This window comes from Castanea sativa, chromosome 3 (genome assembly GCF_040712315.1).
Source record: "Castanea sativa cultivar Marrone di Chiusa Pesio chromosome 3, ASM4071231v1".
Lineage (NCBI taxonomy): Eukaryota > Viridiplantae > Streptophyta > Magnoliopsida > Fagales > Fagaceae > Castanea > Castanea sativa.
The window spans coordinates 54197764-54269852 of record NC_134015.1 but is presented as its reverse complement, the minus strand read 5'-3'; the positions used below and the strand labels follow the sequence as shown (position 1 = coordinate 54269852).

The 72089-nt window shown below is 33.6% G+C and overlaps 1 protein-coding gene and 3 pseudogenes across 1 annotated transcript; 2 read left to right on the top strand and 2 right to left on the bottom strand.

The window, feature by feature from the left end:
• The first annotated feature begins 14184 nt into the window (after positions 1-14184).
• Positions 14185-15751, top strand: LOC142629517 (ribonuclease 3-like; annotated as a pseudogene).
• A 9534-nt stretch (positions 15752-25285) lies between these two features.
• Positions 25286-37754, top strand: LOC142627053 (putative disease resistance protein RPP1). The gene is made up of 11 exons (XM_075800844.1): positions 25286-25843; positions 26047-26558; positions 27770-28910; positions 29124-29396; positions 29489-30349; positions 30470-31236; positions 32211-32332; positions 32412-32499; positions 33216-33614; positions 36724-36967; positions 37220-37754. The coding sequence occupies exons 1-6, from the start codon at positions 25286-25288 to the stop codon at positions 31058-31060; spliced, it is 3936 nt and encodes a 1311-aa protein (XP_075656959.1). The 3' UTR covers positions 31061-31236; positions 32211-32332; positions 32412-32499; positions 33216-33614; positions 36724-36967; positions 37220-37754.
• A 3391-nt stretch (positions 37755-41145) lies between these two features.
• Positions 41146-43124, bottom strand: LOC142629570 (pentatricopeptide repeat-containing protein At2g02980, chloroplastic-like; annotated as a pseudogene).
• Positions 43125-55265: 12141 nt separating this feature from the next.
• LOC142629178 (non-functional pseudokinase ZRK2-like) lies at positions 55266-56093 on the bottom strand (annotated as a pseudogene).
• Positions 56094-72089: the final 15996 nt, after the last annotated feature.

Below are 72089 nucleotides of genomic sequence, written 5' to 3'. Positions count from 1 at the left end.
TTTAATCTCAAAGTAGAAATGGTCTCCCAAACATTATTTTTTACAATATTTTGAAAATTGTTCGTAAATGTAGGAGCCAAACATATATAATATAAAAATTATTATCTGAAAACTAGTTTCACGTTCAATTTTTTTGAAAATTATTTTCATATTTTTTTTAAAACAAAAACAAAAACAAAAATCGTCCTACCAAACAAACCATTATTTATTATATGAAACTCATTCATATAGATTTTCTTGATATGTTTAAATTAACCTTTTTTTTTAAAAAATATCGAATGTTTAGGGCTTTAGGAATTATCTTTTTCTTTTATGGGAACTTTAGGCATTATATTAGAATTTTCTTTAAATTTTCTTTAAATTATCTTTTTCTTTAAATTTCTTTTATGGGAACTTTAGGCATTATATTCATCGCACAATTTAAGTTTAAGCGTTGGGCTGTTAAAAAACTAGATATGCTACACCGTTTACTGTTTACACAGGAGAGGGATTGAGTATCGATAAGTCTGATGCTGGAAATACCCCCATTATGTCCATTTGATTGTTCTTGTTGTTTTTGAGGATAGATGCAAAAATCTGTTGGGTGTAGTTGCTTCCTTTGATCCAGCGAATCAGATTTTCATGTAGTCTTGTGACTTTTCATTTGCTGTTTTGTTGTTATAATTTGAGGGTATTGGAGCACACCTTTCTTTTGCCTTGTACACTAGAACTAGATTACATTATCATTTTTATCTAATTCAATCTATTTTGTGCTTATGATTAAGCATGTTTCTCAAAGTATGACTTCTTTGAATCCAAGATATGAATCTTTGTAAGTTTTGAGGAAGAATTCGACGCAGTTAGAGCCATGTAGTCTATCTGTTAGTCAAACTAATTCTCTTACACATTTAAAGTAGAACATTATATAATTATTACATTTTTGCAGTCCTGAATTCATGGTGATAATACAGATATAAATATGGATCTTTCATATAACTCCATTGGCTCTTATAGTTTCATTTACTTGAGTGAATTGTGTGATGCACTCACTTTATTGCTTAGCATTTGGAAGCCTTTTTTATGTTCTTGTGAAGTTGATCTTGGGGATGTCTCACGACAACTATTATATGCACTGTTGTATATTTGGCTGATACAGGGTTCAATATCATAAACTTTTTCTATTTACATCTTGGCCTGATAAAAGGGTTCCAATTAGCAGAATGGATTCTTTTTATTTAAATTTTTAATGTCTTATTGCCTGTATAACGATGGTTCTAGTCTCTTTTGTGAACAATTGCATAAGTAGAGTTATTTTGGAGGATGTTGTGCAATTTTTGTAGTTGAAACTAGGGATGTTATCATGACAAAAGTTACTGTTGACTGAAACAGAATGTTATATTTTAGCATTAACTCAAAAATTGGAGCTGATTTTTACTTCATTACTATGTACATCAGATATTTTGATCTCCTTTGTCCAAAAAAAGAAAAAACAAAGGTCTTTAGTCACCATTTATGAATTACCTAGCTTGAGTTTCTGAATCAACCCTAGGCTTGTGGTATTTGAATTCCTTTTGTTGAATCTGGTCATTTTCTTTTGTTGTATCAGTATTTGTAAATCACAACCATTGCTGCACTCTCCCCACTGCCATAATTTGAACTCCTTCAATATCATACTCATTTGGGAAATGAGAAAAACTATGTGGATACATGTACATTTTCTACTAGCTTTCTTGTTTAAGTACAGCTTTTTCATTTACCTTAATTTTGTTTTTCTTACTTTTTCAAAGCACAAATATACCTCAATCCACTTTCCAGCAAAAAGCCAAATAAGCTTATACATGTTGACAAACGAATTACACTCTGCCTTCATCAAAACCATGTGGGGTCTATTCATTTTGAATATAATGTTTCCCGTGAATATAGTTGGAGCTCCCTTGTCAAGGAAATGCTCTATAATCTGTGTCATAACCAACTCCAGTAAGGTCCGGTATTATCAGGCAGTCTTGCTATGAGTTCCCCTGAACCAAGGGTGCGAAATCTTCCAACCATGGGCATGTTTGCATCTACCCAGTTCAAAGGGAAATGTTTGAATATCTTCCTACTGTTTCATTCAAGGCTGGAGTGTCAAAATATGCTCTTTTTATTATTGGTTTATTTTGTGAGTTGGATAGGCTTAATGGTAAAAACTAAAAAGACACTCAAAAATTTAGTTGCCATTCTTTATTATTGCTTCCACTGACTTGTAGGTTTCTCAATAGCTGTTCTTTGCTGCACTTTGCAACTTATATTGATCCTGATTGCTTGCTTAAACATCTCTTTCGTCAGGAACATTCAAGATAATTCTTTCAGTGGCATTATACCAAAGCATTGGCCAATCTACTAGATTATAAGCCTCGTTATCATATTCACCGTATAAACATGACCGTCCTGCCAAAAGTGTTAGTATAAGCACACCAAAACTATATACATCAGCATTCTCAATTAAATAGCCCATATGCGAATATTCAAGGATTGCGTACCCATGTTTTCCATGAATATGAAAAACTTGTACATGCAATTGACCTACGGGAATTGACATGGAGAGTGAGAAATCAATCAATTTGGCAACATTGTTCTCATCCAGAATAATGTTACCTGGCTGAATAAATAAATAAATTTATTTATTTATAATCCTATTTCTAAATGAGGTTGTTCCTCATTAACGAGGGGATTTTTGAATCACATAAAAGTCCAATCAAGAGAAGGGAATCTTCTTTTATATATATATATATATATATATATATATATATAAGCAACGAGATTATCTATTCTCATAGAAGCTAAATGTTTGGGGGGAAATGGAAACTCAATTCCTATTAACTATGACTTTTGGCATAATGTACAAAATGAGGTGTCTACACCTATTGTTATTGATAATTTGGACCTACGAAAGCCCATAGACATGGAGGTCTATATAATAATTGAAAATTAAGTGAGGATGACAAAGAGAATGTACCTTGTATGCATTGTAAACCCAGATAATTAAGAGAAATAGAAGTAGCTATAACATATGAAGCTCCAAAATTTGGTATTTTGTGGATGTGAAAGTGTTATCTTATAAGCTCTATTATGTAATACCTATCAAAACTTTTATGTTCAACGTATAAAAGCAAGGTGCTTTCTTTTCAAATTAGTATTTTGTGAATGTGAAAGTATTCGTCAACATATGGTGACTTATAAGCACTGTATTGGACTTTTGGTAAATTTCACATTCGTCAACATATGGTGACTTGAAGGTTCTTGTACTTTCTTTCAATTTGTGGACAAACGTCTTCATCAATTTTTTCTTTTTAGTTAGATAGCTCCAACAAATGGAAATCTAATATCAAAATATTAACTTGACATGACTTACTTTTTAAAAAATTACATGCAATTTATTGCAATTTTTCCTTGGTGAGTTTTTGCTTTTCGAAAACACAAAAATATGTTTTCTTGCTTTCCGCCATGTCCATGGAGCACCCCCACGCTAAACCCACATCCCAAATACCCATTGTGTGTTTGAGTCAACACCATGAAATCCTTAAGCCCAACCAACCGGCCCACATCATTATCCAAAAACAGCCACCTAAGCTGCCATGAGACTTGAAAAAAAAAAAGTTTAACATAGTTCTTAACATCTTTTTTTTTTTTTTTCTTTCCATACATATATAAAAGAATAAAAATTAAAAAAAAAAAAATCAACTCAATACAATTGTGTAATACAAAAATCCATAAATTTATAATCTAATACTAATAGTCTAATAATTCCATAAATGAAAAAAATATATGTATACATTTTATACACGGAATTCACCAACTAAAACCTAGCATCTTAGGATTAGCTTGTAATCTTCATTTACAGATGTATGTGCAAATGTGCAATATCATGCAACATATACTTACTCATTGTTCTCAAAAGTAGATAACATTGAAGTGAATTACACAAAGATTTGCCACTTATGAAGAAAAAATTCTGTAAGAGACCAATTATATTTAGTATGCCAATTCATCATTGTGGATCATTCCATTTTTGCGAAGAAAAAGAAGGTTGCAATAATTGTTCAACTATTTAAAATTTTTATGTACTTAGTTTTACACATAACTTAATTTTTCTTATTGGGGTAAAATGAATTTTGTAAATATTTTCATTGCTTTTAAAAGAAAATCTATTAGTTTTTTGCAATATGGTATTATTAGTGAGTTTCATTGAATTTTGTATTTGAATTGATGATAATAAACTTTGGAATTGAAAAAGACTTTGGATTAGTTTCAAATGGATATGAAGTAGATTTAAATGTGAAATTAGTTGTTCTGTGAGTTTAAAATAGTTTCAAATTTGAGGTATCTGACACAAAATTAGGGTGAATTTGAAATCTACTTTGAAGCCCTTGGCACATAATTTGAATGGATTAGATCTTTTACATTAACAAGTTCAATTAATGTTGTGGAGGGGGTGGACAAGATAAAAGCAGTTTGCCCATTGGCTCAGAGACAAAAGGAAGGAAAAAGGAAAAGAAGAGCAAGATAGGCCTGGCAAATGTGAATTCCCACCATCACCTCCAATTTTCCCACTTATCCCGCATAATTAAGACCGTTCTTGCCCTCTGATCAGCATCTAGAGCAACCCAATCCTGATATGGACATCCCCACAAGTTGCAAACCATCTAGCTATCCATAACAGCAAGTTTCATTTCTAGTAAATACCACATTACTCTTCCAATCCCGTAATAGATTTCTCACCACGAGACGCTTCTAAGGGTCAATCAAATTGAATCAAAGGAAGCCCAACCAGTTTACTATAGCCACAAATTCTATTTTCACCCACCTTGAAATCTAAATGATCATCATCCGAGGACTACAATCCAAAAAAAAAAAACTGTCACCCCGACCTGAACCCAACTTTGAAAAATCAACTTCACTCTCCACCAAACCACTCCCCCCAACAAATATTAAATTCAGACCGCAATATTATAAAATTCCCTTTACAACTTGCATTCTAGCTTGTCCAATTTACTGCTACATGTCATGTTGCCAAGCCATTTCAGTTTACTTATCCCACAATAATGGTTATTGGTGCCATTGCAATTTACTTTTAACAATAACATTGTCCTCTCGAACATTGGTTTTAGGAGTATTTTGGACATTCAAAGTGTATTTTAGTGATTTTGGCAGTTCCAAAGATATTTTGATTTTTTTTAGTGATTTTGAGGTATTTTATGAGTTTCTTGGTATTTTAGTCATTCTCATCTGTAAAATAAAATTTATTAGTATGGGCAATTTTGTTAATTGTATAAATTATTATATCTTTACCAAAAGTAATGTAAGATTAACCCTAAGAGGTTGGCTAAGTGGTTATTTAGATCTCATGATATCCATAAGATCCTAAGTTTGAAATATCTTGGGGATAACCTCATCTATCAAAAAAAAAAAAAAGTAATGTAAGATTACCACCATTTAATTAGGTGATAAGATTAGAGTAATTTGAAATATTTTGTAACCTTAGACAATATTCTCATTATGATGATATGACCTTAATGTGATGCATATCATAGCAAACTAAACACTCCCTTATATTTGATGTTGCTATTCAATGTGATGTTTCGATAATTTGATATTTCATGTTGATTATTTATTAGATGTATTTTGCCCACAAAGAAAAATGTACAAGTATTTTAGACTTTCTAATGTGACTTAAAAAAGAATAATGCTATAAACATAACAATTTTCAAAACATGTTGACAAATTATAATTGGAGTTTATTTGCGCTAATCAATCACATTACTTTTTTAACTTATCATTAAAAACTTGACATTTTGATAGTTACAAATTTTTATTTGTACCTCTAGAGTTGTTTTAAAAACCTCTTAAAGCTAATAAAAAAGAGTTCATTTTTTGTTCCCTTAGCTTATTTTGTGCTTAAATCTATTTATCTCACCCTTTAATAATTAAAAAAAAAAAAAAAACTAGTATTTCGTTTTTAAGTAAGAGAATTTTTAGCAATTTTTCCAAATTTTTGTATTTTTTTTAGAGTAAATAGATACTTTTGCTATTTTCTTATTTACTTTTTCAAATACACTTTTTAACATTTTCTTTATTATTTTTATAATCTCTTTTAAATACTATTTCTTTGTTCATTATTTAATATTATTTTATTATTTTTTAATATTATTTTATTATTTTAAATATTTTTTATCATTCTTTTATATTCATTTCCAAAAACTTTTTTCAAATTTTCAATAGTTATATTTTTTTAAAATCTTCTAATAGTAATATTTTCCAAAATTTCGATCATTTTTGTTAAAAGTATAATTTTAATTTCCATGTTTATATTATTTATTTGTTCATCTATATCAAATCAATGCTAATTTGGTGCAAGTCCTTTAAAGATTTTATGTAATTTAAAATTTACCAAATCTATGTAAATTGGAATAAATTTATTCATTAATTTTTTCCTAAGATTTATCAAAAAAAATATATATATATATATATACACACACACACACACAGACAAAGAGAGGGAAAAGAGAAGAGATATCACCGATGAAGAATCTCCACCCTGCTCCACCGCACCGCCACCACACCTTCGAGGAAGACCTGCCTCTCTCATGCTAAGGACCAGCGGAGATCAGCCAAGATTGGGTCAGATCGGCATCTCTGTCTATTCGATTCCATCAATGACTTTCCTGAACAGTGAAGAAGCCTCCTTCTCTTCTTCTTCTTCTTCTTCTTCTTCTTCTTCTTCCACTCGCCGATGGAACTCTGATGTCTTCTTGAGCTTTAGAGGTGAAGATACCCGCGAAGGTTTTACCAGCCATCACTACAACAAAATGTATTTTCAGTGACGAATTTTAGTGAGGAAAATTTTTTTCTCACAAAAAAGTACTATATAGCGACGAAATATAAATTTCGTCGCTATTTATAAAAAAAATTAGTAATATTTAGCGACGAAAATTAGATTTCGTCGCTATATGTTGTGCTGAACCAAGGCGCCATGCGAAAAATGTTGGCGCCAAACAAAATTCATCTACAGCGACAAAATAATTCGTCGCTAAAAGTTTAAGTTTTTTGCGACGAAAAATTTCGTCGCTAAAGGTGTTAGTAAGAACACCATTAGTGACGAAAACCATTTCGTCGCTGAATGTGACAAATAGTGACGAAAATAAGTCGTCGCTAAAAATAAAATCATAAATATATGTTGTGATGAACCAAGCGCCAAGTGAAAAAATGTTGGCGCCGGACTTAATTCATCTACAGCGACGAAATAATTTGTCGCTAAAAGTTTAAGTTTTTTGTGACGAATATTTTCGTCGCTAAAGGTGTTAGTAGAACACCATTAGTGACGAAAACCATTTCGTCGCTGAATGTGACAAATAGTGACGAAAATAAGTCGTCGCTAAAAATAAAATCATAAATATTAGTACATTATCAGTGACGAATCCGAGTTCGTCGCTAAAGGTAGCCAATAGCGACGAATTCGAGTTCGTCGCTAAAAGTTTGATATTAATATGGGCTTCAGCCCCCTTTTTTTTTGTTTCACTTTTCTCTTTTTCTGGTTTTTCCTCTCTTTCCCTCACTCTCCCTCGCAGCCGCCGACCCTTGGTCTCCTTTCGCACACCGGCCGACCTTTCACCTTCCTCACACCAGCGACCCTTCGCCTTTCCGATCTGAGCACGCTGCCGCCTCTTCCCTTATCTCGCCGCCGATCTGAGCACACCACAGCCCTTCCCTCATCTCCCAAACCCAAACCCAGCCGACTCTTCGACTCTCCATCTCTCACTCACAGGTTAGATCTCTCTCTCTCACTCTGCTTTCTTTCTCTTTTTTTTTTTTTGGTTGATCGTGATTTTGCTTTTGTTTTTTTTTTTTTTTTTGGTTTAGATTGTCTGAGATTACAGATCGGAGAGTTTGAGGTCGCTGGGATTTACTTTTACTGATGAATGAGGTATTTAAAAAAAAAAATTTTGGTACCTGTTTGGCTGCAGAGAAAACAAAGGAAAATAATGGGAAAAATATTAACTTCCATGGTTTTTTTTTTTAATTTTAATTTTTATTAAAATAAACACCTTTGACTAAGCTAAGGAAAACAGTTCAGGTACAGCTCCCGTTGTTGTCTTTTTCATTAATTTTTTTTAAAAAATGTGTGTATGGCCCTAAATGATTTGCTTGTCTGTGTGGTCCTATCAATCTAACTGTGGCAGCAACTAATCACATCATGAACATTATAATATTAGATGATTTGCTTTTTCATTATAATATTATAATATTAGATTTCTTTAGATTCCCCAAATTCTCAATCTAATCCCTGTTGGTAGTGGTACAAGCCGTAAAGGAGAGCAACTGACTTTTTAGAGAACTTAGAGGTGAGACTCTAATTCTTTTTGTTTCGGACTCAGGTGATAGAATATGAAATATATATATTTTTTAATTATTTAAAATTAAACAATTACTGGGATGTGGGCTTGGGTTTTGTTTTTGTTTATGTTGTTTTTTATTTTGGTAAGTCGTAGCTATCTGTGACTCTCTATGTGTCTCTCTCTAAGATTGGATCCCTTTGACACCGGCGACTATGGTCTTGCCCACACCGACACTGGAGACGGCATCATCACCGACTCACATTGTAAGTCACTTCTCTCTATCTGTCTTGACTCTCAATTATTTTTTAAATTTTTGTTTGGTTTTTTGATAAAGGAATAAAAGGGTTTATTTATTTAAAATAGTCAGTGTTTTTTGGGTTTGCAATTGTTTGGTTTGATTTAAATATATAAAAATATTTTTTAGGGGTTTGTTTGGAATTGGGATGATGATAAAAATGTTTAATCCTGAATTAATTTGAGATGTCATGAGCCCAACAAGGCATAAGACATCCTAAGCTATGAGATGCAGAGCATTTGTCCTCACTGATGGTTGGCGTGTTAAGTTAAACTTCACTTTTTACCTTTAGGATTATAGGAATTAGGATTTTGCGTTTTAGTTTCTGCTTACTGTTTTAAGTTCCTTTGTAATTTCAAGCTATTTAATTTATGTGCCTTTAATCATAATAATATTTTTCCTCAGGTTGTTAGTTCATAACTTCGACCTCTCTCTACTATGTTTTTTTGTTTTTGTTTTTGTTTTTTTTTTTTTAATGCAATCCTCTTTTTTCTGTGGGTTTGTTCTGAAACTGCCACATGTTTATTTTGGGATTTTTTTTGGAATATTTATTGTTGGGTTTTGATAGATCTGATAGTTATAAACGTATGGGGCTTTTGATTACCTTTATTTTGGGGTTTAATTCTCTATAAATAATCGTACGCGTTTACATGTGATAAATTGCAAATTTTAATGACCCCCAAGCATTAATATTTGGGAATCAAGCCAAGATGAAGCTTTAAAAAAAAAAAAAAAAAAAAAATCTTGTTTTGTAATTATCTTCACATTTCCTTTGATTTGCATAACAAGTTTTGTTGGAACAACGAGTGTCTAATGACACATTAGATTTGTGTTATTTTGGCTACTTGAGGCAACCATTGGTGATAGGACTTGTGCCTTGCTTTTCCTTTTGTCTAATGGAAGACTCAAGCTTTCTCTTGTTTGGGCTCAAAAAATTGAGAAATCCAATAAATAGTTGTCTCCCACTTGGCACCCAAAACAACAAGGAATAAGAATCATCTAAGCATATCCCTCAATCAATAGTTTTCAAGAAGATAAAGTTACTATGTTTTCCTCAAACATGACACCGCCTAACATGGATGATTTCAAGACAAGCTGACACTAAAGATTATAGTATAACACAGTTGAAATTTTCGATTGCTTTAATTTAATGCAATTGTTGAAATCACACAAGAAACTAATATTGGCATGATTTCATCCTAGATCCTAGTTGATTGCAGGAGAGTCAATGATAAGTTATGTTCACACAACTCTTATTAAGTTCCAAGTAAATTTGATGATGGGTATATAGATGGATCCACAATAGATACATCTTAATACATTGCTGATGTGATGCAAATAAGAATATCATGTGTGTTAGTGCATATGTTATTGGATTTGACACTTCTAAATCAGCTGTAAATCTTGATTTAGCATTTACTCATTTAAATTTGTGGATCGAAATCAATCCTTCAATTGATCCAATATTCTAATTCAGTAGATCCACCTAATGTAATACAACAATAAGCATAACAGAGTATTTCAAAGGCATAAAATGTTTGAGAATGCTTTTATAGTCAAGTTGTGTTAAATCGTCACTTCTTTTCCAATATAATAAATTTGAAAAAAAAAAAAAAAGCTGGCCCAACATTCTTTCACATTGGAATGGGAAGTTTTCATTATTGCATAGAAAGTTTTAATATTTGAAGGGGGCAGTTGCCCCCTCCCCCAACCAATAATGATTTGTAATTGGATCTTGCATGGTCTTGCTTTCAAATGCAATCTTGCCTATAGCTTTCTTAATTGGCAATTAGTTGTGAACTTTTGAGTATCATAGTATCACTGACTTTCCTTTTGTTGTTCAGTGGCTGAACTAAAACATTGTCCTCTTTTTTTCTTTTTTTTTCCTGGCTGAACTAGCATGTATAATTACCTAGCAACATTTTTTTGTTGTATTATTTGAAACTAATTGTATTATATTACACTTGAAAATCTATATTTGCTTTCTACAATTTATGCATTAGGAGTTGTGATTTTAATTCATTGGTGTAGCTACTCTTGATGCATTGTTAGAACTGTTTCTTATAACATAGTTAATATTTTTACTTTACGATTTTAATGTAGTATTGTTTTTATATTTGTGCAGATTTCTTATTGGTGGCTTTTAGGAGATTTACTTTTGGCATTATTTGAAGATATATGAGGACATCTTTCATTGGTTCTAATTATACTATGCTACATTTTTTGTATTGTTATAAAGCATCTTGAGTTATTGTATCTATTGCAAACAATTATTATATGGAAGGAGTTTGAATTGGATACTTGTTTTATTTTTTACTTGTGGAATGTATGGATCGATTATTTATAAATGTGCTGTTGAAATAAATGTGTTATTCAAATGTGAGGTTTTCATAATGTAATGACATGTTACATATTAATATCAAAGCCATGAAAAAAAATAAAAACAGAAAATAAGTTTTAGCAACGAATTTTTTCTTCACAAATATAGCAACAAAAAATTGTTTTAGTGACGAAATATTTCGTCGCTAAATGTAGCAAAATTTTGTAAGCAATGGTTTTAGTGACGAAAATTTTCGTCACTATATGTGCCTGGATTTTCTTAAAAATAGTTTTAGTGACGAATTTTTTCGTCACTATATGTACTCGAAAATAGTTTTAGTGACAAAATTTTTCGTCACTAAATATGATTTAATAAACTGAAGTGTTTTTAGTGACGAAATATTTTCGTCACTGAATAGTGTTTTTAGCAAGGAAAACATTTAGTGACGAAACATTTTCGTCGCTAAAAGTTTTTTCTTTTTAAAACAAATCGAACTTTTAGTGACGAAATTTTTCGTCGCTAGGACTTTTAGCGACGGGGTTTCAGCGACGAAATGAGTTTCGTCGCTAAAAGTCCGATTTCGTCACTAAAGGTTTTTAGTGACGAAAAACTGGACTTTTAGTGACGAATTTTTTCCTCACTGAAAATACATTTTGTTGTAGTGCATTTGTATAAGGCTTTGTGTGTCAAAGGCATCAACACCTTCATCGATGATAAACTTCATAGGGGAGAAGGAATTTCGGAAGAACTTATCCAACTCATCCAAAATTCATCGATTTTGGCTATTTTCTTCTCTGAAAACTTCATAGTGCTTGGATGAACTTGCTGAGATTGTTGAGTGTAAAGAAAAGGACCAAGAGGTTCAAATTCTTCTAGTTTTTTACCATGTTGATCCATCGGAAATTCGAAATGAAAAGGGGAACTTTGGAAAAGCACTCGCTAAACATGAAAAGAAGTTGAAGGATAACAAGAACGAGGTGCAGAGGTGGAGGGATGCTCTAAGAAAAGCAGCTAATACATCTGGGTGGCATTACAAGAAAGGGTATGTATCTGATTGTTGATATTATGATTCATGCATTGAGTTTGTACTGCTAATATGATGTTTATATCAATGACAATTATCAAAAATATATGAATTACATTCCATTTACTTTATCAAAAAACGCGTCAATTGTTTGTTATAACTCACAACCAGTTATCTTGAATTCGTAGTTAATCTGCTTATCTATCTAATTATATGTTTTCTTCAGCTACGTGATTGTCACCGCACTACATATAAATCTGAATCTCACTTCATCCAAAACATTGTTGAAGAGATGGCAAATGCTAAAGTAAATCGGACGCAATTATATGTTGCCAAATACCCAGTTGGAATAAATTCTCGTGTAGAGGCCGTAGAGTCACTTTTAGATATTGGGTTAGATGAATTTTGAATGGTTAGATTCATGGCCTTCCCGGAGTAGGAATGACTACAATTACAAAAGCTATTTATAATATAATTGCTAATTGTTTTGATGGAAGCAGCTTTTTAGAGAATGTTAGAGACAAATGCTGCAAATGATAGATTTAGGGACAGATGCTGGCATAATCAAACTACAAGAGCAACTTCTTAATGACATCTTAGGGAATGGAAATTGGAGAGTGGGCGGCAGATTTAGAGGAATCAGTTTGGTAAAGGAGATACTTTGCCGTAAAAAGCTTTTTTTTAATTCTTGATGATGTCGATGATTCGACAAGAATAGAAAATTTGCTGGGAAAATGTAATTGGTTTGCTCCCGGAAGTAGAGTCATTATAACATTAAGAGATAGGCACTGTTAGTTGCCCTTAAAGAAAATGTTTGTACAACTTACAAGGTCAAGGAATTCAAGGTTGAGCAATTAAACAAACATGAAGCTATTCAATCAAAAAAATTCCCAATAAAGACATTCAATTAAGAAATTACATTGAAACTGTTTCTCCTCTGTCATTTCTGTTCGGTTTTTTTTTTTTTTTGCATTTGATGCCAAGGTATGTTTCCCTTTTTGGTAGCACTGTTTCATTTGCATCTGTTACACAATGGCAATGGATATCAAATCAACTTATAAGTATTTATTGTGAAAAAATAAAAAAAAAAAAAAAAAAAAAAAAAAAAAAAAAAAAAAAAAAAAAAAAAATGGGAACTGAATAAGTTTCTGAACTTAAAATTTGTCATTTATAAAATAATTATTTCATTTCGGTAAATTAGTCTTATTTTTTTTGGTTAATGCAGTTGACTGGGATACTTGCGGTTGAAGTCACTGGTAGGATTTCCTTCTGCCTTGGATGTGAGCTCAGTCTTGTTTTCATTTGTATGATTTTGTGTTTTTCTTATCTGATTTGTCAAATTGAGATGCATAATTTCTGCTTGGCTTACCATGTGGCCTTACCATGGTGAGGAAAGATCTTGCAATTTTTTCCTAGTTTTATTTATTTGTTTGGACTTAATTTGTTTCTTAATTTAAAAAATTATGTACACCAATCACCTAGAATCCTGACTTTTGTAGAAAATGTGCATCACTTTGAATTTTAGAAGCTACATTGAATTTGTTTGGCTGTGTGCAACATTGTTTGAGATAAATTGTAAATGATTTGCATTACAGCATCACACCAAAATGGTCTATAATAATTTACTAGGTTAGCTGGTCATTTAAGACATGCTAACCAAAATTTAAAATGGCTGTGCATTTTAATGTCTTTGGTTGGGTCTCTGGAAGAATATAGTTTTGACTTGTCGAAGAGCTGATTTTCAAAGATATTATCTAAAAGCACGGGTTTTTAATATTTTTTGTTCTTTCTCTATTAATTAGGAATATTTGATATAGTGAGGATCACAAGGCCACGATTTCGTTATTGTTTGCATAACAACTGTAGTGGCTGTTATAACTCTTTTATTCCTTAAGTTTTGCATTTAAAATGATCTTTCTATCCTTTAGGATCCTCTGTCCACATGGTTATGAGCTATAAGCATCTCAATCTTCATGGCATACTGTGAACTGAAGACAAGGGCAGTCTAGCAAATTTGTTGTGGAACCTTTAAAAAAAATCCTAGACCCGACTGAGGTAAACTTGAAGGTCCTTCTCTGAACATTGATGAAGTCACCTAGACCCGACTCAGTTTAACCTACCTTACAAAATTAATATGGGGATTTACAAAACTTCAAACTTTGTTTTATTGTTTTCAAACATCATATGTGAATGCATGCAGTGGCCAGGAGCATACTGTGACTCAAAGCAAAGTTGTTGCTATCCTGAGATAGGAAAGCCTGTGACTTATTTCACCATTCGTAGACTTTGGCCTGAATACAAGGATGGCTGATATCCTTCAAACTGTGATCCTAACAGTGTCTTCGAGAAATCGCAGGTACTTATAATTTTTAGTACTATGATCTTATAAATGATTAGTGGAATATGAATTGAGCTTATCATATGTAATAATATGAATTTTTTATTAGGCACATAGTTTCTAGGGTTATCTCTGTTTTTACAAATGCCGTGCATGCATCTATAAGTGAAAAAAATACAGGTCTATACCTCGATCAATTGCCCAAGAACTTGCTAATAATATTTTCCATTCATTGGAAAAAGAGAAAGTAAATGATTTTTAACATCTCAAATTATTTTCTATATCATGGCCACTTATAAAACAAAAAGTTTGTCTTCTCTTTTTTGCAAATTGAATACAAGATTAGAGATCCCATATGGAAATTAATGACACATTTTATATGGCCACTCTAAATCAAGTCATGTAAAGATGCAGTGAGTAAAATGTGAAACCCCTGCCCTAGGGATATATATGAGCAAGGATATGTTCATGCACTTTAATTTTCTTATCCACTTCAAAGACCAAATGTAAAGCACACTATTATCAAGAGCTTTGTAATTTAGTGATATTGTTTGATTCTCTTTATAAGGAGAACCTAGGTTTGAATCCCACATTGACAGTTAAAACCATTTTCAAGTCTTCTCTCCCTCATTTTTGTAATTATCAAATTATAAGAAAAAGAAGAACTCTAATTGTCACGCACTTCAGTCTCTTTTGAGTTTGGTACTTCACAAGCTAGGACATTTTGCCCAAGTTAATTATAAGTCTGTCTGATCAGTTTATATAATACATATTTTGCCTTAAATTTTCTTTTGTGATTCATGTATATGATGGTTTCTGTAGCTCTCAGACCTCATGACCAATCTGCAGAAGGATTGGCCATCACTTAGCTGCCCAAGTAGCAATGGCTTTAGGTTCTGGTCACATTAATGGGAAAAGCATGGGACATGCTCAGAATCTCAAATTGACCAACATGACTACTTTGAAGCAGCTTTCAATCAAAAGAAGAAAGCAAACCTGCAACAAATACTCAGGATTGCAAGAATTGAACCAGATGATGGATTTTACAGCTTTGACAACATTGTAAGAGCAATAATAAAGGGCATTGGGCACGGACACACTCCTAGGATAGAGTGCAATAAAGATTCACATGGTAACAGCCAACTTTACCAAATCTACTTCTGTGTGGACAGTTCTGGGTCAGAAATCTTGTGTCCAGTGCCTCCAAAAGGAAGATGTGCTTCAAAAGTCCAGTTTCCTAAGTTCTAAAGATTGTGGCTGAGGATTAGCTAGAGGAATATATCTCTTATCATTATTTACTAGTTATAATTTGTTTATGTTTAGTCTTGGAACAAATTACTATAATTTGTCACCGTCTCTATAATAAAGTGATGGCAAGCTTATGCATAATTCTAATTTGAGTAATAAGTCATATCTTCTCTGTATTGGTCTATAAAATTTGAATTATTTTTTTAAAGATATGATGAAATTCTTCCTTTTATTCTAAATTAATCAATAAACTATATTACTACTAATTAGAATAAATAAACATGATATTTTATTTTCTAATTAGTAGTAATATAGTTTATTGATTAATTTAGAATAAAAAGAATAATTTTGTCACCTTTGGCTGCTAATGGATATGGATTTGTGCGTATTAATCCTAAATAAATACTAAATAAGGAGATTGGGTTTCGGTATCCCAAAAAAGGCTCCAATAGTTTCAAACAAACACCTGAACAAGGTGTATGCCATATTCAAAGGATTCCAACTAGGAATCTATATATGCCACTCCTAGAACTAGAAGACATTATCGATTGAATGAAATCCCCTTTGGACTTAATATTGCTTCTCAAGTCTTCAATAAAAAATAAAAAATGTCATTCATCATCTTAACAATGAAAATCTTTCGTCAATTTATGAACTCCATTATCTAGGAAATAAGGATTTAATTTTTTCCTGAAGATTAATTCTTTAAAAATACATACGGTCTATATCTTTACTTTAATCTTCAGTTAAATAAGTTAAAAGATGTTTATAAAAAAAAAAAAATCAGTTAAAAGTCATTGTTTTGGAACTTGTAGATTATTCCAAATTTCCAATCAATTTAATTTAGGACTGATCTCTATATTAAAAGACGCTACTTTGCGACCACCAGCTGAAGCTATCTACATTATTTGCTTCTCTTTGTCTGAATAATTTCTCTCGTTGGACAGAATTATGGAAGATTAAGTTTGTGTGAGAGTCTTCCGATGTAGAAGAGATGAGTCAAACAATTTTAATTGGGATCCTTTTGGACTTTGTAATAGCTAGACATGGGCTTGTTAAAGAATTCATTGTGTTTTCTTTGCATAGTACATAGAGTTCCAAAGGTTCACGTGGATATTAGGGTCTGTTTAGATACCGCTGAAAACTGAAAATATTATAACAAAATAATTTTTAGGGCAAATTACAACTTATCCACCTGTGGTTTGGCTGAAATTTAAGTTGCCTACCTGTGGTTTAAAATTTGACACTTTACCTACTTAAGGTTTGACCAAAATTTAAGTTGCCTACCTGTGGTTTGAAATTCCATGATGAAAGTGTTCTGATGAATAGTTTTTGATCTTATTTAGTCTTGTATTTTTATGTTTATTGTGTTTTTGGAGAAGAGAGACATAAAAGTGTATCAAAATTACATATTTAGCTTTATTTTTAACAAATGTGGGTTATAGAAATCTAACTGAGCTAATCTTAGGTGGGTAAAATGTCAAATTTCAAACCACAGGTAGGCAACTTAAATTTCAACCAAACCGCAGGTGAGTAAATTGTAATTTGTCCTAATTTTTAAATATGTGAATAGTGTCATGGGACTCAATTTTAAAGTTGTTTTTGCTGAAAAAAGTACTTGCGAGTCCCGTGAACAATACACGGGACCCACTAAAAAACACACGGGACAGCACAAACACAAACATTGAGGAAAAAAGGCTGTATCCAAACTAACACTACATGTACTTTTAGGCTTTGTAATAGCTAGGCATGGGCTTGTTAAAGAATCAATTTACACTCCTAGTATATGAGTTCCACACAAGTCTAAAATCTAGTTCTTGAGAAAGAAAATAAATGCATTAATATTATTGCGATGGACTAGTGATGGAGGTGAAACGAAAACGCTATGTAAAGTTTAATAAAAAAAATGTTTCTTAAAAAAAAAAAAAAAAAAAAAAAAAAAAGAGAGGCACTATCCAACATATTTTTTTGGATAGTTTAAGACCAATTTCATAATAATTTTTTTTCTCAATCCAACAAATTTCTTTAATAATTAATCCGAAAAACTTTATCTTGAAATCAATGTATTGATTTGGTCTTCAATGACCTTATCTTTTCTTTTTTTCTTCTTTTTAAGGGGAGGTCTTCTAACAAAAAGACACCCAAATTGCTTATCCCAAACAACCCACCATACTTCACAGGGTACACCAATTTCATTCAAACAAGTGAAATTTTAATTCTTCATTCAAACGAAGGACTCAAAAGAAACATGAGATAGAAACTAGGTGGCCCTTCTAGTATTTGATTCACTTTATTTAATCCAACAAAATCTCTCCAAATAAAATTCCTTTAACAAACATTGACATATGAACTTAGTGTATTACAGTATTATTTTTTTGCTGAGTATGGTGGGGGATTCAAAAAAAAAATCAAATTATAAAATCAAATAATGTTATTGAGTTAGACTATTCGCTTCTTTATTTTTCATTTACCAAAGCTTCAAATATAATAAACCCTAATAATTAGAGTCATTGAAAACCCATTTTTCCAAACTCAGTTCTCTTCTCTCCATCCACAAAGAGATGTACCATGAATTGGACTCTCATTGTGGCATTCACACTAGACTAAACATGAACTCAATGTTAGGTTGTGGGCTATCAGATTTCAAGGGCATTTTTCAAAAGAATAATCTTTGAATAGAAGAATATTTCATTGCATTGAGCTATCCATGGTGTGTACGCAGGACTTATCAATTATCAGTCTAGCTATGTTTTAAATGTGAAGGCATTTTGAGATGTAATTGATGAAAGAAAAATGTGTTTCTAATTTTCTATAACCCAAAAACATAAATAAAAAAAGTTATTGGTTCTCAAACCAATCAAAATCCAATCATTTTTATATAAGGTGTGTGCCCTATGCATGTCCTTAATCCTAATCTTACCAGAGGTCCAGTGCCAATCTTTTTTTTTTTTTTTTTTTTTTTGGAGAAGATGGTCCAATGTCAATCTTAGTTGTCCCAAATATGAAAGCATAAATTGTTGTATTAGGCTTTTTTGGGCTTTGGCCTAATTACAGATTTTGGCATTCATGGGCTTCGGCCTAATTACAGGGATGGTTCTTACCCTTCAAATTGTGATCCTAACAATTCCTTCAATCAAGATAAGGTACTTGAAATCTTTTTTTTTTTTTCTTTTTTTTCATATATCATTGTCTTTTGGCATCAAAATCATAGCAAATTTTGTTCTTAATGTTTTTGTGAATCGTTTTCTATTGGATTAGAAGAAACAAGGTTCTAAGATGACCAGTCACAAGTATAACAAAGTGTAATTTAGCTATGAAATTCCATCAATTTCTACAAGTCTGGCCACGTAGTTAACAATAACGGAAACTATTTTAATTCAACAGTTTTTTTTTTTTTATAGAAATGACAAGACTATTAGCTGTATACTATTACTATGTATAAACCAACTAATAATGCCAACTCTCAAGGAGAAAACTTCCCTTTTACTTTTATAAATTTTCCCATTTTAGATTTTTTTTTTCCCCCCTTTTTTAGGTGAATGCATATCTAAAACATTTTTGTTTCTCTCCTTCCTCAATTCATGGCAAGAGAAATGGCATCCTTTACTTATTATTATAGATTTAGTTATCAAAAATCCAACTATTTTATTATGGAAGTTTTGATACTATTTTTATGTAAACTATAAAAAGTTAACAAATTGAATTTTTTTTTCTATTAAAAGTTTCTAAACATATTTTCTAAACTAATGCGGGAATCTGTTGACTTTTCTCCATTATTATTATGGAGTATTATTTGGAAAAAAAAAAAAAACTATGCAAATTCTATATTTATTACCCAGCTACTTGAACCAAAGCCCATATAAATAATTTCCTTAAATCATGGGCGTGCTTATTGTAACGGCTTAAATGAGTTACCATAACATGTGTTTCTGTTTGAAAACGCAAAATAAAAGGGTAGAAATTGCATTGGGCTAAAAAGCAAAAGGGTATAAACTGCATAGTTTTTTAATCATGACAATTAGTAGTATTTTGCAAGGACAACTCTTGGGTCTGAGTGTTTTCAGTTTTGTGCACTAGACCTGATATGTTCCTGCCACAACCACAAGTCTCTATATGTGTCACGATTCAATTATTTGTATCATATTTGGTCCTATGCAAAAGATGCATTGAACTGAACCTAAACCTTGCTCATCTTAAAAACATTTGGAGTATAGGCTTCAATTACTACTATTATTTTTTTTTATGGGAAGGCTTCAATTAAATTAGTTCAATATTGTTATAATTTTTTCTAGATTGAACTATGATTCTCAATCTTCTTGTTTCATGGCTATAGAGGATAGATATCAGACCTCAAAAGCAATATGCATAAAAATCGGCCATCACTAGCTTGCCCTAGTAGCAACAGTATACAATTTTGGACACACGAGTGGGAGAAACATGGGACATGCTCGTAGTCTGTACTTAACCAACATGGATACTTCGATACAGCTCTCGGTTTGAAAGGGAAGACAAACCTCCTCAAAGCTCTTAAAAGTGCAGGTAAATTCAATTTTCATTACTTTAGTGCTTTGTTTTTTTAAGTAACACTTAGTTTAGTAGATTTTAAGTTTTGATTGCCTATAATGTCCTTAATAATACATGCTTTTATATTATTAGAAAGTTTATATTATTTTATTATGATTTATGTAAAAATAGAAAATGAGATTTTGGGAGAGTTGTAAAATAAGATGACAAAATAGATAAAGTAGGTTTTTTGGGTGTAAAATAGAACTTTTTTGGCATCACATATGTTAATATTCTTATGTAATACCTATCAAAACTTTTATTTTCAACTCATAAAAGTAAGGTACTTTCTTTTCAATTTGGTATTTTGTGGATGTAGAATTGTTCTTAACGTATGATGACTTATAAGCATCGTATAGGACTCTTGGGAAATTTCATGACAATTGACTTGAAGGTTTTTGGACTTTCTTTTCAATTTGTGGACAAACTTCTTCATCAATTTTTTTGTTTTGTTTTGTTTTGTTTTATCTGTTTATAGTTAGATTGCTCCAACAAATAGAAATCTAATATCAAAATATTTACTTGACTTGACTTACTTTTTTAAAAAAATGGCATGTAGTTGATTGCAATATATTTTTTCTTGTTGTGCTTTTGCTTTGAAAAACACAAAAAAAAAAAGTATTTTCTTGCTTTCAGCCATGTCTATGGGGCACCACCACGTCAAACCCACATCCTAAATATCCATGGTGTCTTTGGAGAAATTATTAGACCTACCCGAGAGGATTGCTAATGAGGTCCTCCAGGTCCTTCCAACCAATAAAAAGTTGCTATTTATACAAATGTGACATCACCTAGTGGTTTTTTTTATTTTTAATTCTTGTGATAATTAAGAATCTGACTCACACATTTACATAAATAACATAATTTTATTAGTTGGGGGACAATTTTAACAATCCTCCCGATGGACCAAATAATTTCTTGTGTGTTTGAGTCACCACCACAAATTCCTCAAGTCCAACCAATTGGCCCACATCACAATCCAAAAACAGCCACCTAAGCAGCCATGAGGCTTGAAAAGAGAAACTTTAACACTGTTCTTAACATCTTTTTAGGAGTTCAATAATTAGATAAGAGAAATGATATGTCAAATCCTAAGTGGTAGATTGTTATTGTTAAGATAAAAAAGTAATCTTAGTGTTAGATTCAAATTTGAACCAATAACAACTAACCATTTATGATTTATTGTGAGAATGATGTAAAAATATTGTGACGTAAGACCTCTCATTAGATAATGATAGGATAAATCATATCATTATCTTGTAAAGATAATGATAAAGATTAGATTTCTTTTAAATTTAAAAGTTAGTTTTATCTTGTAAAACTTTCTATTTATATAACTTAATGTTGATTAATAACTAAATAAAGAAAGCTAAAAAATTATTTATTATTGAATGAGTATTTACTTTGAAGGTTTAGACTCCCTTGAAATAGTCCATTTATCAATTAGGAGATCTTAATTCCCTTGAAACAACCAACAAACTAATTGGGTTCATAAGAACTTCAGACATTTTTGTTAATTCCCTTGTTTATGTACTTATGTTTGGTTGGGTGGATTTGAGGGAAGATGAAAAAAGAATGAGTGGAAAATAGGAAAGAAAATAAGTGAGAGGGTTGTTTGGTTGGGAGGGAGAGGAGGAGAGAAAAATTGTAAGGTTCGGGCGTTTTATCTTCAAACCCACCAAAACTCAATCTCCCAAAAATGGGGAGAAAATAGGAGTGAAAATGTGGTCCAAAACTTTGGACTAAAATGCCCCCTTACCAACGTTGTTGTTGTATGTTTTATTTTATTTTAATTTTTTGGATTTATTTGTTTTGGATTTTTTTTTTCATTAGTTTTTATTTTATAAACAATTTTGGATTCTTGAATTTCTTGTGTTTTTTTTAAAATAAAGTGGTCATTCATATTTTTTTTAATAAAATATAAAATAGTATTATTTTGTGTTTTATCTAATAGGGACATGATTGTAAATTTATACAAACTATATTTTCTATCCTCTCATATTTTTTTTTCGAACCAAACAAAAAAAAAATTCATCCCTCCAGCCAAACAAAAATAAGGAAAAATAAATATTTTTTTCTATTTTCCTTCTTTTCCATCCCTTCTTATTTTATATCCTCTCACTTTTCCATTTGTACAAACAAGCAGATGTTAAATTTATCTCACCCTTTAATAATTAAAAAATAAAAAAAATAAACTAATTTTTTTTAATTAAGCCAATAATTTAAACGTGTGATGGAAAATTCATTGCGCGTTGTCAAAAAATTAGAGGAAAGTCAGGAGGAGACAACTGTATTGTACCTTCCTGGAAAATGCGAGTTAAAATTACACATATGGGTTGGTAGAAGGTCGTACTCGCACAGACAACCCACTACTCTTCTTTTTCAATGCGTTCACTCTCACTTTTTCAATGAGTCAACAAGAGAAGGCGTGTATTGTGGAAAGAACGGTAAAGTTTCTGACGTACGTTTGAATGCGTTCACTCTGTGTTCATAATTTTCAGTCAAAAAGAGAAGGCATGTAAAGTTTCAGGCATGTATTGTGGAAAAATCATTGCGCATTGGAGACACGAACTTACGTGGTAGTACTCACACAGACACAAAATTTTTTTGTTTGAGGTGGGCCACAAATCAAATCTGTCACCTCTCACCCCTCTCTCAGCCATGTTGCCACAGCTGCTGCTGCTCTGCTTCTTCTTCACAGCCATCGCTGTCGCTGCTCTGCTTTTTCTTCGCCGCCCAACTGTCGCTACTGGTTCTTCTTCTTCACCTCTACGGCTTCTTCTTCTTCTTCGCCGCTGCTGCTGCTGGTGCTTCTTCTTCTCTTCTACCTCCTCTTCTTCTTCTTCTTCTTCTTCTTCTTCTGTGCAATATGGGTTTGATGATTTTTTATTTATTTTTTTTGTATAATGGGTATAATGATTCATATATGTTTGATGAGTTTGGGATATAAATTTTTGTATATGGGTCTAATGAGTTTAGATCTAAATTTAGGATGATTTTGATGAATTTGTAGAGATGCTGGAATTCAAGAAGAGATAGTTAGAGAATAGAGTTAGAGCATCCACACCAGCACCTTCATTTTACACCTTCACTTTTACACTAAAAACCCACTTTTTCTATTTTACACATCTAATTTTACAAAACCTCCACATCAGTTCATCTATCTTACCACATTTTTAATTAAATAATTAATTTTCTTTAATATTTTATTATTTTCCCCCAACTACCTCTTAAATTACCGCTCTCTCTCTCTCCCAGCTCATTTCTCACTTTTGCTCTCTCTCTCTAAACCCATCTCTCAGACTCTCCCTCTCACTCTCACTCTCCCTCTCCATCAACTCCCTCTCCAATCACCAGCTCAAATCACCATCCGCGAGTCCGATCGGCGAGCTCAGATCACCATCTGTGAGCTCCGATCGCGATCTGCGAGCTCCGATCACGACCTGCGAGCTTCGATCGCCATTTGCGAGCTTCGATCGCCATTTGCGAGCTCCGATCGGGATCCGCGAGCTCCGATCGGCGATCCGCGAGCTCCGATCGGCGATCCGCGAGCTCCGATCGCGATCCGCGAGCTCCGATCGCGATCTACGAGCTTCGATCGCCGATCCGCGAGCTCCGATCCAGCGTCCGCGAGCTCCGATCCACGGCAAGACCCACGAGCTCCGACCAGTCAAGCACCGATCCGTGTTTGTTTGTGTATGTATGTGTTTTTTATTTTTGAGCAAAGTATATCTCTGTATATTCTGTGTTGAGAAAAAGATGAGAGAATGAGTCTGTTGAAAACGGATCAGAAAGAGAAAAAAAAAGGAGCGAAGGAGAAATGATAAAATATTGTATAAACGAGCTACAGTAACCGTGTAAATATACACGGTACTGTAGCTCGGGGATGGTTTTACACTATTTTACCTAGTTTTAGCTCCACTGATGTAGCTCAAAATGTATAAAATTGAAAATTTTTTGTATTATACATGATTATCCACCAACTGATGTGGATGCTCTTAGAGGAAGAGAAATAATATGACGAGGGAGGGGAGAGAAAATATTATAAAAAATTAAAATACAAAACTACAAAAAAGGTAATGGTGTACATTTACATGGTTATTGTAGCTAGCTTGCATATTTACACAGTAATACATAGTCTGATGTGAGTGAGTTTTGAGCAATATTGGGTAAATTTCACCACTTTTTCTATTATGTACTCACTAATGTACACATGTGGGTGTAATTTGCAGGCTAGCATAATTTTGGAATTGTATGTTGTTAGTTAGTATGCGTTAAAAATGATTCAGTATAGTAACATCTCGAGTATTTATAGCTCGAGTTTCATATAAAACTCGAGTCTTAAAGACTCGAGTTCCACTTGCTGATGTGGAGGTGTTTTTGCCTCATGGATCTCGAGTCTTACAAACTCAAGTTTATAAAAAGTAAACTCGAGTCTATAAGACTCGATCGATTTATGTCAGCATAAAACTGAAACAAGTAGCACACTTAGCAGAAAACTGAAACACTCAAACCCAGAACAAACCCAATGCCTCACTACTCACTCATCCATAACGCCTACACGTCTCACACCACATTGTCTTTATCTCACACCACATGGCCTCTCTCTGTCACTGCCCCTCCCTATAAACAAATTTACATTTCAGGTAAGGGTTTTATTGCCATTATAGTTAGGTATTATTTATTGTTGGGGTGTGGGTTTTACTTTGCTTATTTATTTGGTAGATACTTAACATAATTTAGTTAAGATACGATGATATTGTGAATATATACAACTTTGTTTTGTTAGTGTAAATTTTGAGTATTTATTTGCATGGTTTTTGTTAGAAAAATTTATTCAGCATCTTTAGTAATGTTAGGCTCTTATCAAGAGTGTGTTTTTTTTTTTTTTTTTGTATTGGGTATGAAATAGGTAGTCCCAAGTAGGATTTGGGCTTTTTTGTATTGGGTATGAAACGATTATATAGCTAGATTTTTTTATCAGGACTAATTTGAAGACATTTTTTGTCTAACGTAAGAATGTAATGAAAGATACGCCCTTTGAATGAATTGGAATTTATACATTGACTAAATAAAATGTTTTCTACTTTGACTAGATAAAATGTTTTGTAACTAACATATTACAATTGACTCTAATAGGTTCACAATGACTGTAATTGATATAAACCTATACTACAGTGGTCCGCTTAACAATGCCAATGCGAACAAGAGATTGCCATTTGAAGGGCCAGGTATAAAGTGCTATTATACTCAAATTGATCATAAGTTGAAGACCCTTAATGATTTAAAGATGATAGTTATGAAAAAACTGTGTGTGAACCCTGCTTTGCACGACATACAAATTACTTTTTGTTCCCCACATGAAGTCCTCAAGCATCAGATTAATTACAAGTATATGACGCTAGAAGCAGATGAACATGTGAAGATCATGTTTGACAAGATGGAGAGGATAGCCCAAGTAAGTGCTATTGAGTTGTACATAAAGTTGGAGCTGCGTGCAGAAGTTGGCGCCGAGGAAATCCAACAAACAACCACAAGTTTACAAGTCACAATTCCAGATGCTCAATATGACTGTGGTGAAACTAATGCAGAAAATGCTATTAGTGTTCAGAACATTATGAACACAATTCCTGCCTACACACTTCCTGCCTTGTCATTCTCTGCAAATACTAGGGTAAATATGGAACGAAGAACAATTGTACAGGTGTGTTTACACTAGTGTTCTTACTCTACAACTGTTTTTTTTTTTTTTTTAAAGATCTGCATTTTTCGTTTTCCTATACCTACACCCCACTCTAATACTTTCTTCTCTTTAATTGCATTCCAAACACATATCCTGTTGCACTGATCTGATTCCTATTTCTTTCTTTGATTCAATTCACTCTTTTTTTAATCTTCCATTTATAGATCCCATCAATGGCTTCCTTGGACAATGAAGGAGCCAGCTTTTCTTCTCCCACTCGCCGATGGGAGTATGCTGTCTTCTTGAGCTTTAGAGGTGAAGATACCCGCGAAGGTTTTACCAGCCACTTATATAAGGCTTTGTGCAACAAAGGCATTAACACCTTCATCGATGATATTGATCTTCCGAGGGGAGAAGAAATTTCGGAAAAACTTATCCAAGCCATAAAAAATTCATCGATTTTGGTTATTGTCTTCTCTGAAAACTACGCAGAGTCTAAATGGTGCTTGGATGAACTTGCTGAGATTGTTGAGTGTAGAGAAAAGGACCAGGAGGTTCAAATTCGTCCAATATTTTACAATGTTGATCCATTTGAAATACGAAATCAAAATGGAAACTTTGGAATTGCACTGGCTAATCATGAAAAGAAGTTCAAGAATAACAAGGACAAGGTGCAAAGGTGGAGGGATGCTCTTGAAAAAGTAGCTAAGGTATCTGGATGGCATTATAAGAAAGGGTATGTATCTAATTGTTGACATCATGATTCATGAGTTTACTAGTTTTATACTGCTAATCTGGTTTGTCATAACCACTGCATGCAAAAGTATTCTATTTTGATCATATCATCTAGTACAGGGGCGGTGTCAAGTGTTAATTAGGGTCATCACATGACCACCCTAACCTTGAAAATTTACTTTATATACCTTAAAGAAATTTTGAATTTTAAATTACCATGGGTCATTGACCACCTAAAAAAAATCTTGACCACTCTTAAAAAAAAAATTTAACACTCTAAATAAAAATTTGAGCCCCATTAAAAATAGAATTCAACCTCTCCAAAATTTTAGTTCCTTGAATGTTGAACAAAAAAATTGCGTGAAATGCTATGTTCATAATATTTTTGCAACACTTTCATAAAAAATCCTAAGTTGCGGGCTATTATTGGTGGTTCAAATTAGAACCAGTATAAATTTACCACTTATAGGCTTTGTTGTAAAAGTGTTGCGAAAATGTTGTGAACGGAGCACTTTTCAAAAATTGCCCAAACAAAAAAATTAGTCTAAAAGCCCAAATTAATTTAATTGTAATTTTTTAAATTGTGTTGACAAAGGGTATATTTTAAAATCATTATTTTTTTTTTTAAATGCACATTTTTCATTAGCTAGTCCGTTAGTGCTTGCTTTAGTCTTTAGCTGAATTTGTTGAATTTATGTGACATTTTTCCAAAAAGATAATGCATTTTATTTATATTGTTACTTATTTAGGCAATATATGGGTAATTGAATTGGAGATCAATAGTTTAATGATTGTTTGACAGTGTACAATGAAAAAGATGTAGCTGCTAGCATTGATAATAAAGTTATAATACAACAATTTCAAAATATAAAAACTTGTGAAAGGAAAATAAAAAACTTCATGTATTTGAGCCTTTTCTTTTTGTGATGTCAATACGTATATTCAAGTTTTATTTTTATTAACTTTTTTTTTTAATTTAAATTTTTAATGACTAATCTAAAAAAAATTCCTGAAGCCGCCACTGATCTAGTACAAAGTTAAATAGTCTAACAAGGTCCAATTACGAGTTTCTCCCATGTATTTTTATATTTCTAATATGATGTTAATATCAAAGACAGTTGTGTGTTATAACTCACTACTAGATATCTTGAATTTGTAGTTCATCTGCTAATCTATCTAATTATGTGTTTTCTTATGCTATGTGATTGTCAGCAACGCTACATATAAATCTGAATCTCAATTCATCCAAAACATTGTTGAAGAAATATCAAATGCTAAATTAAATTGGACGCCGTTATATGTTGCTGAATACCCAGTTGGAATAAATTCTCGTGCAGAGGCCATAGAGTCACTTTTAGATATTGGGTTAGATGAAGTTTGCGTGGTAGGGATGTATGGCCTTCCCGGAGTAGGAAAGACTACAATCGCAAAAGCTGTTTATAATAAAATTGCTAAACATTTTGATGGAAGCAGCTTTTTAGAGAATGTTGGAAAAAATTTAGGGACAAATGCAGGCATAATCAAACTACAAAAGCAACTTCTTAATGACATCTCAAGGGATGGAAAATGGAAAGTGGGCAACAGTTCTAAAGGAATCACTTTGATAGAGGAGACACTTCGCTGTAAAAAGGTTCTTTTAATTCTTGATGATGTCGATGATTCGGCACCAATAAAAAATTTGCTTGGAAAATGTAATTGGTTTGCTCCTGGAAGTAGAGCCATTATAACATTACGAGATAGACACTTGTTAACTGTCCTTAAAGAAAATGTTTGTACAACTTACAAGGTCAAGGAATTTGAGGTTGAGCAATTAAACAAACACGAAGCTCTTCAACTCTTTAAAGAGCATGCCTTTCCTAGAAACAATCCTCATGATGAAGATTATTCTAAACTTGCAACTAAATTCATAGATTTTGCCAATGGCCTTCCACTTGCTCTGGAAATAATAGCTCGTGATTTATGTGGAAGAGCTAAAGATGAATGGGAAAGTGCATTAGAGAAGTATAAGAAAATTCCCATTAAGCGCATTCAAAATATACTTCAAGTAAGTTATGATGGATTGCAAGACACCGAGAAAGATATTTTTCTCGATATTGCATGTTTCTTCAAAGGATGGTACAAAGATTATGTTGTAAAAATATTAAATGCTTGTGAATTAGATCCAAGTTTTGGCATTCCGAGACTTGTTGATAAGTGTCTCATAACCGTTGATCGATATGGTAGATTGTCAATGCATGACTTGATACAACAAATGGGCAAGGAAGTTGTTCGACAACAAGCACCAGACATCCTCGAAAAACGTAGTAGGTTATGTTGTTATAAGGATTCGCTTGAAGTACTAACTGGAAATAAGGTATAAGTTCTTTTTCTTCAATTATTTTTCTCTTTATTTTTTTTATTTTTCACTAGGTAGAAGTATTGTATTTTTTCTTAAATTTTTTCTCTTTCTAAAATAAAATATTAGTTCATCAGTATTTTTTTTTTTTTTTGCTTAAAATTTCAAAATCATTATACATTTGGAAAATTATATTACTTTCTATAGTTGACTTGATGCTTCTCCAATTAGGGATCAAAAAAAATTCGAGGCATAATGTTGCATTCACCTCAATCAATAAAGGTGCAACTACACACTGAAGCTTTCAGAAGGATGGAAAATCTCAAATTTCTAATAGTTGAGAATGTACATATTTGTAAACCACTTGAATTTCTTCCCAACAAGTTAATACTTCTTAAGTGGCCCAATTATCCTTTTCACTGGCCATCCGAATATTTTCCTGAACAACTTGTTGCTCTTGAGATGCCACATAGTTGCATTAGATTGCCAAGGCTAATCAAGCAGGTATGATTATGCATATTTTTAAATTGGGATTTTTGTTAAATTTTTTATTTCAAATTTTGTTGTAATCAACTTTTGATTTTTTTCCCCTGCAGGAGTTAGAAAATTTGATAGATGTCAATCTCAGTGGTTGTGAATTTATTACAAAATTACCTAAATTATGGGCCCCAAATTTAGAGTATTTGGACCTCTCTTCTTGTCGAAATTTAGTTAAATTACCTCAATTATGGGCCCCAAATTTAGAGTATTTGGACCTCTCTTGTTGTGAAAATTTAGTTGAGATTGATGAATGCTTTGGATCTCTTGAAAAGCTTAAAACATGGTATCTTGTTGATTGCGGAAAACTTCAAATTCTTCCAAGCCAGTTCAGGTTGAAATCTCTTGATTATTTTAATCTTTCTGGCTGCTCAAGGCTTGATAAGCTCCCTAATTTTCATTCAGAAATGGAATGTTTAAAGACTATATATTTAAGGGGGAGTGGTATTAGAGAGGTGCCTTCATCAATCGAGCATCTCACTAAGCTTGAGGAATTAAGGCTTTATGATTGCAAAAACCTTCGGGATCTTCCAGATAGCATTTATAAATTGCAACAGCTTCATAAATTGTGGACTCCTACTGCCAAATTGAGACCGACGTGCAATTCTTTTGATGGCTCTTCCGGATATGGGTTTGTGAACATGACAATACTGGATTTATCGTACCTTGAAGGCATGATTGAATTAGATCTTTTGATGAAGCCTGATTACTTCCCCGCATTGGAATGGATAAATCTATCTCAAACCAATATTGTTACCATCCCTGAAAGTATTAGCAAATTTCCCAGATTAGAAGAACTTGATATTACTAGTTGCAAGCTTCTTCGTGAAATTCAAGGACTTCCACAATCAATAAGGAGGGTTTTTGCAGAGGATTGCATGTTGTTGGATACCCAATCACCAAGCGGGCTATTGAATCAGGTTTCTCTCTTTCTTTAAGATATATATATATATATAAAGAAACAATTTATGCTACTTTCTCTAAATACTTTAAGAGATTTGCTAAGTGAAAAATATCTTAAATTTTTTAATTGCATGTAGGTAATAGAAATTATTGGGATTTTACCAAGTAGAGTATGTGGTAGGGCAAGAAGCAACAAATTAATGGATCCACAGTTGACCAATTACTTCCCATCTGAAACTGAGGGTGCTGAATCTGAAGATGGGGACATATCAATGGATCCACAGTTCTCCAATCATTTCCCATCTGAAACTAAGGGCGTTGAATATGAAGATGGGGGCATTAAACGTATTATTTATTTTTGGGGAACTGAGATGCCGAAATGGTTTAATCATCAAAGTGTTGATAATTCCATATTTTTCTTTGTTGGTCGCAAATTTCCAAAATTGGTTGTCTGTATTGTTGCACAAAAGCGCTTTTATGGCACTATTGACATTTCCATCAATGGTTATAAAAATCGTGAAAAGAATGCTAATACATTTGGTAATACTCTATTTTTATTTTCTCTAACTCAACGGTCTCTACAGAGACGTTTGAATGAATCAAATCCAACTGACCAGAATCTTGTTGAGGTTTCAATTACATATAAAACCTTTTGTTCTATAAAAAGGTGGGGTGTCCACGTAGAATGCACCTGTCCTCCTCAAGAATCTGCTAAGGCACCTATTTGATATTCTATAAAATGGTTGGGGGTCCAAGTAGATGATGTTGTTGATTACTTGCCAACTTCAAAGAAACTGAGGACATTTTGATGAACTCTGAAGAAATATGCCTCAATCAAAAAATCACATTGAAACTGTTTCTCCTCTGTCGTTTCGGTCCAGTTTCTTTTGCATTTGATGCCAAGGTATGTTTCCCTTTTTGGTAGCCCTGTTTCATTTGCATCTGTTACACAATGGCAATGGATATCATATCAACTTATAAGTATTTATTGTGTTTCTTTAAAAGAAAAAAGAAAAGAAAAAGAAAACTAAATAAGTCTCTGATTTTGTGTTTTTTTTATCTGATTTTTCAAATTGAGATGCATAATTTCTATTCAGCTTACCATGTGGCTTACCATGGTGAGGAAAGATCTTGCAATTGTTTCCTAGTTTTATTCATTCGCTTGGACTTAATGGGTTTCTTGATTTAAAAAATTATGTACACCAGTTGCTTAGAATCCTGACTTTTGTAGAAAATGTGTATCATTTTGAATTTTAGAAGCTACATCAAATTTGTTGGCTGTGTACAAGACTGTTTGAGATAAATCGTAAATGATTTGCATTACAACATCACACCTGAATGGTCTATAATAATTTACTAGGTTAGCTGGTCATTTAAGACATGCTAACCAAAAATTAGAAAGGCTGTGCATTTTAATGTCTTTGGTTGGGCCTCTAGAAGAATTTAGTTCATATTTAACTGGTTGAAGAGCTTATTTTCAAAGATATAATCTAAATGCATAGGTCTTTAATATTTTTTGTTCTCTCACTAATAATTAGGAATATTTGATATAGTGAGGATCACAATTCACAGGGCCACGATTTCTTTGTTGTGGGCATAGCAATAGTAGCAGCTGCTATAACTCTATTATTCCTTTAAGTTTTTGCATTTAAAATAATATTTCTATCCTTTAGGATCCTCTGTCCACATTTTATAGCCAATTCTCTAAAGGTCAAACTAAATTTTCATAGTAGTTTGAGTCACCCTATTGCCATTAGAATACAAGACAAGCATTAACGGGAAAGCTTCAATTTCTAGTCAGTCTTATGCAAGTAGAAAAGATAGTTGGAAAATGAAAATCAGCATTTAATAGGTTAACCCAGTTTCTGAATTCTGCAGAAGGTTCTGAGCTATAAGCATCTCAAACTTCATGGCATACTGTGAACTGAAGACAAGGGCAGTCTAGCAAATTTTGTGTGGAACCTTTAAAAAAAATCCTTTGGGGAGCCCTCTACACTGAGGTAAACTTGAAGCTCCTTTTCTGCACATTGATGAAGTCGCTTAGACCCAGACTCAGTTAACCCTACATTACAAATACAGGATGAGACACATTGTTTCCTTCAAGTTGGAGGAAATGACAAACCTTTCAAGTACTCAAAGAATTGCCTCTTGGCATGCTTGTCCTCAGGTAAATAATATCCACAAACATTTGTCCATTTAAGAACTTGCCTCAATTCAACTTTCTGCATAAACAGCATATTTGATGAGAACAAGGAGGGTTTGTACTTTACTTGGAATAGACTCAGGTATCGGGGGTGCTACAAGAGATTCAAAAGGTATTGGGGGTGCTACAAGAGATTCAAACTTCAGCTCTATCCAGTTAAGCGTATTAAATGAGAATGAACTCAGTAGTTGTATTAATAGAGGCCTTGAGCATTGGTTTCAAAGCAACTTTCAGGTCTCTCTCTTTCACACTCACACTCTCACTGTCTCTCTCTCACCCTCTCATGAAGCTCCATATTTTCTATTTTACAGGGCTACTCTAGTCAACGCCATATTTATAATGATTTTTTTCCTAAATGTGAAATTCCGGAGTGGTTTTGCCTTCAAAGTGGTTCTTTATTGAGAATCCAGCTAATTCCAAATCTTTATACTAATTTTGACTGGATAGGAATTGCTCTATTTGCTACTTTCACAGTGCACAAGCATCCAACTCTCATTCTTGACAATTCAGCTACAGAAATTTCTCATGGCTTTTCTTGTTCTTTGAGAAGTGACATGGGCAGTTGGACGGTGTCAAATAAACATTTACATCACTGAGTCTTGCATGTACTTCATGCTCGATTTGGTGGCAATCTCTTAACTGCTTAATTTGGTAGTGATAGCCAAGACTTGATGGTGCAGAACTGTGGTTACAGTCTTGTGTACCAGCAAAATGTGGGAGAGTTGGTGCAAACATCAGTCCAATGCTCAACCATGTTTTCTGATAATTCCGATCTCATCCATCAATTTACTGCTCATCAATCTAGAACAAAGCGGCAGAGCCATGATGATGATAATGTTGAGGGGGAAACCAGTGGAACTGGTGGATCTAATGGGACATTGAGAGGGCTTCAGGAAAAAATAAAGCAGCAGAGCCATGATGATGATGATGAAGATGAGGGAGAACCCAGTGGAACTGGCGGATCTAATGGGACATTGAGAGTGCCACATTATCAGGAAAAAGTTTGTGCAACTTGCTATCAAAAATTCATTGTAGCCAGGGAGCCAACCCATTATTGTCATCGTCGAGAACGCTCTGAGGTACCTCTCTGTTTCTCTCATACCTTTATATGTCTAGTTTACAAGACTTTCATTTACACTTTACACCATCTATAACCTTCTATACCATTGTTAAAGAGAGCACAACTTTTTTGGTGTCTATTTTTTAAATGATCCAAAATACTCTTATACATTAATTATAATAAGTTTAAAAAACTTAAACTAAGAAGGTCAAATAAAAAAAAATAATGAACTTCAAACATCTAAGTTTTGAATACACATGGATGAGATGAGATGAGATGAGATGAGATGAGGGGGCTACTTCTGTAGTAAATACCCAAAACAAAACAAAATATATGAAGGGATGGTTTTGGTTTAGGTTTTGGTTTGTTCGGTTCCTCGAAGATACTAAAATATTTAAATCAGTAGCCTTTATTGGAAGGACTTTCCCACGTAAAGTAAAAGAGCCTATGTATTATAGAGTGGGCTTTCTAAATCACCGCCACCACAACAACTAATTCCATTTTTTATTCCTCCACACACCAACCTTGCTGCACTCTACCCCCATCAATATCATTATCATTATCTCCCTTCATTTCTCATCAATTTATCATCTCATGATAGTTTACTGGATTTTCGATGTTTGCCGTTACATCGTACTATGCGCTTTGGTATGTATTATGGAATGGTAGTCACTCTTCCACAAATTTTCCTATATCCCATTAAAAAAAATATATATATATATATATATATATATATATATATATTACATTTAGATAGCATATTAGAGAAATAACTATCTATCTAATATTTTAAATGCTTACAACATCGTAGATATTTATGATATGTGCTTATCATAGGACTAAGATCCACATATTGTGAGTGTAATGCTCTATCTTGCATGTATTCGAAACACCAAACATCATCTCTTATTAGAGATCATGTTTGGTTTTCAATAAAGTTTTTTTGTTATAAAAAAAATAAAATAAAATTGAGCCTCACAATACAGGATGAGACACACTGTTTCCTTCAAGTTGGAAGAAATGAAAAACCTTTCAAGTACTCAAAGAATTGTCTCTTGGCATGCTTGTCCTCAGGTAAATAATATCCATAGACATTTGTCCATTTAAGCACTTGCCTCAATTCAACTTTCTGCATAAACAGCACATTTTATGAGAACAAGAAGTATACCTTCTGTAATCCAATGCAAAAGTTCGATTTACCCATTGCCAGATTTTTGTTACGAATTTTGGCTGTGATTCAGGTTGGTAAACACTCTTTGCAACTTAGAGAAACACAGACTGATTATAAGAAAACCGGTAGTACCAATCCCAATACTCTAATTAAGTGGGGAAGAAAAGATTGATTGTCTCGGCAATAGAAATTTTGTTCAAGATTCATAAAATGCGTGATATTCTAACATAAATACCCCAATACCAACACCCTCCCCAAAAAAAAAGTCCTAAACAATGCGGGTTTAGGACTTGCTTGATATTGCATTCAGATCATGTTTAATCATGATACATACATACATACATATACATATATATATATTTTTTTTTTCATAAAACTGGATGTGGGTGTATTTTAAGAATTAATTTTAATAGATGAAAAGTAATTGTTGAAAGCTTTATGTTTCTCTCTTTTTTTTTTCTTTTTTGTGGGGGTGGGGGGTGTAGAGGAGTTGAAGGACTGAGAGTCTTTCATAGCATCATATAAACTAGTTCAAGAGAGTTCACAAACAATAAACTTGACTACACATGCCCAAGAGAAATTTTATTTGTTATTAAGTACTTCAAAACCCTGAAAACAAAGTGTTACAAGGTGCATCCCTGTTCAAGTTCTAAATTAGACAGGTCATTCACTAACTCCCAAAACCCAACATCAATTCATAAACAACTTTTCATTACATGTCGAAAGACAAAAAAAGGCTTTTAAAAATTGTATATATGTATTATGCATCAAACTTACAATTATAATATTGATGCAATGACTTCTTACCATCCCATGGAAATCAGAAACAAATTGCTATCGCATCTTGAAACAGAGGTTGGGTGCAGATTCACACTACTTTCTTGGAAGTTTTCATGTATATAACAAGTGAAAAGAAAATTGTACTTGAGTCAAGTCTGCATGCGGGGGTAGCAACTTTCTTAATTTTTTATGAAATTATATATCTATTGAAAAAAAAGCAATGGGATTATCTGTTCTCAGAGAAGCTGAATGGCTGGTAAGAAATGGAAACTCAATTCCTAATAACTATGACTTTTGGTTTAATGTAAGATCTAATGTTTCTAGGGGAAATTATCCACATATTACAAGGGCTTTTTATTTTTTTGACCAATCTAAAGCACAATGAAATTGTGCATTAGTGAGGAATTGATTTGCATTTCATGTAGCTAACTCTATCATTTAGAAGGAGCTAAGTCCTAGGTCAGGAAGTGCAGTTAAGACTGATTAGGCCCAATGAATTAGTCAGGTCTTTTTACTGTCAACCAAGCCTATTGGCTTCTCTGTAGTGAATACTTATATGGAAGGAGCAGAACTCTGAGATATAGTTCTTAAATGGGGGCCAACCTATGGAAGCTCAAATCCCTTCTCAAAGTGCTTATTTTCCTCTGGAAAGTGTTAAATGATAGTCTTTGGTAAGAAGAGAGTTTACAACGAGGAATATAATCACTGATGCTCTAGATCCTTATTGTGATTTATAAGAGGAATCCTTCTTTTTATTACTTTTTTATTAATTGAAAAAATATTACATCAGGTGGTGCGCTACCGGACCTTAAAGATAGTGGAAAACACTTTTGGAGCAATTGAATATAATACTTCACTAGAACTATTTGTATATTAGGTTTATTTGTGCTCTTGTTCCTTTTCTTCTGCTATGGGTGAGTGTTAGTGCCAATCTTTGTTTTTTAAGTCTCTCTCTCTCTCTCTCTCTGCTCTCTCTGTTTTTCCCCTGCTTCTAGACACTGAATGTTGCCTGCACTTACAATTTCTATCAGCAATTTAGGAATGGAAATCTACATAATCATTATTGGACTACTAAAAATCATGCTGGTGAAGTTTATTTCATGAAACAGGTTATCTAGCACCATTATTTTTTCCTTGATATGTGTCTCATAAAATGTATGCTTTTCTGCATAAACAGTTGAAGGTTAGTACTGGTGTTTATCAACAATGCTCAAGTGCTACTGCGGCTTCCTTTTGAAAAGTAGGGATAAGATGTTGGATAGAGAGATCTGATTTAAAAGTGAGAACAATGCAGAAGAAAAATGTGAGAAAGCTCCTAATTAGGATGTCGAGCACAAGAAAACTTGTGAAGATTCAGCTCACTTTTGTAGTTTGTATGCATTCCCTGAAGACTACATATCAAAGTTAAAAGAAACTTGGAGGTAAAAGAAATCATTTTGTACATTTTTTAAAAATTCAATCCATTCAAAAATCTTAGTTTGTTCTCATCATCTATAAATACTATAAAGCTAAAGCGTCTCACAAATTATGCCACGTAAGCTTTAGAGGTCTCACAAATTTACACGTCACCATTGTTAATTATTAATTTTTTAATGCTTTATTTTTAAAACCCAACCATTCGATTACCACCCAATAATTGCTCTTCACAATTTTCTCTCTTTAATCCAATGCAGACTCTCTCCTCGATTAAGTCGCAGAGCCAAGAGTGTTATGAATATTCAAAAAAAGGTTACTAGTGAAGGGTCTGTCAATCGCAGGCCACGAAACCTGCATAAGCTTTCATACTCTGAATTTGCCTTTCAATATTATTGGTTGATGTCCCCAAAAAGCTATACTGTTATACTTCCTCTGCATCTTTCATGACCACATGATCCACATTGTGAGTATCCGTTTTGTGTTATTCTTACTTTCGCTTTATTTTTCCTGCTATTGGTATAGGAAATTTTCTTTATATTTCATGTTCTTATTTATATTGGTGGTGTTGGAGTTGTTTAATTTGGTTTAGTATGCAATATTCTGTATTGGGTCAGCTCGAGTGTGTGATAATTTAGAGTGCTTAAATGGTAAATACTTGGTAACTATTTATGTAATTTCTGTTTTCTTTTACTAGGTTTAAGATATACTGCTGTGATGATTTGGAGTGTTGTGTAACTTTGTGGAGCTTAATTATTGTTTTGGTACTGGTTTTCAATGAATTTGGAATTGAAAGTCGAAGAATTATTCATTGTTTATAGTTGTACTACAAGTTGAAGATTTGGGTTAGTGGCAGATGTTATCTGCTCCCTCAAAGTGTTTGTAAGAATGCCTAAACCAAACTTTCCATCACTTAGGAAGTACAGGTTAAAAAAATCTTATAGAAAACTTTCCATTCTTACTAAAAGTTATTTTGTATCTTAAATTCAATGTGAATCCACCAATGATATCTTAACTGGAAATTGTGTCGCAAGCATTGTTTATGTTATATAGAAAACTGCTATAGGTTTATCATACTTTAGCATTGAATCTACCTTTTTCCTCTAATTGTTAGTCTCCCTCTCTCTCTCTCTCTCTCTCTCTCTCTCTCTCTCTCTCTCTCTCTCTCTCTCTCTCTCTCTCTCTCACAAGTTCTTCGCATTTTGTCCTACTCTGCAATGATCTCTAGAAAGGACTTGCAATTTTCTGTTGAGGTTAATAGAACCATGTTTCCTTAGTGAAAGTCATTTTGTATCCAAACTTCTATCTGAATTCATGAATGATAGATATCTTAACTAGAAATTGTGCCCAAGCATTGTTTATGTGAAATAGCAAACTGAGACAACCAAGAAACAATACCAACATTTTTTTTCTTTTTCTTAAATCATTGCTTGTGTTCTAATGCTTAGCTAGATTAAAATTTGATTGTACATACCCCGTGTAATGCAATTTAGAAGAATAAGTATTAAATAAACTTTACAAACTAAACAACAGAAGGTATGGAAAATAATAAACATACCATTATGCACTGTAATATCAATAGAAATACAAATTTGCTATAATCATTACCATTACATGGGTATGGGTTGCATTTGATTTCCTCTGGGCTTCACTAAATTTTTTTAGATAAGCTTTGGCTTTGAGGAAGAAATTTCCTATTAAAATAGTAGTCCTATTGGTAACTGCTTTGCTTATATTCCTTTTGGAGATTAATATATACTTTATGGGGATGTTTAGATTTTCTTAGGAATTTTGATTCATGGGGACTGCTTTTGCTAAGGTGGCAATGTTGTTACTGAAAGAGGAAAAGGATGCTTATAAGAAGCCTAAATATGAGATAAAGAAAGGGTATTTCTTCCCCATTGTTAGAAAGTTAAAATATGCAAAATATTGATAACCTAAATTGCTTGTTATGTACAAAATACAGTGATTGATAATCTAAATTGCTTCTTACTTCCCAGAAATGCCAAAAGTAACTTTTGTTGCACCTGAACTTGGGACCTCTTTGCCTTGAATTGTTTAGAAACTTTGTATCTCTGAATTAATTTAGTAATATTTTCATACCTTTTTTAATCCAACTTGTTTCTTAAGATAGGTTTTTCATCTATCCTTTGTTTGCCAATATGGAAATATTTGCTTCCTTCTAATGGTCAAGGTGTCAGTAACTACTTCTTTGCACTATCAATGTTAAAGTTGTTCTCTATATACAGGTGCTAGGTATTACTGTGGCAGCTGCTTCTAAAGATAGCACCCTAAAGGCTATAGGCGAAGGTAATTGGAAAAAGCCAATAAGCTGTAATTCAAATGGCAAAGAAGGAAAGCTACTAATTTAAAGTAATAGGATGAACCCTTTGTGCATAATTTTTTTTTTTTTTTTTTTGGACGTGTATGCCTAAGTTTTTGTTGGCTTGGTTCCTTATTTCTATTCCATGGTCAAGCATTCTGTGTATTTTTGTACCATGCTCTCAAAGGGTGTAACAATCGACCAATTAGGATTTTCTATTTAACAAAGATTCTTAGAGAAATTTTCATAAAAACTACAAAGCACCTCACTCAATATAAAATCATTGATAGTAACCCACAGAATATGAATCAGGACTCAGAGACTTCATTTCTATAATGAAAATTTTATTTTTCTTCAATGTAAAGGTGTACATAATAGATATGATTATTTTTCCACATATTATATTATGCCACAAGAGAATATGAATGACTGGTAATTAGGCAGGACAAAAGTTGAAATATCCAATACACTATCAGCAAACCTTGTTTAAGGGAGACATTCCACTTTCTTCCTCTATTGTATTTAGAAGGTAGGGAAATAAATGTTGGAGGCACATCCCCCTTTTGGTAGCATAGGACATTTGATGAGTTGTGACCCAGAAGTGTCTACACAGATAAATCTGGCAAAGCTGGCTATTATCTGATGCATCAACATTTCATTCTATCCTAGGATCATACCTAGTTACTCCTTTTATAGCTTCACTTATGCTACTAAGCTATAAGAACTCTCATTTGGTTGGATCCCCGTAACATTTTTTCCCCCACTCAATGTTAAATGAAAATAAAAAACAAAGAAAAGGTTTACGAAAGTTAAGCTTGGACAACCAATTTTTTTGAGAATAAACGGCAGAATGCTTGGACAACCAATTTAAGTTACTAAGGAAATGAAGAGTTACCTGCACTTTCAGGAATTTGGAGGTCTATGAGTTTATCAAATTAGTTTATAAGTTTCATCAAATTAGTTTATAAGTTTCATATAGAAAAATTGATAACCACTTTAACATTTTCCTAATTAAAAATTGGTACCTTGGATTGAGCGTAAAGGCTGTTAGGATCACAGCTGGATGGGTATGAGCCATCATTGTAATTAGGCCAAAGCCATTGAATGCTGAAATCAGTTTTGGTTTTTCCTGTTGTTGGATAGCAACAACTTTGTTTTGTGTCACAGTATTATCCAGGCCACTGCATTAGAGATTTAGAGTGGCGAAATCAAGAAAAAAGTTCTGATGTTATGACAACATCAAATAAGAGTAATTAGTGTTCAAAAGGATGATCTCTCTCTTAAATAATTCCACTCAGTTGTTGTACAAGGTAGAAGAAATCGAAACTCTGTGAAACACAGCCAATTGCTAGGAATTGTACTAATAAAAGCTTGATGAAGATTGCACAATTGGGTTTCATACTTTCATCTCTGTGTGTGCATGTGCGTGTGCGCGTGTGAAAGAGAGGTGTGGAATTTGTTTTTGGACTTAGGGTGATAGTTTCATGATGTGAATGGCAGTATTTATAGGCAAAAACGTACGTGTGCACAAAATATTTGGTGCAGCATATGCTTACTGCTATTACTATAAAATTATCACCTGTGTTGTGTGAAACAAATGCACCTGACTAGCCTTTCACATTGGGAGTTTGGAACAAGTTTGGGACAATTATTGACTTATTTCCACAACTTCATTGGTTTTGTCTGTATTTTTGTGAAAAAAATAAATTTAATGAAATTATTATTTACTTATCATATTGAAACAACTAACTTTGATTACGTTCTTTTCCTTGCTACATAAAAAGTTACAAAAAACCAACCACAAAAAATAGCAACAAAAAGGCACTCAGGCCTGTAAAATGTCCTCATTGAGAGCAGGAAAAACTTCTGCCACATCATTTTCCTCTGCTTTGTGTTTAAAAGTTGACTTTAAAAGTAATTGATTTGCCTAAATTACAAAAGGCTTTATTGCATGTTTTGGAACCAATTTTTTATCTATACAAATCAACAAAAGGCTTTATTCCACTCTTTGGAACCAATTTTGTACAAATAGATTTCAAAGATGCACATTCTTGCATCATACATTTGCCTAAACCCAGAAGCTGGTACGGATCATTAACTTGCTAGATTTATATAATTCATTACTCATTGTTGATTATGACTTGTACAATTTGCTGTATGGAGACAATCCCCACATAGATTCTTCACCACCTTAATTTTTGTACCAGGGGGAGAGTTTAGAAGCCCAAAAGCAATAGCCAATTTCTCACTATGATATCTTAAGAGTAATTTCTTTGTCCTCATCTTCCATGTCTGCATGAAAAACTAAAGATATATCAGGAATATACCCAACCAACTTCAATTCCTTGACTAACTTGTCAAGTGCCCGGAGCAAATCTGTGGAAACAGATTGCACTCCCTCCCCAGAGAAGATTTCATGCACGACATTGTCCACCTCCATTGAACTACACCCAGTTACCTTCACCACCCCCTTGTCTTTCATCAGTTTCCTCAAATAATTCAAAACTTCCCATCTCCCAGCCCTTGCGCACAAGTTCGATAAGATCACAGTCTCCTCCATGAGAGTCATCCAGTTCAAAAATTCATCTAATCACTCACTTTGCCAATTCTACATTGCCATGGCTGCTACAAGCGAATACCAAGGTTTGCCAAAGTATGGGAGTGGGCTAAATTGGTAATCCATCGATGAACGTATAAGCCTCATCTAAGCGACCAGCTCAACTAAGCAAATCCACCATACATCCATAGTGCTTGATACCCGGAATAATCCCATACTTGTCACTCATGCTATAGAAATACTCACAACCTTCCCTTACTAAGCCAGCGTGGCTGCAAGCCTTTAAAAGACCCAAAAATGTAATCTCATCAGGTCGCACTCTTGCCCTCTTCATTTCTTCAAACAATGATATGGCTTTGGAACCATGCCCATGAGTTGCATATGCCATAACCATGGCTGACCAAGCCTGTGTATCTCTTACTGACATGTTTGCAAACTGCATCATGCCATCATCTAAGCTTCCACACTTCGCATACATATCTATAAGAGCAGTTTTGACCTTTACATATTTATCAAAACCATGCATCTTCACATACTCATGTTCCACCTCCCTAAGTCTAATGCTCCTAACAAAGCACAAGATGAAAGTATGCTAAGCAGTGTTACATCAGTAGGCTTGAGATCACTCGCTTGCAATTCACAAAACAATGAAAACACCTCATTGGGCCGACTACTTCGAGCATACCCTGTGATTACTGCATTATAACAAACAACACAATGCTCAGCTATCTTATCAAAGAGCCGCGTTCACATCATTGCACTCAGTATACATATTTATCAATGTGGGACATACATATATGTTATGGTTGAGACCAAGTTTGGTAGCGAGGCAATGCAATTGTTTACCTTCTTGCAATGCCTTAGAGCTTGCACACATGCCTTGAGAAGAGAAGGGAAGGTATAGTCATCAGGGACAATGCCAGAGCATAGGATATCAGAAAAGAGCAAAATGGCCTGAAGACCACAATGTCTGGTTGGAGAATTTGGTCGAACAGTTGGTGGGCATGGTCCTTAAAGGTGGCAGAAGAAGTGATGTCATTTTGGAGGTGGGTTTCGATGGTAAAGGCTTGGATTTGCTTGAGCTCTCTGAGAGAAGTGCAATGGGGTTAGAGAGACAGAGGGGGAGAGGTTATTATTGTGATGGGTTTTGGAGGAGAATAAGAAAATGGGCTGATTTGGAGAGCGTTTAGCTGCTGCCATATGTGTTGGTTGTGTTATGTTTGTGTGAGAGTGAGGTTGGGCTAGGAAAGACTCGTCAAGTTCACATGGTAATCCCGTCTTAGAGTTAGAGGGGCGGAGAAGTCGAAAAATAGAAAACGGTGAAAGGGCAAAAAGGTGGGAGGTCCTTCCCTTTTGTTTGATTAGAGTAGGAAAATGGAAGGATGAATAAAGTGAGTTTGTATTAATTTATGTATATATTCTTATTAAAAAGTATGTCTAATTAAAACCAAAAAAGTGATTAAAAAAAAAACTAATCACTTAAATTTATTAAAAAATAAAAATCATGTTCACTAAAAAATCATATCTAAAAAAAAAAAAACACAAAAGAAAGCAAGAAAAAAAAAAAAAAAAAAAGGGGCAGGCAACGCCTGCCTAGTAAAAAAAAAAAAAAAAAAGCAGGTAACGCCTGCCCAGTTAAAAAAAAAAAAAAAAAAAAAAAAGAAAGGAAGAAGAGGAGGCAGGCATGTCCAGAGGAAAAAAAGAAGAAGAAAAAAGGGTGAAGAAAAGCTAAGTGTGTCGCACATGTGCAATTGCATATGGGCATTTTCGTCTAAAAATGATGTCCAACTTTTTTTTTTAGTTTTCTCTCTATTTTGGTAGGCCCGGAAAGAAAATACATAAGTCCCACCATTTATTTTTCGTCATCTCCATCCAACCAAACACACTCCAAAAAAGTTTTTTTTTCCCCATTTTCTGTCCAAAGTTTTCAATTCATCTTATTTCACCTCCAAACAAACACACCCTTACTATTTGTGACTACAAGGATCTTATCTACAAAACCAACAGGGTCATTGATCATCTTCTTAGATAGCATTTACGGGTTTATGTTAGTTCCTTCACTTCCTTGCTTTCTCACGGGCACAGTGCAAGTGTACTTAAGATCGACCATTTCAATAGATGTATTCACAGTTTCAATTTCCATATCCTAAGGGCATTCACATCAGTTAGTGTATAATAGTAAAATATGTAAAATTTACACAATTTTTTCTAAAAATGACCCATATCAATTTATGTATAATTGTCTAAATTTACAAGTTTGCTGATCGTGTAAATTGTATATTTACACTAACACTATTTATTTTGTACTTAGTTATTTATTCTTTCATATCTCAAAAATGAAGGAAGAAAGTAACTGGTAGTTGTTGTGCAGGTAGAAAGTGAAACAATTAAAAAAATTAAGAAAAATTAATATTTTAATAAAATGTAGTGTAAAATAGATAATCTGAAGTAAGGTTTTTTTTTTTTTTTTTTTAGAGAGAAATCCCCAACGGGGTAAAGAGTATATTATTGCAGTCTTGAAAGATCAAGTTGGTAAACATCAAGAACATCAGGAGGAAGAGACTCCATCCAAACAAGAAAAGGACTTCTAATAGCCCTTCTAGCAAGTTTATGGGCAACACAGTTCCCTAAAAGGGTGTTTTAAAAAGTGTGCATGTAAAAAAAAATCTTATTCTAAAATAGACATGAATTTTTGTACAAGTTGATGCATATGCTCTTTATTATCTATCAAATTATATACCAAAGTCGGAAAAAGATAAATTAAACAAATAAGAAGAATATTGCATAAGACTTTAGTTTTATTTTTTGTTACAATGATTTGATCGTTACATTAATATGAGGTGGAATTTGAATAATAATTATCTTGATAAAGGAGATAATATGATATTACTTAAATACAAAACTCTTGGCGATAAAAATTTCATTTTAAATCTAATTCAAAATGAATATCATAATCTCCAATATAACTCTGTGCTTCTGCTAAGCTTTATACCGGTTCAAAAAGTAAGACTGTGTGCTTCAATTTTAAATTTTAAAAAATTACATCAGTGACCAAAACTACAATCAACCAAGGGTGCTAATTCACACAATTGGTTTAATTGAGGTGTTTATTATAACTTTCTTTAAATTTTAGGATGTAAATTATAGATTAAGGATTGTTAGTAATTAGCCAAAAGTCTTATAACTTAATTGATAAATTTCCATGACAAAGTATTTGGAGGTCGAAGGAAGAAAGGGTTCACTAAATGAAATAGACTAAATTACAAATTATAGTCTCTAACTTTGATACATTTTCAATTTAGTTCTTCACGTTTAATTTTTTTCTTTCATTTCAATGCTTGAACTTTCCTTATTTTTCCAAAAAAATACTAAGGCTGCGTTTGTTTCGACGGTAAACGGTTTCAGGAAATGGTTTTCCGCGTTTTCGGGTGTTTGGCAGGTGCTGAAAATATGGTCAAACGGAAAATATTTTCTGTTGACTGTAAAACTTAGGCCTCTGACCCGGAAATTCGTTTCCACTTGTATTTTACCTTCAATTGAATTCAGCCCTCATTTTCCCCTCGCGTTCTCGCTGCCTCAAGTCAAGCTCCAGAAACACAGCTCCAGTCAAGCAACAAACGCAGCCTCAAGCCGGTCCGATCTTCACCCCCGTCCGACGAGCACCGCCACACCCACCGCGAGATCGCGCCGTTGCACCCTGGCACTGCGATCTTGCGCAGTCGCACCCCAGCACCGATCGCGATAGCGCACCCCAGCATCGCGATCGCGCCGACGCACCCAGCCCTCGCGATCGCGCCGACGCACCCAGCCCTCGCGATCGCGCCGACGCACCCCAGCCCTCGCGATTGCGCCGTCGCACCCCAGGATCCTTGATCGCGCTGCCTTCGCGATCCTTGATCGCGCCTCCTCCTTCGCGATCGCGCCGCTTCTCTCGGATTTTAGGATTTTTTTTTTTTGGGTTTTGTTTTTTTTGTGATTTTACTGAGAAATGATGATAAATATTTGATTGGAAGTTGAGAAAATGTGAGCATCAAGTAAAAAATGTATTTTCTATAATATTTTCAAGATCATAACCAAACACCTGAAAATATTTTCCAAAGTATTTTTTAAAATGCCACCAAACACCTAAAAATATTTTCCTTTCCGGAAAATATTTTCTTTTCTTGAAAACATTTTCCGGAATTGCTTTACTGTCGAAACAAACGCACCCTAAGACCACAACTTTTGCCACAAGAAATTCTATTGCAGATTTTCTATGCACACATGAATGCATAAATACAACTCATACACTCTTCAAGATTGAACCCATGATCATTGGTAAAATTGTGAGCGATTCTCAAAATTAGGGGAAGGAGATATCATTTGGTCTAAAGACCATTGGAAAGATCCTAAGTAGATTCACAAAATTAGGTTTTATGTGAACTGTAGTATCATATTAACAAAGGATATATAAACCAAAAGAACAATTAGCATAAATTTTCTAAAAGATCCCATGATTACTGCTCTTCGAGCCTTTTATGGATTTTAAATTAAAAATAAAAAGTTCACCTTAAATGTATATATAAAAAATGACACTTTAAAGAGTCAAACGCCAAAAGAATAACAAAAAGGCAATCCTCTTTAATGGAAACCCTAAAAAGTGTATACTAGTTTTGGATCCTAAATACCTAACAAAGTAGAAGTCCAAGAATGACATACGAAATAAAACGAAGTGATCAGTTGATATCCATGATTGCCCAGATTTACAAATTCAACTGAGGATGTGGCAGAAAGACAACTTAAGGTCAATTTGGTAGGTCGAAAAAATGGAAAGATGGAAAAGACACCAGTTATGTAACATTTAGATTTAGTATAGAGAAATGTCACCAAAATGAGGTTAGGAAATTAGATAAAGGGCAAGTAAGGCAAAGGACGTTGACGGGGCTTTATACTTTTGATAATTAATAACTAGTCTTGTAAAAAAAAACATTAAATGATTAATTGCAATATTCTTTAAAACATAGAAGGAAATATAAAAGACGAATTGCACATATGTATTAGATGAACATAGGTAGTTTGTCGGTATGTTGAAAAACTTTGATATTGTTGAAAAGATCATTCTAGAGTTTTTGAGAATAATTGAAAACTTTCAATCCCACCATATTTTCTTCATAATTCTCCTATTTTAAAGAATGGGAATTAAAAAAAAGTGAAACTCTAATTAATTATTATAAGGATCATTAATTGTTTCTTTTTCCTATATTTAATAGGGCATTGTAAGAGAGTTGCTCATGCTTTGGCAATGACATTACAAGATGAGGACTAAAGAGGGATTCAAGGTTTGGCTTGAGGATTGTCTTCCTTTTATTCTATCCCTTTTAGGATCTGATTTCCATTATCAAATCTCAATAAATTGACTATAGTTTATACTAAAATTTATAAATAAATAAAAACTTATTTTGTAACTAATGAGACAATTTCAAAGGAGTTTTTTTAGAAGGAATTTGAAAGGAGTTTGCAACCCTTAAAATTTAAAAATAGTTTCTAAGTGCACAAAATTAGTTGATTAATTTATAACACGGAATTTTTTTGCTGTTACTTATTAAAGTAATGTTATTTTAAAAAATTAATTTTATTTTGGTTTATTTCATAAACTAATGTCATTTTGTGATGTTGTGTTTAGAATTAATATTTTAAATCCCAATATTTTGTATCTTGGGTCTATTTGGTAAGAAGATCTAAACGCAATTTTTTTTTTGTTTTTTGGAAACCATAATATAGTGTAATGGGTTCCACACTTGAATCTATTGTTTAGCTGATCCTTTCTAAATGCAGTTTTCATAAAATTATTTCCTATTTTCTCCAAGTGCACAATTGTACCCGGACCCAAAAACGAATATTGGGCTCAGGCCCAATGAGCCTTATACAATGAAATTTGTAGAGTATGGGTTGGAAATCTAGGCTCGGGATGTTGAAAGTTCGATTAACAGGTTAGAGTGCTACAATCTGTGCAAACAATGAACGAATATAACAAATAGATCTCCGAGGACGTAAGCCGAGGACGATTTGTATAAATATTCTCTTTTCTAGGCCAAAGTTTACAATTCTTAGTTCCTATTTTCTCTTAGCAGAAAGTGCCGATCTCCCTCTCTTTCCTCTCTTGTCTCCTTATATACTTCTTCTTCACTGGCTCCTCCACGTGTCATACAAATCTTCCCCTTAGATACTTGTCCCATCCGCCACCTTCTTGAAGTCTTCAAACAATAGCAGAAAGGCTAAATTCTACTGTTCAGAGTCATTTCCCCATTAATGCGGCCAGGGAGGTAGATGCAAGGTCTTTAATGTGGAGGTTGTAGCCTTTTCTTTAGATATTTCTCTCACGTCCTTACTTCTAGAGGGTGCTTGGATCACCCTCTTACCCATTAGCTTTTTCCAGAATTCTGCCTTTAACCTTCTTGGCAAGTCCCAGGGTCATCGCCGGGCCTGTCCAAGGAGACATTCATCCTCGGACAACTCCTCAGACCTCTGCAGTGCAAGCTGACTCGTGGGCTTAGAGGCCCCCCGACAAAAACAAACTGGTACCAACCGATCAGGCCCAAAACCCAATTGTTTATTCAATGGTTTTTACCCCCTACATTTTCCTTGTTGAAAATTGAATATTGGAAACGGCCAAGAGGATATTTTCAAGATACATAAAATGTTTTTAATGGCATAGCTGGTAATAAATTGAAAATAATGGACCCTATAGATTTGTCCAAACTCTTCCATCTCTTAAACTAAGAAGCTTACCTTTATCACAAATTTGAATTTATCATATATAAAAATTTAAAAAAAAGTACATTAGTTTCATTCCCACATTTCAATTTTGAAACTTATCGTTATCCCCAAAAAAAGTAATCTACACATTACTTTTTATAGAATAATCTTCTTTTTTTAAAATCTCAAAGTAGAAATGGTCTCCCAAAGGACCCAAGCTTTTTTTTTTTTGTTGAAAATTGTTCTTAAATGTAGGAGCCAAACACGTATAATGTAAAAAATTATTATTTGAAAACTAGTTTCACTTTCTCTTTCACATTCAATTTTTTGAAAATTATTTTCATACTTAAAAAAAAAAAAAAAATCCTCCTACCAAACAAACCCTTATTTATCATTCATATATTAAAAAAAGTAGATTTTCTTGATATGTTTAAATTAACCTTTTTTTAAAAAAATATTGAATGTTTAGGGCTAAAAAATTATCTTTTCTTTTATGGGAACTTTAGGCATTATCTTAGAATTTTTTAAAATTTTTTTACAATTCATGAAAAACTCATTGTATGGTTACCAGTGAATTGAGCATGCAAATTGCTCATCATGTATTATTCCCTTTTGATAAGAAAAAGAATGCAGAAGTAGCTTATTGAACTACTCCATTAATATGCTTAGTTTTTACTTCACAATTTAAATTTTGTTATTATGGTACAATTGATTTTGATAAAATTTTTCTTTTATTTTAAAAAAAAAGTCACTAAAATTGATTCCATTATAAAAATCAATTGAAAAGGAACAACATAATAATGTATTATTAATAAGTTTTTCAATGAAATTTGTATTTAAATTAATGATAATAAGTTTAGAAATTCTTTTTAAAAAATTATGTTGGGATAACATTCCCTCCCATTAAATCCTTCAATTTCCTCCAATTTTTAGTCATATGCAAGACATTTGACATTTATTTAATTAGAATTTTAAAGATTCACTTGGCCGATAACTATTGATGTAAAATAAATTCACCACTCATTACAATTGATTTTTATGTAATAATGTAATCAGTGGCATAAAATATATTTATTTATGCCATATTAATAATTTACTTTTGAGTCGCCACTTCATAAGCTTTATAGTTTTGTGATCTTTACTAATTTCCTTACGAAAAGAACCGAAGTTCAAATTCCCATTTTTCAATTTTGGTAAAAATTCAATTATTTAAGAAAGAAATTACTTTTATTTTTTAAAGGGAAACAAAAAAAATTTACCTTTTACGTCCCATGCTATGAAAGACCCAAAGCCCAGAATCAAAGCATAAAAATGAGTTTTCGTTCAGTCTCCATCGACTATCTGAGGCACGGAAGAGCCCAATGTAGAATGCTCTAATATAAACTATGGCCCAAAAAAAAAAAAAACCAAAGCTTCGGTTTTTTATCTTTTTGGGTCGTCGAAAAAGGCCCAGCTAGACTTATAACATAAACACCTAAGAGAGCGAAATTCCAGCCATTGGCATTTCTCGGAGTTCCAACATATAAAAAAAGAATTCATGAAGGGATTAGCTTTAATGTTGTCCATCTTCATTTTGGGTTTGAAGGAAGGAAGGAATTCATGAAGGGACTTTTAAGCTCTTTCACTGTAAGTCATATGAAACTTTTGAAAAGGCTTTTGTTACTGTTGTATAAAGGAATGGAATGGGCATATTCTATTTTGTTTTTGTAGAGGGGTTGGTGGTGTTGGAGGTTATTCAAGCATAAAGAAGGTTGAAGGGATCAAGCATGCCACTTAAAAGAAAGAGTCCACTAAGCAATAGAAGGTTTTTTTCCAAAGTCAAATTCATCACGCCATTACCAACATACCTACCATGCCTTGTAACATCCAAAGAGAGAGCACAATATTAAAGTGTACTTAAAAAAGAAAAAAAAGAAGCATGATTAAGGAAGAACAATGATTACAGATATTCCAACTTGTCCCCCTCACCACGCAGATTATTCTCTTTTTTTTTTTTTTTTTTTCTTTTCTTGCCTCACATGCTTTGCCACGTGCCCGACGACGCAATTGTCACCGGTTGAATACAGACACGTTGGCCGTCTAACAAGCTAGCTTCTGAGAAGTCAAGACAACCCCATGCAGATAAACAGTACGACAAACTTGACATATCATAAGGGTATTGGAAAATTTTCATTGGCTTAGTTGAATATTAGTTCAATTCAATTTTGTTTTCTGTGATGATACGAGAAATGAATAAAAGATAAATAAAAGGAAGAGTGTTGGTCGACAATGTGTCAATAGTTGGTGTACAAGACAGGCAGAATCTTATCGTATCATAACCTTGCTAAAGAATGTAAAATGGTGTCGGTAATCTTATCGCTCTCTCAGGTGTTTGTGTTATAGTCTAGCTGGACCTTTTTCGACGACCCAAAAAGATAAAAACGCTAAACTTTGGTTTTTTTTTTTTTCTCTTTTGAGCCAGAGTTTATATTGGAGCATTCCACATTGGGCTCTTCCAACGGGCTTTTTTGCTAAATTTGGTGTGAATTCAATAAATTCTTCATTTGTGAAGTACACTGTGGAGCCAGTGAATTTGGGGGTAACTTTTCTCTCTTTTTCTCAGTTTGTTTACCGAGAAAATGAATGAAAAAAATATCATGCTTATGTGGAAGCTTGGTGGTTTATGTCTATATATATGCCTTTGATTTCAAAAAGAGCAACAATTTTACCCTAGAAAAAAAATTCAAGGAAAATTAAAGAGGAACAAATATAAAACGAGAATTAAAACTTTGAATCGTTTGTTATTGAAGAGTCCATCTCTGATTGTAGCGTTCTATTGGAATAAATGTGTTCTTCTTGTGAATCTTGTAGTTTCAGTAGAGTGCGAAATCAAAAAAACCTGGGAAGGCTACCATATAGAATGCCTCACAAAGATTCAGGCTTTGACTCATTTTTGGGGTTATAATATGTATTTCTTTCAAAGAGAGCATTTATGAGGTATAAGTCTGCTGCAGAAGAAGTGTAATAATGTGTTTCTCATTATTCTAGTAGTGTTATTGTTGCTTCTCTCTATATTTGTTTTGAGTTCAAATATTGCTCTGTTGTGCTGTGCTCTCATTTGCTTACACGGTGCAGTCAGTGCTCTTCAAGATCTATACAGGTCCCTGAACAACCCACCAGTGCTGAAGAGATGTAGAGTCACGAACAGGAGTGTCATGTTCTGATTCATCTGTTATACACCTGTAATCCACTTAGCTAACCTATTTTTTCTACTGACAATGCCGCATTGCCATAAAAGCCCAAAACCTTACCCTTCTATGGTCTCTACTAATTTTATGCAGTAAAATTCAAGGACTAAACCTCACTGGGTGGATTGGAGGCCAGCTTAATAACCTGCATCATTTGAAGCACCTGTAACTGAAACTACCTTGTTACATTTAGCTCTTATTGAAATAGTACCTGTACTGTTTATTTAATTCTTTGTTCTGGTTTCTTCTCTAGGGATGTCAGCTTCAATAACAATCAGGGTGAAACTGTTTAGTAACAGTTTCTTCTTCCCAGGTTAAACCGTCAAATTGGTCTTCTTTCTTGTAGTAGTTCATTTGAAGAGTTCATTGCGCAATTTAAGTTTTAAGCATTGGGCTGTTAAAAAAGTAGATATGCTACGCCATTTACTGTTTACACAGACGAGGAATTGGGTATAAGTCTGATGCTGGAAATACCCCATTATGTCCATTTGATTGTTCTTGTTGTTTTTGAGGATACATACAAAAATCTGTTGGGTGTGGTTGCTTCCTTTGATCCAGTGAATCAGATTTTCATGTAGTCTTGTAACTTTTCATTTGCTTTTTTGTTGTTATAAATTTGAGGGTATTGGAGCACAGCTTTCTTTTTCCTTGTACACTAGAACTAGATTACATTATTATTTTTATCTAATTCGATCAATTTTGTGCTTATGATTAAGCATGTTTCTCAAAGTATGACTTCTTTGAATCCAAGATATGGATCTTTGTAAGATTTGAGGAAGAATTCGACGCAGTTAGAGCCATGTAGTCTATCTGTTAGTCAAACTAATTCTCTTACACATTTAAAGTAGAATATTATATAATTATTACATTTTTACAGTCCTGAATTCATGGTGATATTATAGATATAAATATGGATTTTTCATACAACTCCATTGGTTCTTATAGTTTCATTTACTTGAGTGAATTGTGTGATGCACTCACTTTATTGCTTAGCATCCGAAAGCCTTTTTTACGTTCTTGTGAAGTTGATCTTGGGGATGTCTTGTGACAACTAGTATATGCACTGTTGCACATTTGGCTGATACATGGCTCAATATCATAAAATTTTTCTATTTATATCTTTGCCTGATACAGGGTAGCAGAATGGATACTTTTTATTTAAATTTATAATGTCTTATTGCCTTTATAATGATGGTTCTGATCTCTTTTGTGAACAATTGCATAATTAAAGTTATTTTGGAGGATGTTGTGCAATTTTTGTAGTTGAAACTAGGGATGTTATCATGACAAAAGTTGCAGTTGACTGATACAGAGTTTTATATATTAGCATTAACTCAAAAATTGAAGCTGATTTTTACTTCATTACTATGTATATCAGAAATTTTGATCTCCTTTGTACAAAAAAAAAAAAAAGGTCTTAGGCACCAGTTATGAATTACCTAGCTTGAGTTTCTGAATCAACCCTAGGCTTGTTGTATTTAAATTCCTTTTGTTGAATCTGGTCATTTTCTTTTGTTGTGTCAGTATTTGTAAATCACAACCATTGCTGCACTCTCCCTATTGCCATAATTTGAACTCCTTCAATATCATACTCATTTCGGAAATGCAAAAACTGCGTAGATACATGTCCATTTTCTACTAGCTTTTATGGTCTCGACTAATTTTATGCTGTAAAACCTTACCCTTCTACGGTCTCTACTAATTTTATGCTGTAAAATTCAAGGACTAAACCTCACTGGGTGGATTGGAGGCCAGCTTAATAACCTGTATCATTTGAAGCACCTGTAACTGAAACTGCCTTGTTATATTTAGCTCTTATTGAAATAGTACTTGTACTGTTTATTTAATTCTTCATTCTGGTTTCTTCTTTAGGGATGTCAGCTTCAATAACATTCAGGGTGAAACTGTTTAGTGACAGGAAGGGCAACTGTTATTTGTTTATATAGTAACATTCTGGTTTCTTCTTTATCCTGTCTTAAGCGTTATATTTGTTTATATAGTAACAGGAAGGGCAACTGTTTCTTCTTCCCAGGTTAATACAGATATAAATATGGATTTTTCATATAACTCCATTGATCCTTATAGTTTCATTTACTTGAGTGAATTGTGGTATGCACTCACTTTATTGCTTAGCATCCAAAAGCCTTTTTTACATTCTTGTGAAGTTGATCTTGGGGATGTCTCACGACAGCTAATATATGCACTATTGTACATTTGGTTGATAAAGGGTTCAATATCATAAACTTTTTCTAGTTACATCTTTGCCTGATACAGGGGTTCCAATTTGCAGAATGGATTCTTTTTATTTAAATTTTTAATGTCTTATTGCCTGTATAATGAAGGTTCTGATCTCCTCTGTGAACAATTGCATAATTAAAGTTATTTTGGAGGATGTTGTGCAATTTTTGTATTTGAAACTAGGGATGTTATTGTGACAAAAGTTGCAGTTGTCTGATACAGAATTTTATATATTAGCATTAACTGAAAAATTGAAGCTGATTTTTATTTCAGTACTGCGTACATCAGAAATTTTGATCTCCTTTGTCCAAAAAAAGAAAAAACAAAGGTCTTTAGGCACCATTTATGAATTACCTGGCCTGAGTTTCTGAATCAACCCTAGGCTTGTGGTATTTAAATTCCTTTTGTTGAATCTGATCATTTTCTTTTGTTGTATCAGTATATGTAAATAACAACCATTGCTGCACTCTCCCCATTGCCATAATTTGAACTCCTTCAATATCATGCTCATTTGGGAAATGGGAAAAACTATGTAGATACATGTCCATTTTCTACTAGCTTTTACATTTTAGCTTTTAGTTTTTCTTGTTGAAGTACAGCCTTTTCATTTACCTTAATTTTTTTTCTTACTTTTTCATAGCACAAATATACTTCATTCCACTTTCTAGCAATAAGCCAAATAAGCTTATATACGTTTACAAATGAATTACACTCCGCCTTCATCTAAACCATCTAGGGGTCTATTCATTTTTAATATAATGTTTCCAGTGAATGTAGTTGGAGCTCTCTTGTCAAGGAAATGCTCTATAATTTGTGTCATAACCAACTCCAGTAAGGTCCTGTATTATCAGGCAGTCTTGCTATGAGTTCCCTTGAACCAAGCGTGTGAAATCTTCCCATCATGGGCATGTTTGCATGTACCCAAGATCAAAGGGAAATGTTTGAATATCTTCCTACTGTTTCATTCAAGGCCGGAGTGTCAAAATATGCTCTTTTTATTATTGGTTTATTTTGTGAGTTGAACAGGCTTAATGGTAAAAACACGCTAAAAAATCTAGTTGCCATTCTTTATTATTGCTTTCACTGACTTTTAGGTTTCTCAATAGCTGTTCTTTGCTGCACTTTGCAACTTATATTGATCCTGATTGCTTGCTTAAACATCTCTTTCACCAGGAACATTCAAGATAATTCTTTCAGTGGCATTATACCAAGCATCGGCCAATCTACTAGATTATAAACCTCGTATCATATTCACCATATAAACATGAACCACGTCCTGCCAAAAGTGTTGGTATAAGCACACAATGACATAATACATCAGCATTCTCAATTAAATAGCCCATACGCACGTATTCAGGCATTGCGTACCCATGTTTTCCATGAATATGAAAAACTTGTACATGCAATTGACCTTCGGGAATTGACATGGAGAGTGAGAAATCAATCAATTTGACAACATTGTTCTCATCCAATATAATGTTACCCGGCTGAATATATATATGTGTGGATAACAGGCCTGAAAATGCAGTGTAGTGATATGCAACTGCATTAGCTATGTCCATTGCAATCCTTAATTTGCATTTCAATGGAAATGGGAGTTAGGTCCCTTAGTCGATGGGATACAAATACATTTGGAGAGAATGATGTCCCTTACAAATTCATACACTCGAATCGGATTTTGGGTCTCTAAGCAACATCCTAAGAGTTTTAGAACATTTTGGTGGACACTCATTTGTGATCTAATGACAATGTCTTTGATCATCTATCCAAGTATAGCCCATGATCTTTTGCCATACTTTTTAACTGAAAATAAGTGATCTTCCAAAGAACCCTTGTAAAATTGAAAACCATCTGCATCCAAAAAATTTGAAGTGGGTCACAGTTGTATGTTGCTCTTCTGAGCTCTTCAGCAGAGAAGAAGACATGAATAAGATTTCTTTCTCCATTGCAAAAGGCAATTAACTCCTCTAATAACATTCTTCGATTCTTCATAAATGGTGTCTCTGTCTCCTCTTTGGCTTCCCTCCTCATTTCAAACATGAAATCCTCTTCTTCATCAAATCCTTAGGTTAAATATTGGAATATTAATATACACGCAAGATATGATAAGATAAGACATGAAGAAGCTGTAATCAGGCTTTACATAAAGATATTTGGAGATCACTAACCAATCTTTGCTTACAGATCAATCTACACGCACAATTTAGAGTTTGAAACTAGTAGTACTCTTCCACCATGTAAATCATGAATTGTAAGTATTTGAAATAAATTATCTACCTAAGTACATGATAAGAAATCAAAAGGCTTTTATTGATGACCCAGGCTGGCTGTTCTTATCACTAATGATTCGCATATCATATGAGCAATTGGGTAGTGAGAGTGCTATCATATCATTTTTTGCGCAAAAGGTTATCAAAAAGCCTACGTCCAGGGGCAGTAGTTCTCAAATTAACAATAAGAACTAGAAAAGATTAAACAAAGATATAATAATTCGAAAAAAAAATTGAAGTTAAAATATGAACCTAGATCCACATTAAACAATATCAATTAAAATTCAGCATATAAGTAGACACACGAATCCTAAAATAGCATGATCTTGATCCCGCTCTAACCATTCAACGGCATGTAATGAATTAGAAGTAGAATCTCAACTACTATACCTACCGTAAGTTCTGTGAACCTTATCCCATTTTTATGACACATCGACATATCGGTTCCTCATTGCAAAGGTAGGATACGCGATACTTAAACTCCCTAAAAGCAGTTTTAAACTCTAAACTAGCATGAGCTTGGGAGTACGCAGAGCCTCTTAAAAAGAGATGAAGGTGTTGCCACTTGATTATAGGTCTAGGAAACAAAACATGACTCCATGAATGTCTTTCAACCAAACTCGGTTCGAAGTTAGGGTATAGGTTGGGAAAAGGTTAGGCACCCCAAGTTTGCCCAGCCGTAGCTGGCCTTCATATATCGTTAATCAAACTGGATGAAATATAAATTATCCTAAAGACTCAAGCAAATATGCATCTATATCTAAAGCCCAAAGAGCAGTCAACGTGTCCTATGAAGCAAACAAAGAAAAATACAACAAGATAAATATACAAGTGACTATAGAAACATGTGAAGAGATATACAAATAAAGAGACAAACAACTTGTGGCATCAAGCTCAAATCATCAACATATAGGTGGGGATGGACCCAGGTGGGGGCTTGGGCCCCCCTAGCCCTTTTTTTTTTTTTTTACTTATGATATTTTTTTTTTATTTTTTGTTGTTGGCCCCCTTTTCCAAAATCTTAAGCCCTCCTCCTCCCCAATTAGCCTAACCAACCTAGCACAATTAGCAGCTATTCAACCAAAAAATTTAACAAAAACAATAAAAGCATTCACAATGGTGATTGTATTTTAGTTATAAAAAAAATTTACCACCAAAGAACCAAAATAAAAGACAATATTTTATTAAGATTATCTCTCTTCCTTCAATTAAAAAACTCGAATTCTCTCTCTTCCCTTATTATTTTAATGAGTTGTTTATATTATTTTAAATGAAGTGGTAAAAAAATAGAACATTGATGTTGGGTGTATTGTAAAGTGAGGTAGTAAAAATAAATAAAGTATTGTGAATAACTTCAACCAAAAAAAAAAAAAAAAATCCTAGCTAGCCTAGTATTAAAAAATCCTAAGTTCTTTTTTTTTTTTTTTTGGTCTTTGTTAATAGATAATTGCATATAAATGTATGAAAAAACAATGATTTTGTGTATTTATAATTTGTTAATATGGATGCCTATTTGGAATTTTTTTTTTTTTCATTTATACTCTGCCCCCTCTAACTTAAAATCTTGGGTCCGTCCCTACCTATAGGCATGGAGAACATCATATCAACTACGCTCAAGTGTGTGCATATATATACCCAATCATGCATGTGGATATCAACCAAGATTAAAAGTTTTGTTTAAAGTTGGGTGATTAAGTCTTATGAGAGAAGAACTTTAATTGAAGTGAAAGTTTCATTAAAGTTTGAGTATCTTCCCTTATTAAACTTAAATGATCTTGATTCGTCTTGAATGATCTTGCATGTTTTAAGGATTGACTTGAATCTTGATTAATTGAGGAAGAGTTAATTTGACTTTTATGTTTCCATTTAAGTTCAAATCAAATATCTCAATTATCTTGGAGCTTTTAAGATGTCTCCTTCCAATTAAACCTTAATTGAATTATTGCTTAAATCTTGAAACCAATCATATTAAATGTTACTTTCATTTATGTTTGAAAAATCAATTAACTTCCAAAAGGGATTGAAACCCAGTTAATTATTGTTACCTTCATTTATGAGTCAAATGTATTCCTTATTTATCTCTAGTTTTTTTAGTTACCTTGTGAGGTTGAAATCAAAATTAAAGTTAATGAGAGAGAAAAGATAAGATATTTTAGGTTTTAGGTTCAAAGAAGGAAAGAAAGGAAAGATCTTTTAGCTAGGTATCTTGAGTTATATTACATGTGATACAAAAGGAAATAAAACAAGGTAGAAGATATGTATTTAAAAGAAAACATAACTATTAAGAAAAGATAGTGAAACATAGAATTAAAAACTGATGAAATAAAAAAGGAAAGGAATTAAAATAATTCAAAAACACAAAATAAATAAGAGTCAGGGATGAGAATATGGATCATGGAAAAGATCTACATCTCCTCCTCGTGGAACTTATAGTGTTTTTGATGACCAGCCCCTTGGCTGAAACCCACTACCACAACTGTGTCTATAGAACAAAATAACTTGGAATGATTTGGTTAGGATTTTTTGAATGACCCTAGGTTATTTGCTAACCCTAGGTTATTTTCTAACAAACTTTGAATGCAACACCAACTAAAAGTTCAAAATCTTAGCGAGTAGGAGATTATCTTTTAACTAAAGAATGGCTAAAGATCAATCAAATACTCACTATTTTTGCCCTTCTAGCTTTCAACCCTTTGGTTTAGGGTTTCAAATGATATTTTATCATATTTTTAGTTAGGGGCGGAGCTAGGGGGGTCTAGGGGGGGGGACTTGCCCCCCCTGGCCCCACCCAAAAAATCTATTAATATTTCTTCTATTATATTATATAATACAATAAATGCATTTAAAATTATATAAATAAATTGTTAATAAATAAGATGATTTTTCATGATATAACATTTTTTATAATTACAATTTCAAAATGATTTTTTATGTAAATAAACCCCTAATAGATAAATAATGTAATGAATGTGTTATTTTATTTTGAATTTTCTTGCATTCAAACATTGCTTAATATACACATGAATGAATTGTTATTTTGCAAATTGATCTCGAATACTATGAGGGCGTTTGGATTCCACTTAAATTTTCCATGTTTTGCGTTTTGCTTTTTTTTTTTTTTTCTCTTCTGCTGCAGGGGGACAAGTGCGCAGTGCGCACTGTGCACGCACTGTTCATGTACTTTTTTATCAATTTTTTTATTAAAAATGGGTCCCGCATCACTATTCACACATTTAAAAATTATTTTGCTAAATTGTTTTCAGTTTTTAATTTTCAGTTTTCAACAATAAGTTCTATCCAAACGGACCCTATATGTGTGTGTGTGTGTGTGTGTTCACTTGCACATGCGTAAATGTGATGTCAAATGTAATTTTTGCCTCTCCCCCCTCAAGTCAGATCCTTCCTCTGCCACTGGTTCCATAGCCTCTTTGGATGGTGAAAATTGGGGTATTTATAGGAGAACTAGTATTCTAAGGTTAGGTTCGATGTTTGTGTAGCTAGTTGATCAGGCTAGTTGCCCTAGAATCTCATCAAAATGGAAATGGACTGATATGAGTTTTTTGTCCAAAAGGTGTGTATGTCACAAATTGGGTGCATACACATCATATATTTGACATATGCACCTTTTGTAAGCCTTGGCCAAATTAGGTTAGAAATGATTTTTTGGGCTTAGTTCTTGGGTTATAATTGGGCTTGGGCTTAGATTGTATTAGGCCACTTTTGGGTTAATCTGCTCATTGGGCTCCACACACGATGCTAATCATTTTGGTAGCGGATATTGTATAGTTCAAAATGAAATGGGGTGTCTACACCTATTGTTGATGAAAATTAGGACCTACAAAAGCTCATAGACATGGAAGCATATATACTTATTGAAAATTAAGTGAAGATGACAAAGAGAATGTACCATGCATGTGAATCTAGGGAATTAAGAGAGATAGAAGTAGCTATAACATATGAATTTGGAATTTAAGGTCTATTATGTAATACCAATCAAAAATTTATGTTCAACGAGTAAAGTCAAGGTAATTTATTTTCAATTTAGTATTTTGTGGATGTGGAAGTGTTCATCAACATGTGATGACTTATAGGCACCGTATACTCTTGGGAAATTTCTTGACAATTGACTTGAAGGTTCTTGGACTATATTTTCAAATTGTGGACAAACTTCGTCATCAATTTTTTGTTTTTGTTTATCGTTAGATTGCTCCAACAAATAGAAATATAATATCAAAATATTGACTTACCTTTTTTTTTTTAAGTTGCATGCAATTGATTGCAATTTTTTCTTGTTGTGCTTTTGCTTTTGGAAAAAAAAAAAAAGTAATTTCTTACTTTCGGCCGTGTCCATGGGGCCCCCCTGAATATCAATGCTTAAAGAAGTGGGCCAACACATCACGACCACACATTGCAGTAACAAGCATATCAAGCCAATGTAGCTATTACTTATCATCGCTGATTATTGTTAGAACTAATTTTGTTTGTACTTATACTTCGACTAATTAATACATGACTCAAGGAAAATACTAGCCATGTTTGTCCTTATAGTTCAAAGAACTAGTGTAGTCACAATTAAGGTTCCTTGTTAATTGAGTGTGTGTTGTGCAATCACTGTTACACAAAGATGATATCTATTGTGTATTTGAGTCACCACCATGAACTCCTCGAGGCCAACCAATCAGCTCACATGCTACCATGAGACTTAAAAAAAAAAAAAAAAAAAAAAAAAACTTGAACATAGTGCTATCATCTTTTATTTATTTATTTCCATACATATGAAAGAATTAAAAAGAAAAAAAAATGAACCCAATATAAGTTGAATAATGCATAAATCCTTAAATTTATAATCTAATTCTAATAGTGTAATAATTCCACAATAGAAGAAAAATAAATATGTATACAATTTTATACATGGAATGCACCAACTAAAACCTATCATCCTAAGATTAGCTTGTAATTTTTATTTATAAATGCATGCGAAATATCATTCAACATGCACTTATTCGTTGTTCTAAAAAGTAGATTACACAAAAGTGGATTACACAAAGATTCACTACAAAAAAATGGGGCTGTCCCAGCGTTTTCAAAACCGCTGGGACAGCCCCAAAAAACGCTGGGATAGGGTCAAAATTCCTATCCCGGCGCTTTTTTTCCCGGCGCTTCAAACCGCCGCGCAGTGCCAGTCGGTATAGGGTCGCTGGACCAGTACCAGCGCTTTTTGCAAGCGTCGGGATAGGAAGTAACCTATACCAGCGCTTTTAAAAGCGTTGGTATAGGTCTTGAATAAACATAATTTAAAAGGCCTATACCAGCGCTTTTGAAAGCGCTGGCTTAGACAATACCTATTCCAGCGCTTTTAAAAGCGCTGGAATAGGTCTTGAATGAACAAAATTTAAAAGGCCTATACCAGCGCTTTTCAAAGCGCTGGCATAGGCAATACCTATTCCAGCGCTCTTAAAAGCGCTAGTATAGGTCTTGAATGAGTATGCATCAACCAGGCCTATACCAGCGTATGCCAGCGCTTTCAAAAGCGCTGGTATAGGTCTTGAACGAGTATTATTTAAAAGGCCTATACCACCGCTTTTGAAAGCGTTGGCATAGGCAGTACCTATTCCAGCATTCTCAAAAGCGCTGGTATAGGGCATATGTATATACCCCTATGCCAACCTTATTCCAGCGGTTTTCAAAATGCTGGAATAGGTCTTTTTTTTTAATTTTTTAAAAATATTTTTAGCACCTGTAATTTTTAGCACTTGTAATTTTTTTTTAATGTACATACAATACATATTTTCCAATAGCAAATACAATACCACATTAAACCAATAAACTAAATATAATTAATTACACCATATCAATAATTACATCCCAAATGTCTAAAATATTATACACAAAATAATACATCCCAAGTGTCTAGAATGTTATGAACAAAATAATACATTCTAGCTATATAGAATGTTATAATAAAGTTTCCAACTATGTACAATGTCCTACACAAAAAAATACATTCTAACTATATAGAATGTTATAATAAAGTTTCCAACTATGATGTGTATATATATCAAAGTTTGAAACTTTATTATAAATATGAAAATGTCACAATAACTACTCCAAAATAGGTGGTCAAATTATCGCCTACTGCGTATCATCAAATGATAAGTGCTAAGCACCGGGAGACTCAATATCTACTGCAGAACCACCATCACCAGCACCACCATCATCATCAACATCCTACAAATTAAGAAACACACAATGGATTAGTGTACTAAACAACAGAGTTAGTAGCTAAATGGCACAATATCACTACTATTTCAATTAAGCATATCAATTGGGTATTAGTCTCAATAAATTTGTCAAAAAGTGATTAATGAGCAATTTATGCAAAAGATTCAATAAGTGATTACTTACAAATAAGTACGAACCAACCATCAATGCAAAGAAAAGGAAAATGTTTTCCAAGCTCCCAGTCAGAAAACCACAATACAATTATCAACTAAAATAAGTTCAAATGAGGATTTAATAAACAAACCAAATATGTAAATGACCTCTTGCCTAAAGAGACATTCAGGCCCTGTTTGGTTTATGGCAAGTGTGGATTCATTTTCTATACTCAAACCTTATTCTCATTTTTTGTTTCTAACTAATTTTTTATTTTTTGTTTGGCAATTTTCAGTTTTAGTCTTCCCTAACTTTTTTTTTACAAACCCAATAGATACATACACAAATGAAGCTTTTTGCAGTTATCCCACCTGTTAGAAGCCACTTCCTACAAACTGGTAAAATTCATAGCAAATATGCCTGGAAACAAACACCACACAACCATGAATCCACCATTAGATTTCAGCAAGCTCACTCCTAAACTCCTCAAATCCACTTTCAAATAGAAATGAAGTGGAGAAGAGCATACTCCCACCTCCATCACTACCACAACTAATCAAAACCCACAACATCACCACCACTAAATTTGGAAACCATATACACACAGGCACCCCACAACCAACCAGATAGAGTGGAGAAGAGACAAAAGAAACGGCCAAAGCCATACCCACAGCCATGCCCAAATCAAAACTCAAACTAATCACCACACCCACACCTACCACCAAACCTACGATCACAGCTACAACTTGGATTCAACATCACCAAACTCAAAATAAAAATGCACATATTCAGACACAGAAATACCCACAAACAGTAGCACATTTTATATCAACTTATTGATATAAATTATATAACTTATTGACCAATGAGAAAGATATAACATTAAAACTTCCATTGCCAATATATATCTTTGTTTAAGCCTAGTAATTTTGTAATTGCTGCGCAAATCTAGAGATTGAACTAAACAAGAGACACAACTGTACTATATCTGACCCTAATGGATATAGTCTTCAATGAGTTGTTCAATAAGGCATTCCACTTACATGGTACAAATTTTGGATTATTGAAGATGTTACTATGTTTTGAAGGAAAGAAAAGCATGGTGTTTTCCGTTATCATGGGGCCACAATCTACATTACCATATCTACATTACCATATATCTAATACATATGACACAACATACTTTGTATTCAAATTTCTTACCATAGACAAACTAGGAAACAATGGGCACAATCGAGTCAACACCCTCCGCATTAACCTCATTTCAGCTTCAAGGGCATCAAAATGAGTGCATTTCTCCTTCATTGCTTCTACTTGAGTAGACAACTCCATAACTCTTTGGTCGGTTGCAATAGATGTTGGAGGTGGCGTACTATCATCCATTGACCTTGCACGATTGTTAGAGGGGGTTGGACCAAAGCCTACCCCTCTGACACGGCCACCTCTCTCTGCATCGATAACCTGTCCGAAAGCATCATCGGGTTGCCAAAGTATGCCAGCCTCAATGTCATTTCCCCGCAACTGTGACCGCGTTGCCATAAGCTGTTTCATCTTTGCCTAGTACTCACAAATAAACAAGACAACATATTAGCAACGAGGGCAATAATACACATGCCAACATGAGTAATATGCTTTTATATATATAGAAGTTGGGTTGGAGTTATTATAAAAGAGGCTGTACAATTTTGACTGGCACAATGAGCTTTTTCTGTGAGATTTGGTCAAAAAAATCTTTATATGAAATGGTATGAACTGTGCACCTATTAGTGTTAAAAATTTATGTATAATTGGAGAGTTCACTAGAGCTCATTGTAAGAAGAGCTTGTCATAGCCTTTCAAATTGACTGTGTCACATCTCAGATCGAGTGCTCCAGTTCTTGGTTTACTAGGGTAGTAGTGAATATGATTAGTTACTAGTTTCTTAGAAATAGTAGTGGGTCTTTTTTTGATAATTAGAAATAGTAATGGTTTTTTTTTTAGAGAATGACCTTTTTCTTCCAAGACAAGACAATGCTGGTGCGGATTAGTTAACAATACCTTCAGCTGTAATTTATTGTAAAATACATTAATTAAAAGAATGGAAACTGGTTGAACTCTTGAACCTCCATGTGAACTCAACTTCAAACTTTACAAGTAGATAGATTGGATGAAAAATATGAGCTATGTGTGTGGGCAGTTGGAAAATATGAAAAAATTTCTGGTTTCCCAGCCATAAATTGGATGAAAAATTCAAAGGGTACCATATGGGCAATTCCCAATTTTCTATGCCATATTTCAGCTTTCTACAAATATTTGTAAGTGTGTTGTTTACTGCAATTTTGGTTTGTTGGGGGCAAAATATGGTTAAACTCATAGGTCCTAAAAGGACATGTCTTTATTCTTATTTTAATTAATATCAAATGCAGGTTGGATTAACTACAAAAAAAAAAAAAAAACAAAATGTTATAAACAAAAGTTTCCTAACATTGGATGACCCTAATCTAATATAATCTAATAATCCCAACAACCTAATCAAGGACAAGGTTGGGCAATGAGAAACCAGTCTCCCTTTTAATTAAAGTCCCTACCATGTGACGTTAATCAAAGAACTTCTTTCCAACTCAAAAAACAATAAATTTAAATTTAGATGTATAATTTGTTACAAACTTACAATGTTCGCTTCCACAGTGGCATTCACAGCAGTACCATCACGGTGAGAATACGCCACTACATACATCTCACTTCTCTCTAGTTGTTTGCCTTTCTCTGTTGCCTACAACATGGTCAGTACATTCAGCATATTAAAGCGAGGATGTCAATTCGATGGTGTCGAATCACATTTATTCCTACTTTACAACGCAAAATGATATAAGCTTTGTTATTTTAAGCATGTTATTAATGCTACAAAATATTGTTCTTACCATGCTATCTGCCGTCTGGGCCATGCTTCTCGATCCCAGCGTATGTAGCTCTGTTTGCTTTTCACGCCGCAGTTTGTTATCTTTTGACAACTCCTACAAACATTTCAATAAAGTCACTACCAATTACAATAACAAGCTAATATATAATACTCTTGAGCATGGAACCTATAAAAGCAAAACATCTATACTACTGTAACTATTACTACCTTAAAATTGTCAGAGAACTAGTACTCCACCAAGCCATGAAATTAAGTGTCATCAACCTCCGGCAGTGATAGCTGAAGTAATTCTTCCTTAGTTGTGCCCTACTTGTAGTGCTTCTTCTTCAACTCTGATTTGTGGCCCCTCCACAACTTCCCAATCCGTGAGAGTGCCCATTTCCTTTGGTCGCCATGTGGGATGCGGTTTGTAGGAATTATGTACCGTGCCTACCATGTGTAAAGTTGAATTAACTCCTTAGGAGGTCACATTTTTAACATTATAGCAAACTGACATAAAGCTTTAAACAAGTAATAAAGAGTGAAGAATTTGAAAGAGAGAGATTTTGATACCAAAATGTTGTGTTGCTTCATAATTTATAAGAAGTTGAAAGTGTTAGGGAAGATACTTTAAAACTCTTTATAACATTTTATCCATAAATAAAATAAAATTTATGGATTAATTGAATCCATAGGAGAATGAATTATGACTTATGAGGTAGTATTTTAGGGGCATAAGTAACCTACATAAGACGAATATAAATATACACTAGAAGAACAATGTGGGCTAGATAATTTTTCTAGAGCAACCTAAGACAAGAAAGGTCACTTCAAGGCACAAAAGCACTTTTAAAATTGTGTGGTAAAAATACTATCCAGGTTTAAGGTGCTAACTCAAGGAAGCGAGCCAATGCATGATCAATCCACAATATAGAAAATTGAAAGATTAACTTTACATAGGTTAGAGTATAGACAAGATGAACCAATTAAAACAGAAAATCTTAAATCCAAAGCGATTACAGGGGAATCAGAGATGCACACTCCTCTCAAAAAACATTTCACTATGATTTTGATCCACTTTTCGCTGATATATTTTATTATGTAATGATCTCCATGAGAAAGAAAGTGTAAGAGATGCTTATGAAAAATTTATACAAGGTAAACGGCATAATCACCACAAGTAGCACTTAAGATAGAGAAATTTGAAATCCACAAAATATTTTATTCTAACTCAACAAGCTAAGCTATAGAACCTATTATTGTAGTTTGCATAACTTTATATAATTTTATTTAGACAGATTGAATTTTATTTTGAACCAAAAGATAAAAGGAAAGAAGAAGAAGAAAATCATGACTATTGAAGCAATTGATATATGTTTAAAGGAAATTCATGGTCATTTCTTGGCTCCATTGCTTTTTGCCTAATACCTGAACGGCTTCCCAACACCGATTCTTGTATTGTAGTGGCATGGAAGGCCATTTCCGGTAATTGATTGGGCACATATCAGGCTTTCTGGCCAATGTTCCCAGCCACCTAGCAAAAGATCCAGCATTCTTCCCAATTGGCTAGCGCGCTCCGTTTACTTTCAAGAATAATTTTTTGCCCGGTGGCATATTCCAAATATCATCAAATCGATTAGGCCCACGTTTATTGGGCACAATGACCGCTCCTGCTGCCGGTACATCCTCAGTATCTATTAAAACACCAAGTTGCATCAAATTACAATGAAACACAAAATAATGAAATGTCAAGAAACTAGCCATTTGGATACTTGGATATTCCAAAAATCATTTAAGTAAAGTTATATTGTATACTTATTAGTATAAGGATATTTAATGAAAATATTAATAACATTGGAATGAAGAAGGAGTGTGAATTTAAACTTTAAAACAATGAGATACTAACAAACACCCCTAATGATGAAGCTAACTAGTAATAAATTATGTGCCATAAAAAGTCAGAAGGAAAAAAAATGTCTTCAAACTCATTGGTTTAACTTACGATCACATGTGGACTTGCTTCTGAGAAATAATAGGCCAAAAAAATAATTGGGACTATAATTGCTTGTAGAGTATGAATATATTTGTACAATTGTACCAATATATATTATGTGGTTCATACACAAAGGGATTGTTACTTATGCCAATTGCTTTTTTCAGTACATTCTAGGCGTGTATAGCATAATGTACCTTGGTAGCTCAGTCAAAGGGAATCAACCATATGGGTCATTACTCATTAGAAATAAACAAAAATACCCTATTTTACAGAAAAAAAAAAAAAGCCTTCAAGAAGAATTATAATCCAAACCTAAGAGTAGTAATAAATTGTATAATGAAAGGAATAAAAACATGTTCAAGGTTTTTAATAATGGTTTGTTATAATAATTTTGTTCAATACAGTTTTACAATTTCTAACCTATGAAGGATTGGATGGACATACATACATGGTTCTTTAAGGCCTCTACGAAAGCATTTCTCAACCAGATTTTGCAGTTTGGCAATGTGACTTAATAATAGTAATGACCTTAAACATGTAAAGGTGAAAGAGAAGAGAAACTTAAGAGTACATAAATATTAGCCACACTCCAAAGTCCAAACCTTAAAACAAAGCCCACATCGACACATTAACTGAACCCAACTAAAAGCTTTATAACCCACGTCCAAAAAATAAATCAGCCCACTAAAATGAGAAGGCCTACCATCATTAAACTCACAAAACTTCCACTTTGACCCTTCGGGTTTCAAAAAATCAAACTTCAACCCACTAACTATCAATATGACATTTCAACTCCTAAAACTCCAAAAATAACACTTTGACCCCAAAAGTTTCTCAAATTGCACAAAGACCCAAAATTTCCAAAAACTGTCTGTCTTAATGTTTGGATCAACATGTTAATATTGATCTCTATGGGCTTATATGTTTAGGTATGTGTCATAATTTATAATAATTTTCCTAGAAACATATTTATTAACACATTAACAGTGAACCTATAAACTTCTGATTATCTTAGAAGATTACTTAAATTGGATTTTATTTATTACAAAAAAATAGATTTACAACAGATATAGAAATAATTATTAAAAAAACAAATGTGAGAAAAAAAAATATAGGAATGGAATTTCATAATCATGCTATTGAGTACAAATTTAGAAATACACTGACCTGGTGCTTGTGTCTCGTCATCACTCCCTTGGGAATGTCGTCTATCATCATCAGCTGGAGGAGCTTGTTGGCGTGATGGTACGTCATTCGACACCACATGTGAGGAGCTCTCACCAGGCTCAACGAACTCAAGTCGCCGCTTCCTCCCCATTCTTGTGTGCAGTACCTAAACAATGCAAGCTTGTTAGTTATAAAAAACATAATGTTACATATACATATGTCTATATATATACATACATACATACATATACATATATATATATATATATATATATATATGAATAAAATCTCCAACAAACGCTTTAAACATGCAGCACTTCACAAGCACACTACCAAGCCACACATATGGAATCAATTAAGTTTCCATTACTTAAGTCCAAAAAAGTATAGGTGACAATGAAAATGCATATTCTAATCTAAAGTGTTAAAATAGGAACCTATTAGTTCAAAAGATGGTCTTACTACGTTACACTACTAATCGTCGTTGTACTCATTGTCGCTATACTCCTCATCGCTGACTTCGTCATCAATAAAGTCATTATCATCTATGAAGTCCCCATCTTGCTTCTCGTTCTCCTCAATGAGCATTGCATCAATTATGGTTCCTTGGACATCAGGTCGAGCCAAACCAATGTTGTCAGAAGCCGCATTGTCACCAATGATATTGTACGGAACATTTTCGCAATAAGTATCACCATCATCATCCTCACACAAGGGACCACTGCCTACGTCAAACACATCCCTTGCTTTAGTTTTAACAACTACAAACCAATCCTTGTCCTTCTTGTCCTCTACATAAAACACTTGTGAATCTTCAGATGCCAATACATATGGCTCATCCATCAGTTCATCCCCCACATGTATCAAGTGGGTAAAATTCACAAGTGGAAACCCTAACTCATCAATCTTGTACCCCCGGCTACTATGAACGTCAACCCATTTACATTTGAATAGCACGTGTCTTATTTTATCCGAATAATTCAACTCAATAATATCTGTTACAATACCATAGTAAGCAACACCACCGTCAGTCATGACACTTACTCCACTGTTTTGAGTTTTCTTATTCTTCTCCGAATCTTTAGTTCGAAATTTTAAACCATTGGTGACATAGTGCTTCATCCGCTTGGCTCTAGAATAGGGATATGCACCAATTGTACTAAGAGTAACACTAAGTTTCTGCCTGTCAGCATCACTCATGGACATAACCTAACACGTTTATACGTACATATTATAAGTAAGTTATTTTACTTCCCATATACAACCATGAAAAAAGTCACTAGCATTCATACTTACAAGATCTCTAAACCAGCCACAAAACTTCTCCATGTGGTGCTTATGAATGACACCATCGGTTATACGACGGCAGGCCTTTCTTAGTTCATCCTCAATCACATGTTTGTGCATACTGTGCATGCATTTGTGTTAGTCATAATAAAATAGTATTTCCAGTAATGGAGTACGACCGTAAACTAATTAAATCAACTATAACTTACTCACAAAAATGTCCAACATCGGCACAGTTGAAAAGAATGTAACGATGAGCTTGAATTAATTTTGTTTGACCTAGTGTGAAGTAAGACACCGCACCAGTAGAATTTTCCACCGTTCTGATAGGTCGTGTGAAAATTGTTTCCATGCCATGCGTGTACCTTGAACAGAATGTTAAGCACTCTTCAACTATGTACCCCTGAGCTATAGATCCTTCTGGAGCGACTTTATTTCGCACGTAAGACTTAAGTCGGGATAGGTACCTAGGCACAATACCGAACTCTCCAATTGAACAACGTACCATGCATTAAAATACCAAATCAATCATAAGCCAAATATTAGGATTACCTCTCAATAGGATACATCCAACGATAATGAACTGGTCCACCAAGCTTTGCTTCCCTTGCCAAATGCATGATTACATGTACCATAACCGTGAAAAATGATGAAGGAAATATCTTCTCCAATTCGCACAACGTGACTGCGATATCTTTCTCGAGGTTTTCAAGATCTGGCACAGTCAGTGTTTTTGAACAAATTTCACGGAAATAACATGATAACTTGATCAAAGGCCTTGTTACTTGTGACGGCAATGATCTGCGCAAACCTATTGGAAGGAGTTGTTGCATCAAGATGTGGTCATCATGACTCTTTAAACCAGAAATCTTGCGCTCTTTGAGATGGACACGACGTGAGATATTCGAAGCATACCCATCGGGCACTCTTACATCCTTCAAAACTTGTAGGAAGCCGTCTTTCTCACTTGTACTCATATTATAACAAGCTGCTGGCATCTCAACCGTATCAACCCCTTTGTGGACTAGATGAAGTTCACTTCGTATACCCATGGCCTTTAAGTCAAGGCGTGCTTGGTAGGTGTCCTTTGTCTTGTCTTTTAAGTCTAGCAACGTCGCCATTATATTATCAGTAACATTCTTCTCCGTATGCATCACATCGATATTGTGACGCAACTTCTGATCAGCCCAATAGGGGAAGGTGAACAAAATGCTTCTCTTCTTCCAAACACACAGATCTTCCTCCCCCCTCTTTCTTTTGTTATAAAGAGCCTGATGCTTCTTCCCAAGACAATGTCCAACTAACTTCTTTGTTTAGTCCATGATCTCTGAGCCCGATGGTGTCACTGGAGCCACTCTAAACTCCTTAGTCCCATCAAAATTTATATCATCTTCACGGAACTCGTGATCGTTATCCAACCATCGCATATGTCCCATGTAACAAACTTTCCGGCCATGTTTAAGGTAATGGGACTCGGTATCATTCATGAAACATGGACATGCAAGCAAACCCTTCGTACTCTAACTAGAAATGTTAGCGTATGCAGGAAAATCATTTATGGTCCACATCAGTGCTGCATGCAATTGGAATTTGGTATTAGAAGATGCGTCAAATGATTCGACTCCAACATCCCACAGCTCTCTTAATTCTTCTACCAAGGGCTGTAGGTACACATCTATAGCAATCATAGGTGAGGTTGGACCAGGAATTACAAGTGACAAGATCAAGGAAGACCTTTTCATGCACATCTACGGAGGGAGGTTGTATGGAACCAACACAACCGGCCATGTACTATGCGTGGTACTCATGTTTCCATACGGGTTGAACCCATCTGCTGCTAACCCAAGTCGGACATTGCGAGGGTCAGATGCGAACTCTACATGCTTATCATCAAATTCTTTCCAAATTTCAGAATCAGCGGGACGCCTCATCACCTAGTCATTTGTTCAACCAGTAGCATGCCATTTCATATTAGTCGCTAGTTTAGATGATAGAAAGAGTCGTTGCAATCATGGCTTTAAAGGGAACCAATGTAGGACCTTTGCAGCTTTCTTCTTGATCTTGCTTGATGAAGCTT

What these genes read in the sequence shown, in the direction of transcription:
- LOC142627053 (XM_075800844.1), top strand. Translation starts at nt 25,286, where the DNA reads ATGACTGTAATTGATATAAACCTATACTACAGTGGTCCGCTTAACAAT. An exon ending in AACGAAGAACAATTGTACAG is followed by an intron (nt 25,844 to 26,046) that starts GTGTGTTTACAC and finishes TTCCATTTATAG; the next exon opens with ATCCCATCAATGGCTTCCTT. An exon ending in GGATGGCATTATAAGAAAGG is followed by an intron (nt 26,559 to 27,769) that starts GTATGTATCTAA and finishes TGTGATTGTCAG; the next exon opens with CAACGCTACATATAAATCTG.